The 72,089-nt window shown below is 42.6% G+C and overlaps 1 long non-coding RNA gene across 1 annotated transcript; it reads right to left on the reverse strand.

Annotated features, from left to right (window-relative positions):
• Window positions 1-22,209: 22,209 nt before the first annotated feature.
• On the reverse strand, window positions 22,210-43,214 carry LOC138750281 (uncharacterized). Its single transcript, XR_011349227.1, has 3 exons — window positions 43,086-43,214; window positions 26,679-26,817; window positions 22,210-22,562 (listed from the first exon to the last, which is right to left on the reverse strand). It is a non-coding gene; the product is annotated as an uncharacterized lncRNA (long non-coding RNA).
• Window positions 43,215-72,089: the final 28,875 nt, after the last annotated feature.

The raw sequence follows: 72,089 nt of genomic DNA on the forward strand, positions 1-72,089 counted from the left end.
ACAAGTGTTTCTGGTGCTTCTGATCTTGTATTTTTGAGACCTAGAGTTATGCAACATGGTATTTTGCCTGATGAATGGGAAGTGCGTGAATTTTGAGAATTTCCTCCCCCCTTTAAGGTTGGCCAGTTGTGATGGGTTTTAGGTGTGAGGAATTTTTATTGCTGTTCTCTGGTGAATGCCACAGCATCTCTATTACCTCTTACTGAATGACTCAAAGGATCTGATGTCTGTTTCAAAAAGACCTTAACTTTGAAAGACGATGCCGTGTGTGCTTTCCATGATGTGAACACTGTTCTTACAAATGCCACTAAAGTTGTACATCAAATGCCCAAGGCCTTGCTCTCTTACCACAGATGCATCGGTCAGTGCTGTGGGACCAGTGTTCGAACAACGAGTCTGTGGGCAATTGGAAACTTTGGCATTTTTTGTTCCAGCCAAGTGGTCACCAGCTCAGGACATTTGGCAATAACTCTTATCTATCTATCTCGCAGTGAAACATTTCAGTTTAAAAAAATATATTTATAGTTTTATATACAGTTCAATATAATAATAGAATCATATCCAAATGATACTTACAATGATCAAAATAGAATAAAAAAATAAATGTTGTACTGTACATAAAAGTGAGAAGAGAAAAAAGTATAAAAGATAAAAAATGCAGATCTAGGTGCAAAGCTCCTGTGATAACTATTCCCTCCCAAAAGGAAAGGCAGGATATTAATAAAATAGTAGAATTAAACCAACATGATAAGGTTCAACCATTAAGATTAAAGAAAAGTGGTGGTGGGGTGGAAAAGTAAATACATTAGATATCCCAACCCATATCTAAATCTGGTTTCCATATTTTGAAGTATGTATCATACCCAGTTCTAATATTATAAGTCACCTTTGCTAAGAGAATACAATTTTGCATTTTCCCACAATCAATTTTAAGCTGGGATTCAGATCTAAAACATGAATTTGAAAAATTAGGAATAAATTAATTGATGTGGCATTAAATATAATTGATGAATAAGTTATAATTAACTAATCCATCAAAAACATTAATTACTGTGCCAATAAATGTCAGACCAGCAAAAAGGGTCAATTTCAGTTCCCAAATCCAATTCCCATCTTTCTTTTAAATTATTCAAGTCTGGGTTTGGAGATAACTGTTGAAGTAGAAGATATAATTTGGAAATGTTTCTTTGTAATTCCCTCATGAATCCCAATTTCCAATCCAATATTTCAGCTTTTTTACTGGAAGGTCATCCTTTGACCATTTGTACAGACCACCAGCCTCTTATGCATACTGTATCTCTACTTGCCAAAGGAGATTTGGCACTTGCACTTCATCCTTCAATTTTCATCGGACACACATGACATCTGAGAGAAAGTGAATGCTGTGATTGGTGCCCAATCCAGGTGCGACATTACATACAACTACTGACATCAATTTCAATGCCATGGCTCATGCACGGTGCACTGATCCCGATTTCATCCGGTGTAACCAAATCTGGTCTCCATCTTCAAGATGTGACCCTGGATGAATCGGCTGAAAAGTTGGTCTGATTTTTTTTTTCCCCAACAGGAAGGACTAGGCTGTTTGTGTGGGCGGCTATGAGGCAGGAGATTTTCTCTTCACAATCTATCTCTTCCTGGTAGAAGAGCATCAATCAAACTGGTGAAGGAACATCTTACCTGGCTTCGTGTTAAACAGAATGTTGGATTATGGGCAAGGACTTGCTTGCTGGGTCAACGCCCTAAAGTCTCCAGGCACATGAAATTCAAGCTGGGGCATTTTGTTGTTTTGGATTCCTATTTCCAGCACGTGCACCTTGTGGCTTGGAAGGTCCACTTCCGCCATCTCGGCAATGTACTTCTCTGCTCACGGGTGAGGACAGGACTACCAGGTGGAAGGATGAAATTCCTATCATCGGCATCTCTGCAGAGACAATTGCTAGGGCTTTTGTGGATCATTGGATTCCACCTTTTGGTGTTCTGGGCACTATTACAACAGATCGAGGGTCTCAGTTCGAGTCAGCATTGGTCCGAGCTCTCATTGATCCTCTGGGCACTACCTGAATTATGGCTAAGCATTTCAGGGCCAACAGCGTCTTTGAGCATTTTCATTGACAATCGAAAGCACCATTGACAGCAGGTGGCAAATCATCGACATGGAGCGAACGTTTGCCCATGGTTCTCCTTTGCGTGACTACAGCTCTTAGGGCAGATCACGGATGTTTAGCGGCAGAGCTATTCTATGGCTCTTTGCTGACCTTGCCAGGTGAGTTTGTGAATCTGAGTCCAGACACAGTGCTCCATGAACAGGTCAGTTATCTTGACCGTCTTCGAGAAAATGATAAAACTCTGATGTTCTCCTATGTGGCAGCATCATCTCCAGTGGATGTGCCAAATGATTGACAACAGTGTTCTCGTGTATTTCTTTGACATGATGTTGTTCGTAAACCACTTTAGCCCATTAACAATGGTTCTTTCCAGGTCTTATGGCACCATCCATAGTGTTTTGTTATTGACAGGAATGGAAAAGGTAACACTGTTTCCATCAACAGGTTGAAGCCAGTGTATTTCGAATGTCCACATTCTGCATCAGGGCCAGAGCGAAAGGACCAGTCATACCCCTGCATCGCCTGTCTTGCAGTATCATACGAGATCAGGCTGAACTGTCAACCTTCCAGACCGCTACACTGGGGACAGTTCCATTCAGTCGCCTCCTTGCATGGCTCGGAGGCTGGAGGTGGGGGTGGGGGGAGGGGGCTGTCACGGTGATGCATCTGCCTGCTTTGGGAACGGTGCCAATTGCCGCTGATGATGTAATTGAAGCATCACGCTGGAGGATTAGCCCATGTGCGCGTGTGTGTTAAACATCAGTATATGGGTGATGGTTTTTTTTTGTTTTTTTTTTTAGTGGGCACAGGGAGAGCAGCAGCGGCCCCGGCCCCGGTCCGGGCGAAGGGTAGACGGCGGCGGCCCCGATCCGGGCAGGAGCAAGGGGGAGACGGCGGCCCCAGTCCGGGCACAGGGAGAGCAGCAGCGGCCCCTGCCCCGGTCCGGGCGAAGTGTAGACGGCGGCGGCCATGATACGGGCAGGAGCAAGGGGGAGACGGCGGCCCTGGCCTCGGTCGAGTGAGGCAGGCGGAGGCCCCGGTCCGGACAGGGAGTGGGAGGTGGCGGCCCCAGTCCAGGCACAGTGAGAGCAGCAGCGGCCCCGGCCCCGGTCCGGGCGAAGGGTAGACGGCGGCGGCCCCGATACGGGCAGGAGAAAGGGGGAGACGGCGGCCCCGGCCTCGGTCGAGTGAGGCAGACGGAGGCCCCGGTCCGGGCAGGGAGTGGGAGGCGGTGGCCCCAGTCCAGGCACAGGGTGAACTGCGGCGGCCTCGGCCCTGGTCCGGGCAGTATGGACCGACCTAGGAGGGGAGGCAGACCCCTCCAGCCCGGGTAAGAAACCTGCATAGGAGAAGGCCACGCCGATATAAAACCTACGACCCAAGGACCTCGCTGCCACGTCCCAGCTTGCTTGGCCACGGCACACGAACCATGGGTGTAAAGGGTGGGGCCAGTACTGCGCGCACTGCACTCCACCTAAAAGCTCCTTTGCGCAGGCCCGAGGACAGGTCCACGTCCTCCCCCTCAACGTCCTCCCCCTCCACGTCCTCCCCCTCCATGTCCTCCCCCTCCACGTCCTCCCCCTCAAAAGATGCTCACAAACTCAAGCTAGCATGCTGGAACATCAGAACCATGCTAGACAAGACTGACAGCCACCGACCTGAACGTCGGTCTGCCCTCATTGCACATGAACTCCTCAGACTTGACATCGACATAGCCGCTCTCAGTGAAGTCCGCCTGGCAGATGTAGGCAGCCTCCAAGAACGCGGCGCGGGCTACACACTCTACTGGTCTGGCAAGCCTTCGGATGAACGACGCCTATCTGGTGTAGGCTTCATGGTCAAGAGCTTCATTGCCTCCAAACTCGAAAACCTTCCGACAGGCCTCTCGGACCGAATCATGTCCATGCGACTCCCACTTCAAAACAAGCGTCACATCACCCTCATCAGTGTCTATGCTCCAACCCTCCAGGCGGAACCAGCAGAAAAGAACAAGTTCTACACCGACCTGCGCAACCTCATCCAACGTACCCCTACAGCCGACAAGGTTGTCATCCTGGGCGACTTCAACGCTCGTGTCGGCAAAGACTCAGAAACCTGGCCAGGAATCCTGGGCAAGCATGGCGTCGGCAAGTGCAACGACAATGGGCGCCTCCTGTTGGAGCTCTGCGCAGAACAGCGGCTTGTCATTACAAACACCCTTTTTCAGCAGAGGGACAGCCTTAAGACCACCTGGATGCATCCCCGATCCAAACACTGGCACCTCCTGGACTACATCCTGGTGCGAGAAAGTGACAAACGAGATGTGCTCCACACCAGGGTCATGCCTAGCGCGGAATGCCACACTGACCACCGGCTGGTTCGCTGCAAGCTCAACCTTCACTTCAAGCCAAAGCCCAGGAACAATAAAGCCCCCAGAAAGAGGTTCAATGTTGGAAAACTGCAGTCAGACGAAGCGAGAGGAAACTTCCAGGCAAACCTCAAAGCAAAGCTCGACGTTGCAACCCGCCTCAGGGACCCGTCCCCTGAAACCCTCTGGGATCAGTTGAAGACTACCATACTGCAATCCACTGAAGAGGTACTGGGCTTTTCCTCCAGGAAAAACAAGGACTGGTTTGACGAAAACAGCCAGGAAATCCAGGAGCTGCTGGCAAAGAAGCGAGCTGCCCACCAGGCTCACCTTACAAAGCCGTCCTGTCCAGAGAAGAAACAAGCCTTCCGTCGCGCATGCAGCCATCTTCAGCGCAAACTCCGGGAGATCCAAAATGAGTGGTGGACTAGCCTCGCCAAACGAACACAGCTCAGCGCGGACATTGGCAACTTCAGGGGTTTCTACGAGGCTCTAAAGGCTGTGTACGGCCCCTCACCCCAAGTCCAAAGCCCGCTGCGCAGCTCAGACGGCAAAGTCCTCCTCACCGACAAGATCTCCATCCTCAACCGATGGTCAGAACACTTCCAATCTCTTTTCAGTACCAACCGCTCAGTCCAAGAATCCGCCCTGCTCCAGCTCCCTCAACAGCCCCTAAGGCTAGAGCTGGATGAGGTTCCCACCCTGGATGAGACATATAAGGCAATCGAACAACTGAAAAGTGGCAAAGCAGCAGGTATGGATGGAATCCCCCCAGAAGTCTGGAAGGCTGGCGGCAAAACTCTGCATGCCAAACTGCATGAGTTTTTCAAGCTTTGTTGGGACCAAGGTAAACTGCCTCAGGATCTTCGTGATGCCACCATCATCACCCTGTACAAAAACAAAGGCGAGAAATCAGACTGCTCAAACTACAGGGGAATCACGTTGCTCTCCATTGCAGGCAAAATCTTCGCTAGGATTCTACTAAATAGAATAATACCTAGTGTCGCTGAGAATATCCTCCCAGAATCACAGTGCGGCTTTCGCGCAAACAGAGGAACCACTGACATGGTCTTTGCCCTCAGACAGCTCCAAGAAAAGTGCAGAGAACAAAACAAAGGACTCTACATCACCTTTGTTGACCTCACCAAAGCCTTCGACACCGTGAGCAGGAAAGGGCTTTGGCAAATACTAGAGCGCATCGGATGTCCCCCAAAGTTCCTCAACATGATTATCCAACTGCACGAAAACCAACAAGGTCGGGTCAGATACAGCAATGAGCTCTCTGAACCCTTCTCCATTAACAATGGCTTGAAGCAAGGCTGTGTTCTCGCACCAACCCTCTTTTCAATCTTCTTCAGCATGATGCTGAACCAAGCCATGAAAGACCCCAACAATGAAGACGCTGTTTACATCCGGTACCGCACGGATGGCAGTCTCTTCAATCTGAGGCGCCTGCAAGCTCACACCAAGACACAAGAGAAACTTGTCCGTGAACTACTCTTTGCAGATGATGCCGCTTTAGTTGCCCATTCAGAGCCAGCTCTTCAGCGCTTGACGTCCTGTTTTGCGGAAACTACCAAAATGTTTGGCCTGGAAGTCAGCCTGAAGAAAACTGAGGTCCTCCATCAGCCAGCTCCCCACCATGACTACCAGCCCCCCCACATCTCCATTGGGCACACAAAACTCAAAACGGTCAACCAGTTTACCTATCTTGGCTGCACCATTTCATCAGATGCAAGGATCGACAATGAGATAGACAACAGACTCGCCAAGGCAAATAGCGCCTTTGGAAGACTACACAAAAGAGTCTGGAAAAACAACCAACTGAAAAACCTCACAAAGATAAGCGTATACAGAGCCGTTGTCATACCCACACTCCTGTTCGGCTCCGAATCATGGGTCCTCTACCGGCACCACCTACGGCTCCTAGAACGCTTCCACCAGCGTTGTCTCCGCTCCATCCTCAACATCCATTGGAGCGCTCACACCCCTAACGTCGAGGTACTCGAGATGGCAGAGGTCGACAGCATCGAGTCCACGCTGCTGAAGATCCAGCTGCGCTGGATGGGTCACGTCTCCAGAATGGAGGACCATCGCCTTCCCAAGATCGTATTATATGGCGAGCTCTCCACTGGCCACCGTGACAGAGGTGCACCAAAGAAAAGGTACAAGGACTGCCTAAAGAAATCTCTTAGTGCCTGCCACATTGACCACCGCCAGTGGGCTGATAACACCTCAAACCGTGCATCTTGGCGCCTCACAGTTTGGCGGGCAGCAGCCTCCTTTGAAGAAGACCGCAGAGCCCACCTCACTGACAAAAGGCAAAGGAGGAAAAACCCAACACCCAACCCCAACCAACCAACTTTCCTTTGCAACCGCTGCAATCGTGTCTGCCTGTCCCGCATCGGACTGGTCAGCCACAAACGAGCCTGCAGCTGACGTGGACTTTTTACCCCCTCCATAAATCTTCGTCCGCGAAGCCAAGCCAAAGAAAAAAAAAAAAAAATGGGTGATGGATCTCGGATGCAGGAGGAGTAGAGAGAGAGTGTCAGGATCACCATGTGGCACTGATCCAATGAGAGGTTTGGCTGGGTGGTGTTTGGAGAGTTGAAGAATGCAATGTTGTGTCTAAGGAGGATTGCCTTCTGGAAGAAACAAGTGAGGGTATTCTTTAATTGTTTGTAAATGGTGGTGTATCAGTGCCATTACAAATCTAACCCTTCCCTACCTCACATTCATTACCCTCTATTATTTTTCCATCCATGTATCTTAGAGTGTTTTGAATGTCCTTATTGTACCAGCCCCGATCTCCACCCCAGCAATGCATCCCAGACCTTCACTGCTCTGTAATTTTTTTTAAGCTTGTTTAGACGATCAAATCAAAAGATGAATGAAGTTCTACTGCAACATCTTGTGATCTCATCATCATTTCTTTGCAGATTATGGGCAAATTGAGAGAAAAAATGTTTGTCTTAAATAGACACTATGCAGGAGAGGGAGAAGGGTGGATCCCTTATTATATCTGCTGTGCAAATACTGCGAGCTGCATTGTTAAACCTCTTAACAACACATGTAACACCTCATCATCAGATGTTGAATAATACTGGGGAATATTAATGATCTAAAATGCCCAAAGTGGAGAAGCAGGTCGAGATGAATGCGTTGTATTCCCAAATCGGAATGCACTTTGGAAGGCATCATTGGGTTTTAGTGACTTGCTCGTGAACCGGAATTTCTCTCACATGGATTCGTGCTCCTGAGACCATTCTCTTGCTTCCATTTCAATAAAGTGGCTACTTTCCCTTCCTGGCTCCCATGCAAGCTCGCTGTGGCTTCTTTTGTATTGACTGTCATTATGTTGTTGCAAAGTACTGCCCATCCATATTTTCTCAAAATCTGGACGAATCCGTACCAATTCACAAAATATTGATGCTCTCCATTTATTGACTTTCTTGATTTGAGTTTCTTCCCATCCAACGTGGTTCGACAGTGGATGGCACAATCGCAACTCTGTTGCGCTGCCATTGATAGGGATGGGGTTCAAATCCTGCTCTCTCTGTGAGGAGTTTCTATGTTCTCCCTGTGTGTGCTTAGGTTTTCCCCAGGGTGGGGGAGGGGGCTCCAGATTTTTCCCACTGTTCAAAAAGTATGGGGGGGCTTGAAGGTGAATTGGGAGGCACAGGTTTGTGGGCCTAAAGGGTCTGTTACTGTGCTGTAACTAATCTTAAAGTATCGCATTGACTCTGATATGTCACTAATGTAAATCTTGGTAGTAATGGTGTGTATGATTCTGCTTTGTCTTGATCTCTGCGGCTATTGGCCTCGTCTCTCATGTGGAACCCTATAACTTGGGTGTTTTGGAATTACCTTGTTGTGAGGAGTATATCTGAATGAATAGCTTCACTAATTACTCACCATGTCAATGTTTAATGTCGATCTATCCTTGTCTGCTAAGTCTGGACTGGAAAATTGTAAATGTTACTCCACTCTTTAAGAAGGAAGAGAGGCAAAAGACTGTAAATTTTAGACCATGTCTTCACATAAAAAAATTATTATGAAAATTATGTTATCTTTTCCAAACAAATACAAGCTTTCATTTTGCCAACAATTCATATTTAAATCCACATCACTTTTCCACGTAATACAAATACATTCCCCAACCAATGCTAATGCGAACCGAATAAACTCAATTAGAGATTTATCCATTCTTAAACCCATTGTTAAAGTTGGAATATACCACATTTAAAAAAAGCAGTAGATCTAACATTAAAGTAGTCTCTAATAAATCCACCTTAAACTGTTTCATTTTTATTCAAAAAGATTTACTTTATCACACAACCAGACAGAATTGAAAAAAAAAGTACCAATTTGAGTCCCACAATGAATACATAAATCTGAATGACTAAATCCATATCTTTTTAACTTTTCTGGTGTTTAATTCAACTGATGTAGAAAATTGTAGTTCACCAAATTTAGTCACACTATCTTCACACATAGTAGTCCATCCTTCTTGGGACAATTCTAAGGATAAATCTTTCTCCCCTTTAAGCTTTGATTTATCTCAATCCAGTTTAGCCATTTTCTCTTGCAACAAAGAATACATTTCTGAAATAAATCCCTTTTAAATTTAGTTAACTTAGGCATGTTCGATTCCCGCCCAAAACTCTTCACTACTGGAGAATGTACTTGAAAATATGCAAGCAAAGAATTTAACAGTACCTCAATTTTTTCCTGAAGCCTAACATAAGAAAAAAATATCCCATCTTCAAAACAATCTGCTAACACTTGAATACATTTCATCTGGCAAATCTTTAAATACTGAGATTATTCATCGAGAAGGAGATGTATTTATCCTGATATCATGGAATTTGTAATGAAACCTTATCTCCAGTTCCTATTGACAGATTTTTTTTATACCAAGTATCACATAAATGTCATAATACTGGCACATTATAATAAAGCAAAAGACGAGGAGTCCATCTAAATATACATTGATGTATAATAGAATGAGAAATATGTGCTAATAACATTTTAGCCCAGTGTGGAGGTTAATTAACATTGAACATCCTATTAATAAATTTTAACTGATAATAAACTAATAATTTAATGAATAATTCTGAAAATGAGGCCATTCTCGTCCCTAATGCATATTTCCATGTTAATGTTTTCAACAATACTCTAGCCAATTAACCTTTCTATAAAAATATTCTGATTGCTGCATAACTCTTTAAAAAATATGTTTGGACACGAACATGGAATTGATTGAAAAAGATATTGAATTCAAGGAAAAATATTCATTTTTAATACAATTCACATGTGCCATTCATGTCAAAGGAAGATCTTTCCATTTAATTAAATCAGCTTTAATTTTATCAATAGAGAAACATAGTTAAACTTACACAAATGTTGATAATCTGCATCAAACATTACCCCTAAATATTTAATTTTCTTCGTCCATCTAAGCTGTGTAATCTGTTTACAAGCAGGATAATCTTCCTCTGTCATTGGTAATATGTTCCTCTTATCCCAATTAACCTTACAACCAGACATTTCTCCATATTGTACCAAACAGGTTTGCAGATGTCATAACGATTACTGAGGATTTGTTAAATATATTGGTACAAAGGAACCTTATATTCTCTTCATTTATTTTAATCCCACTAATTTTATCATTTTGTCTTATAGCTTGGGCTAGCAGTTCTATCACCAAGGTTGACAAAGGACAAACTTCCCTTGTGGAGCATGTTAAATTAAAGGTATCTGAAATTTGTCCATTTGTCACCATCCTCGCGAAAGGATTTTTATACAAGGGTTTAACTCAACCAGTTAAAAAAGGTCCAAACTTAAATCTTCAAGTACTTTAAATAAAAAGTACCTTTCAACTCGATCAAAGGCTTTTTCTGCATCTAATGCCACTATCATCGATTGATTCAAACAATGTCTTGACACATTAATCAACGTCAACAGTCTAACAATATTTTCAGAAGAAAATCTATTCTTAATGAAACCTGCTTGATCAACATGTATTAAACATGGTAAATACTTCACAAGTCTATTAGCTACTAACTTATAATCTACATTTAATAAAGATATTGGTCGATATGAGGTAACATTCAATGGGGCTCTTCCTTTTTTCCAATAACTAATTCTAGCTCTAGAAAAGGATTCTGGAAATGCTTTTGCTCTTCTGTAGCTTGTTTAAGAACATCCATCAAAACAGGAGACAAGACTTCATAAAATTCTTTATAAAACCCTCCTGTAAACCCATCTTCTCCAGGTGATATTCAATATCGCTTCTTCAATTTCTAAATTACTGAAAGGAACTTCCAATTCTGTCCTATCTTTATCGTCCAAAACCGATAACTCCAAACTACCTAAAAAAGACTCAACACGTTCCTCATCCTGACTTACATCAAAAGGATATAAATTCTGGTAAAATGAGTGAAATTCATCATTCATTTCCTGAGGTTTAAAAGTAACTCCTGAATTATTTCTTATCGCATTTATTGTCCTTGATGCCTGTTCAGTCTTTAATTGCCGAGCGAAAACCTTATACACTCTTTCTCCTTACTCATAGTAACACAATTTGGATCATTGTATTAATTTTTCATATTAATATGTTTGCATTATATTATAACAGTTTCAACTGAATCAAAAAAGTCTTTTAATCTACAGTCGAATTTCGTTGGAATTCCTTTTCTAACATTGTTATTTCCTTCTCCAAATTTTGCCTCTCTGCCAAATGCTGCGTCTTAATTCTTGTAAAATAATTGATTATCAGACATCTTAAATAGGTTTTTGAAGCATCCCACAAAACAAATTTACTTTGTACTGAATATGTATTAATTGGCAAATAAGACTGAATATGGTCTTTGATATAACTTAGAAATTTTGGTTGCTTCAATAACATCCCATTAAATCTTCAGCGATAAGGGGTGTCTACATTATACAAACCAGAACATGTGCAGGTGCACAATCCTTTATCCAGAACCCTTTGGGGGGGGGGGGTGGGGTCACTGTTTTCTGAATTTCAGATTTTTTTCGATTTTGGAAAGCCAGATTTAAGCCCACCCAAATTATGCTGCTGTATCCACCCTCACTCCCTTCCAGTCACGCTGCCATTTTCCCCCCACCCCTCTCCCGCCTTCCTCGCGCTGTCGTCTCTCTCCCCACTTTGGAACTTTCTGGATTTTAGATGTCCAGATAAAGGATTGTGTACTTCTACTTAACAATGAGGAATGATCAGACAAAATCCTACTCTTATACTCTGCATGTATAAATCTACCCTGTAATTGTGCTGACATGAAGCAAAAGTCGATTCTCAAAAAAGAATCATGTCTGGGTGAATAAAAAGAAAATTCTTTTTCTGTCAGTATTAACTTCCTCTAGATTTCCAACAAATTCAAATCTTTCATTGAGTCTAACATCCATTTTGCCATTTTGGTTCTTTGTAAAGTTTTTGGAAATTTATCCAACACACAATTAAAATCCCCACCAACCAAAATATTTTCATTAGCTTGACCCAGATTCCAAAAAGTTTCAGAAATAGCGTCTTCATCATTTTCACTGGGTGGATAAACATTCATCAAAGTCCATGCTTCAGCAAAAATTTTACAATTCACCAACAGCTCTCGACCCAATGTGGCAGAGAATGATTCCAACTGAAACGGTATCTTCTTATGAACCAAAGTATCAACACCTCTAGCTTTCGAATTAAATGGAGATGAAAAACATGTCCGACCCAATCTCTCTTCAATTTCATATGTTCTTTCTCAGACAAATGAGTTTCTTGCAAAAAAGCAACATCAACTGTCATTTTCTTTATATATGCCAATATTCCCTTCCTTTTCATTGGATTATTAAGTCATTTAACATTAAAGGTCACAAAATTTAAATGAGCCATAACTTAATTTCCTCCTCAGATTGACACTTCACACAGCAATTACAATTAGATATAAATTTTTTAAAAAACCCAAACCCCCCTTTCAAACAATAAGAAACCTCTGTAAAAAATGTAAAAACCTAAGAGCCTAAGAGTCGGACCCCCCTCTGTGGACCAGGTGCAGTCAATACCGCAAATGGCAGATGGCTTTAGAAGTAGTAGAGTCAACCACCACCCCACAACCGAACATTAAGACCCATCAGTCATCCCAGTGATAACACCCACATTGAGCTTGAGCTTCATCTTCAATATCACTCACCAATTCTGATTCCAACTTCTTTTTCCCGTTCCCTTCCCAATCTCATCCTCGGACATTTTCCCCATCGATTCCTTCAAATCTTCAAAGGAATTTGCAAAAGATAATGCACCATAAGGACTCTCAAAACATTGAGACTGATCTCGCCCATAAATCACCTTAAATATCATCGGATACTGAAAAGTAAACTTATACCCTTTCTTCCACAGAACTGCTTTGACCAGATTAAACTCTTTCCATCACTTAATAATCTCCTGACTTAAATTAGCATAAAATAAAACCCTATTGCCTTGATACATCGTAGGGCTTTGATCAAGGCGAGCTTTCTGATCTGCAAGCCGCAATATAATTTCTCTATCCTGATATCACAAACATCTTAAAAGAACCACTCTTGACATTTGACACAGAAAAGGTTTTCTTCTTCACGCCCTATGAGCCCTATCTAAAAAGACTCGACTCCCAACAACTCTGGAATCCATTTACAAAAATAATTTTACAGGATCTGAACCATCAATATCTTCTGGCAGAACAACTATCTTAATATTATTAGACAACTTTGATTTTCTAATGAATCAATGTTTTTTAACAAATCTCTCTTCTGTAAACAAATCCTCAATATAATCCATTCTCTCTGCATAATGTTCCACAAGGTCCTTACAGTCAATAAAAATGTCTTCTATCTTCTGCAATTGATCTTGTCCAGTATCCATTGCAGTTAAACTCTTATTAATATCAACTTGAATAAATGTAATTTCTTCACACATACCAGCCATTATTTCCTTTATACCAGCAAATTGATCATTTAAAGTTTCAAAATTTTAGGTCATAAAAGACATAATCTTTTCATTTGGTTGGATCAGTTCTGTAGACATGAAGTTGACTTCCATCCTTGTTGCAGGGGCCTTGAAGACTGGGGAAGGTGTCTGTGGTGAACCAACAGCTTTCATTGGAGAAGGAGATGTTCTTAAAGTCTTAGGCCACCCTTCAATGAGTCCAACTGCAGCAAGTAGTCATTCTTGTTCTTCTTCGCCTCGAACCTCTGAGTTGTTCTCCTTCACCTCATACCTGGCAGCCCTACTGCGGATCTGATCCAGAATTTCCTGCATGTGAGAACATCCATCCATACTGAGAAGCTCAGTAGCACGCAGGGGAGTATCTCCAGATGGGCCGCTGCATACTGTCAGTCACCTTCCTGCTAACTTGTGCTCTCATTTGGGCACCCACCCCCCACTCTCCTTAGTCAAGCCAGGCTCGGATCAGATACCACGCTCGCACTCCTCCTGGCCTGCCGCCAGGCCAAAGATCTTGGCGACATCTTGCGTCTCTGGAGGCGCAGAGGATGCGGACGTTTCTTCCAGCTTCTCCCGAGTTCTAAGTTGAGGATTCGGATCTATATATAACTGTTGCTGAGATTCCTTCTGGAAGGTCAGCCTTGCTTCTTCTGCACTTTTCACAGGTTGAAAACCTAGGTTTTTTCAAAGTTGCTTGTAATGAAATGTTGTATGTACTGACCAGTACAGGCACGGGCTGCTCCCCCTCCCCCACCCCTGCCGCACCTGATGTCATCCTCTCCTGGACTCCTCCCCTGTGACCCAGGGCATAAAGGTCGAGCCACCTCTTCCTTCCCTTCACTTCCCTCACTTGGACGCGGGCCTGCAGTCTTGTGTGTAATAAAGCCTATCGTTCCCCTCAGTCTTTGTCTCTGTATAGTGCCCAACACTATTTTTTTCCCTTCTTCATTTCCAGAATCCTACAGTAGAAAATTATTGTTCAAAACATTGATAAAGTCAAAAAAGTCACTACAGTTCGAATATTGAACAGTTCAGTCAGGGTGAGGTGTCTTCTCACGTCTTTTATTGATGCCATCTTTCCACGACACCCCCCCCCCCACCTCCCCTCAGTTGACTCCTTGAACACCATCCAATCCATGGAATCGAGGCAGCCCTGCAGCTGTCTTCCCTCCTGTGACCACCTTCTGGTTGTCCTGATCTCATAAGTGTTATGAGCAATTTTAGGCCCCATTTCTAAGAGAGGATGTGATGGCCCAGAGGTGGTTTACAAGAATGATCCTGGGGAAGAGCGGAATAATGCTTGAGGAACATTTGATGGTTCTGGGCCTGTACTCGCCTGAGCTTAGAAGGATGAGGCAGGACCTCATTGAAATCTGATGAATAGTGAAAGGGCTGGATAGAGAGGATTTTGCCAGTACTGGGAGAGTTTAGGACCAGTGGGAACAACCTCAGAATAAAAGGATGTCTGCTTAACACGGAGATGGAGAAACCTTTTCATCAAGAACAGTGATTTTCAAACTCCTCCTCCTCACCCCCACCCCCACCCCCCAGATCATATTCCACTTAATCCCTTTGCCAGAAGTGCTCTGTTAATAAGGGATTACTTAAGGAGGAATGTAATTGAAAAGAAAAATTTCAAAAACCACTTTTTTAATCGTACCTCATTGACTTGTTCTGTGCGTGGTTTCATAACTCCCGAGGAAATGGGCCAATGACAATTTTTCTCAAGCAAAATTTTCCTTCACAATTGGGTCCACTGCAGTCTTTCTCAGCCTTTCTTCCCATTCATATGCCACTTTAAGCAATCTCCTACTCATTTTTCGACACTCCAAGGAATAAAGTCCCAACCTGTTCAACCTTTCCCTGTAGCTCAACTCCTGAAGACCTGGCAGCTTCTTAGTAAATCTTCTCTGCACTCTTTCATCTTACTAATACCTTTCCTGTAGCTAGGTGACCAGAACTGCACACAATACTCCAAATTCAGCCTCACCATCATCTTATCCAACCTCACCATAACTTCCCAACTCCTATTTTCAATATGTTAATTAATGAAGACCAAGATGACAAAAGCTGTCTTTAGAACCCGGTCGTCCTGTGACACCACTTTCATGGAATTATGTAAGATCTCTTGCTGCCGATTTCTATAACTGGGCTGTTCAATTTCATAATGTTGGCTTCTGGACTATTTTATTGCGCCCCTTGATCTAGAGAGTTCTGGCAGAGCAAAACAATTTTGTTTTCTTTTGTCAGCTCAAATTTTGTCACATTGATCCAAAAACAAGTATTTTCACCATTCCTTCATTTCAGATTCTCTGCAGCTGTCGTATTGTACCTCACAGTGACGGCATCATGTTTGTCTTATTTATCCTTTACCCCTCCATCCAGACAGATGTGCTGATCAACGAGTCGACTCCACTCATCCAGCACCACTGCCATTTCTGCTGCTCGGGCTTTTCATCCCATGTATTCAGTTTGTTATTTCCCCTCTTCTTTTTCACAGCAAATAGAATCAGGTTTATTTGATCATCTTTCTGAATCCCAGTGAAAGGTTATTGACCTGATGGTTTTAACTCCGATTATTTTTCCAGTAGATGATCTGCTGAGTATTTCCAGCATTGAGATTTTATTTTATTGCCTTGGTGTATTACTGAGTGCTTGAATGGGAGAAGAAATGTGGGTTGGGTTAAGTGGAGATGTTTCGATCATGGAGTGGATTTAGAAAAATAGACGTAAAAGGGGAGGGTGCATGGAAATAGTTAATTCATCTTTTCAAATTGTTTTTTGAGCTATGATTGTTTTCTCCTCTTGCAATTTTGGTAGTTCAATTTTAGCGAGAAACATCTATTTTGTCTTCTTTTCCTTCAATCTCAGTTCGGTATAATTGGTCCTAGAATTCCTTAAAGTTTTCATTGATCTCTGTTGGGTTTTATGTAATTTGTTTGTCTTTTTTCCTTGATGCCAAAACCGTTCTTTTAGCTTGTTTTGTTTTAAGCTGCCCAGCTAGTATTTTGTGTGTTTTTTTTCTCCTCACTCGTAATACTTCTGCTTTATTTTCATTGTGTTCTTCTCCACCTTATACATTTGTAGTTTTTCATATTTTTTTTTGTCTGCCAATTCCCTTCTTTTTGTTGTATCTTCCCTTGATGCTAGATCTTTTTCTGTACTTACTATTTCCCTTTCCAGCTGTTCTATTTCCCAATTGTAGTCCTTTTTCATCTTAGTTACATAACTTATTATCTGCCCTCTGATGAAGGCTTTCATTGCATCCCATTATAAAATTTGTCTTTCACTGATTCCATATTTATTTCAAAGTACATTTTAATTTGGCACTCAATAAATTCTCTAAACCCCTTTCTTTTAAGTAGCATGGAGTTTAATCTCCATCTATATGTTCTTGTTGGGATGTCCTCCAGTTCTATTGCTAATAACAGGGGTGAGCGTTCAGATAACAATCTAGCTTTATATTCCATTATCCTAAATCTCCCTTGGATATGGGCTGACAACAGGAACAGGTCAATCCTTGAGCATGTTTTATGTCTACTCGAATAATGTGAGTAGTCCTTCTCCTTTGGGTGTTGCTTCCTCCATAGATCCAAAAGTTGCATTTCCTGCATTGATTTAACCATAAATTTGGCTATTTTGTACTTTCTGCTAGTCTTTTGTCCAGTTTTATCCACCTTTGAATCCAAATTAAGGTTAAAGTCCCCTCCTATCAATATATTCCCCTGTGTTTTGACAATCTTCAAAAAAATATTTTGCATAAACTTTTGATCCTCTTCATTAGGTGCATATATATTGACCAAATTCCAGAGTTCTGAATATATCTGACACTTTATCATTACATATCTCCCTGCTGGATCTATTATTTCCTCCTTTGTTTTGATTGGTACATTTTTATTGATTAATATAGCTACACCTCTGGCTTTTGAATTAATATGATGGTGCTGTTACATGCCCTACCCACTCTCTCCTTAATCTCTTCTGTTCCACTTCAGTTAGATGTGTTTCCTGCACGAATGCTATATCTATTTTTTCAGTAAATTTAATATCCTCTTCCTTTTGATTTGGTTATGTATTCCATTAATATTTATAGTCATATAGTTCAACATAGCCATCTCATACTTTGTTTACATCTCATTTCCGCTTCCTCACCACCACCTTTCCCCTTTTCCCCATTTCCATTTCTCAGTTTTCTTTTTTTGAACGCACTGTATGACAACACTTCTAAAACATAAAATATTTCCACCATTCCCACATCTATAATTCCCTTAACCCCAACTGTCCCCCATCTCTGAGTCACCCCTTGTCCCTTGCTGGGCAACCACAACTTCCCTCTCCATTCAGACTGCGAACCCGTTCGCAAGTGTCAACTGATTTCGCAGTAACTGTTATTCTCTCCCACCCAACCCCCTCCAGAAAAGACTTTTATCTTCACATTATAACAAAGCTCCTACTCGTTTCTTCTCTTTTTCTTTTTATGTTTTATTTATTTATTTGTATAGACAACAGACTCGCCAAGGAAAATAGCGCCTTTGGAAGACTACACAAAAGAGTCTGGAAAAACAACCAACTGAAAAACCTCACAAAGATAAGCGTATACAGAGCCGTTGTCATACCCACACTCCTGTTCGGCTCCGAATCATGGGTCCTCTACCGGCACCACCTACGGCTCCTAGAACGCTTCCACCAGCGTTGTCTCCGCTCCATCCTCAACATCCATTGGAGCGCTCACACCCCTAACGTCGAGGTACTCGAGATGGCAGAGGTCGACAGCATCGAGTCCACGCTGCTGAAGATCCAGCTGCGCTGGATGGGTCACGTCTCCAGAATGGAGGACCATCGCCTTCCCAAGATCGTATTATATGGCGAGCTCTCCACTGGCCACCGTGACAGAGGTGCACCAAAGAAAAGGTACAAGGACTGCCTAAAGAAATCTCTTGGTGCCTGCCACATTGACCACCGCCAGTGGGCTGATAACGCCTCAAACCGTGCATCTTGGCGCCTCACAGTTTGGCGGGAAGCAGCCTCCTTTGAAGAAGACCGCAGAGCCCACCTCACTGACAAAAGGCAAAGGAGGAAAAACCCAACACCCAACCCCAACCAACCAATTTTCCCTTGCAACCGCTGCAATCGTGTCTGCCTGTCCCGCATCGGACTGGTCAGCCACAAACGAGCCTGCAGCTGACGTGGACTTTTTACCCCCTCCATAAATCTTCGTCCGCGAAGCCAAGCCAAAGATTTATTTGTTAACTCCTCCTCTTTTCTTTCCCCTACTCCCTGACTTCCCTTTTCTTCCCTCCTTTAGTTCTTACTTATACATTATTTTTACATCTTTATATATAGTTTATTGTTGTTCTTTGTTCTTGTTACATCTCTTCATCTCTCTGTCTGTCTTGCAGGTGTTCTGCAAATTCTCGTGCATTCTCCAGATCCGAGAACAGTCCGTTTTGCTGCCCCGGGTAACTATTTTAAGCACTGCTGGATATCTTAACATAAATTTAAAGCCTTTCTACCATAGGATCGATTTTGCTGCATTAAACTCCTTCCTCTTCTTTAGGAGCTCCAAACTTAAGTCGGGGTAGAAAAAAAATTGACCTTTGTATTCCAGTGGTTTTTTCTCTTCTCTAATTTTATTCATTGCCTTCTCCAATATAGTTTCTCTTGTCATGTGCTTCAGGAATTTTACTAAAACGGATCTTGTTTTTTGTTGTGACTGTGGTTTCGGGGCTAATTTCTGTGCGTGCTTTCTATTTCCATTCTTTCCTGCTTTTCTGGTATTCCCAGGACCTTTGGGATCCGTTCTTTTATAAATTCTTTCATATCTTTGCCTTCTTCATCTCCCTTAAGGACCACTATCTTTATATTGTTTCACCTACTATAGTTTTCCATTATATCCAACTTCTGCACTAACAACTCCTGTGTTTCTTTAATTTTTTTGTCACTTTCTTCCAATTTTTTTTAGGTTGTTCACTTCCATTTCTACCGCCATTACACGTTCTTCCACATTATCTGATCCTTTCCCTACATCTGTTATGACCAGCTCTATTCTACTCACTTTTTCTTCTGTACTTTTCATTTTACTAAATTCTAGTGTCAGCCATTCTTTTAATGCTTTCATTTGTTCTTGAAAAATAATTTTTCTTTACGTACTCTCCATTCATTTTACCTCCTATTCCTCTGTGCAGAGCTTGGTGTTCTCCTTCTTCTTCTTCTGTGTCTGCTCTTGGGTTTGTGTCTTCTATTTCTCTTCCTTGTATCTGTGTCTCTTTGGACTTTCTGGTTGAGCTGCTTGTCTCAGTTTTTTGCGTTTTTTTTTCCATGGTTTCTTGATGTTGGTCCTCTTTTTCTGGGCTGTTTATCTGTTGTGTCTCTTGCTTCCTTTTTTCTTTCTCATCCCTCCCTTTCTAGTTGCTTTCTTTATCTTCCAGCTGGGAGCCCTGCTGTCGGGCATCTCACAGCTGTTGGTGCTGTGGAGTTTAACTCCACAGCCGGTCCCCCTCCCGTCAGTATGCTCCTTGTCGTGCGCATTGTGCATGCACGATTCTTCGCGTATCCGCAGTGGTGCACCCCTGTTTGGCTCTGTGAGCCATTTTTGCTGTCCCACAGTTGGTGGGTCGCGACCCTGCGGTGTCTCCACTCACCTCGGGGAGCGGGCTCCTCTTTCCACGGTGGGTCCCTGCTTTTTCGTGCAGGTAAGGCCTTCACTTTCTCTTCTGGTGTCTTTATTCTTTTCTTCCTGTTGTTTTGGCTTTTCTTTCTGAGGAGCCATTTTCTCCACACCTTTAATTTTTATTTGTTATGATTTATGTGTCTGGGGCTGTAATGGAGGATTAAAACCATGTGCACAGATGCTTTTTGCTTATGTGGAACTGACGACATTGGGTCCACACGCAGGTCACCTTACTTTCAGAACTAGCAGATGTAATTAAACTCAGCCATGGGGATTTATCTGAAGACACACTTTGAAATGGAATTCCACTGTGAGGCCCAGGGAAAGCAGTTGTCAAATGCAACACTCTGAAATTGACGAATTGGTCACAACCTGTCTTGCTTGAGAAGTTTTAATAAGTCTTTGTATCTACGAGATAAACCAGGAAATCATAACATCCTGGTTCCATAATAATTAATCTTCTAAATTGTAGAATATAATGTTCAATTTTGATTTTGACTGATAAATATTAGAAGGAGTAGGCGCATGATTAATTCTTTTTGGGGTATATAAGCCTGTGGTCCTGCTACTGAAGTTTAGACTCTCCGAGGGGTGGGAACACCCCTTGTCAAGAAGGAAGAACAGCCAGAGTCCGAGCAACGTCCCGGTCGGGGGAGGTGGAGAAGCTGCTACCGGCGCCCTGACAACCTACTACAAGTGTGCAGTTGTTGCCTCGCTTCGGCAGTTGGGACCAGCCCAGGCATTGATAAGTATAGTTGGGAAGGGCTTGCATATTGTAGTGTGAAATCAGCTTTTGAATTAGTAATAAACATTTGTATAAACTGAACTGTTCTCGGTGAGTGTGTGTCTATTTTCTTTCGGTGGCTCAAACACTGTGACCAATCTAAAATGAACAAAATGAGAGGTATAAGTTTACCCAAGACAGGGGCTTTGCTTTTTCTTCACTTATTTCCTTTTTTTCTGGAGAGGGCTGGTATTCTCCTACCGGCCCCTACTCCATTACATGACTCTTCCAGTTTATCTTTCTTATTGAGGGGGATTCCACAATGTAACTTTGTTACATGTGATGTAATGTGATGTGATTTTTACCCGCCGTCTAACCTTGTAAGTGAGTGAGTCCCACCTTTTGACCTTGTTTTCTCATTGGAGTTCGACATTGAAAATGTTTTGTTAGTGAGTTCGACAGTGTAACCTTGTGATGTGAGTGAGTTCCAAAGAATAATCATGTTTTCTTTGTGAATCCCATATTGTAAACTTTATGTTAGTGAGTCCCACAGTGTAATCATGTCTTCTTTATGAATCCCACATTGAAAATGTTATGTGAGTGAGTCCCACAGTGTAAACTTGGTATGTGGGAGATTTGCACGGTATAATCTTGTTTACTTAGTGAATCCCACATTGTAAATGTTAAGTGAGTGAGTTCCACAGTGTAAACTTGGTATGTGAGAGATTTGCACGGTATAATCTTGTTTACTTTGTGAATCCCACATTGTAGATGTTATGTGAGTGAGTCCCACAGTGTAAACTTGGTATGTAAATAATTTTCACAGTGTGACCTGGTGATGTGAGTGAGTTTCAAAGTGTGACATTTTTATGGAAGTGAACTTCACAGTATCAACCTGTAAAGTTCTTGAGTCTCAGAGTATAAAATTGGGATTTTAAAATGGAAAGGAACTACAAACACGAAAATAAATGCCATTTTGGGAAACGTTTAATCTTTGTTTTCACAAGCTATGAACTGTGTTGTGTATAAATTAACAGCACATGTAAAACGATTTTTCTTCAAGAAAACAAAATGTACATCAGGAAATTCACATCGACATTTCAATTTTAAATATGTGCTAAAATGTAACTACAAACACTAAAATAAATGCTATTTTGGGAAAAGTTTTATCTTTGTTTTCACAAACTATGAACTGTGTTGTATATAAATTAATTTCATATGTGAAAAGTTCTCAGAGGTTGGAAAAAAATACTTTTCTACAAGAAACAAAATGTAGATCAGGAAATTCACATCCTCATTTCTATTTAAAAAAAAACATAATATAAATGCTAAAATGAAACTACAAACATTAAAATAAATGCTTTTTTGGGAAATGATGAAACATTGTTTTGACATCTATGAACTGTCATGTTTAAGTATTAATAGCACTTGTAAAACAGTTAAAGAAGTTGAAATATGTACTTTTCAACCAGAAACCAGAATGTAGTTAGGGAAATTTGCATTTAAGTTTCAATTTCATCAAGGATTCCACAGTGTCAATCTGTCAGGTTAGTGTGTCTCTGGCGGCTGGCGTCCCTGCGGAGACTATCGACGACTCAACGAGGCAACCATTCCTGACCGTTACCCCATCCCTCACATCCAGAACTTTACGGCCAACCTGCACGGTGCGAGGGCTTTCTCCAAGGTTGACCTGGTGTGCGGATATCACCAGATCCCGGTGCACCCTGAGGACAGACCCAAGATGGCCACATCACCCCCTTTGTCAATATAAGCATCTGTATGAGTTAACCCTTGGATTACCAAATTAATCATCCTTTAGAATGTAGCAGGGGCATTTTCATGCCAAAAGGTAACACGTTATACTCATATAAACCGGATGGAGTTACAAAAGCCAAAATATTCTTTCCTCTCCCAGTTAAAGACAGACACCAGTAACCTTTCAACAAATCCAACTTAGTAAGAAATTTAGCTTTGCCAATTTTATCAATACAGTCATCTGTTCTCGGAATAGGATAAGCATCTGTTTTAGTTACTGAATTAACCTTCCTGTAATCTGAACTGAACCTAATAATTCCATCTGGTTTCGGTACCAGAATACAAGAAAAAAAATCTTTCTGAGTTTGAAGGTCTAATAATGTCATTTCTCAACGTAAATTCCATCTCCTGATCCATGATTTTACTCCTTAATGTATATACTATATGGGTGTTTATTCATGGGACTTGCTTCTCCCACGTCTACATCATGATAAATCACTGATATGTTTATTTTGGCACATCAGGAACAAATCTGTAAATTTCAAAATTACTTCCTTCAATTGCATCTGTTTCTTGTGATTTAAGATGACCTAACTTTTCCTCCAAATTTTCCAAAATTGCTGAGTTCGACAGGCGCTCAGGAACCATGGTTTCTTTAAGGTTACCCTCACAAGATTTTGTTGCCATAATCTTATGATCGATAACTTCTTCAACCCTCTCAACAGCAAACACCTCTGAAACAGATGGTTCTCCACTCCCCTTATCCTCATCATAAGGTTTGATGGTGGTGCACATCTCTGCGAATGAACCGGCCCTGTTTGTACCGCTGCGCTGGCGGGGCAGCTGAAGAAGATGGCGCTGTCAGGGCTTGCTTATTGCCTCGTGGCCTCAGTTTGTGTCCCAGGCCACTTCATGACGTCACCACTGCGTGGGGCAGAACAAACGTTGGCCTTAAATTGGGGCGCTCCAAATTCAATTAAACAATTGTCCTGGAAATTCCATCAAGTCCTGTGGTGTTTTCTGTGTGTAGCGGCCATGACATTGGTGACCCTGCAGAGCCCAGATGACATCTGGTCTCAAATCATGGATTCCTCGGCGATCAGCACTGTCTCTGTGAAGCTCCCCCATTCTGGACCCACCGGCCCCGCACATGGATCAGGCAGGTGGAGGCGGAGCTTCAACTCCGGCAGATCACCATGTGTGTTCTACCACATGGTGAGTGTCCTCAACAAGGAAACAGCAGCCAGAGTTGATGATCTGATCCATGATCCCTCTGAGGAGGACAAGTACATTGCCCTCAAAACCCTCCTCCTCAGCATCTTTAAACTCTCCTTGGTCACCATTATCCCTATCCATGATAGGCCGAATTAATGCTATTAAGATGATGATCTTACCTAAATTTTTATATATATTCCAAGCTATACCTATTTTTGTTCCTAAATCTTTTTTTGATAAGGTCGATTCTAAATTGTCCTCGTATATCTGGCAAAACAAGAATCCTAGATTGGGGAAAAAATATTTACAGAAATCTAAACTAGAGGGAGGGTTGGCATTACCCAACTTTAGAATTTATTACTGGGCAATTAATATTAGTTACTTAAGGTATTGGTTGAATTATTCAGAATTATCTCTAAATCCCCATTGGGTAAATTTAGAAATTAAACCGATACAAAATTTTTCAATTAGCTCTATTTTGGGAGCTGCTCTCCCTTTTACTCTTACTAAATTATATAAACAAATTGATAATCCAATGGCTAAACATACACTACGTATATGGTTTCAATTCCGGAGATTTTTTGGCCTAAGTCATTTTATCTTGGAAACTCCTATTGTACTAAATTTCCTTTTTCATCCCTCTCTAATTGATCAAGCTTATTTACTCTGGAAAGTTAAAGGTATAACATGCTTTTCGGATTTATTCTTGGATAACTCTTTCATGTCATTTGAACAATTATCCGTGAAATATGATTTACCTCGATCTCATTTCTTTCGATATTTGCAGATTAGGAGTTTCTTAGTTTCGACTTTACCCTCTTTTCCCAATCGGGAGACTACGACTGTTTTAGAGGATATACTATATTCAAAATTCCCTCCAAAAGGTGTGATATCTAAATTATATAATATAATTACAAAAATAAATTCTGGGACTTTTGAAAAGTTTAAAAATGATTGGGAAAGAGAACTCAACCTTCATATTTCTAATGAAAATTGGAATAAAATTCTGCGACTAGTAAACTCTTCTTCTCTATGTGCAAAACATTCACTAATACAGTTTAAAGTTGTTCATAGAGCTCATATGTCTAAAGATAAACTCCATCGCTTTTATTCTCATATCGATCCTAGATGTGATAAATGTCAATTAGAAATAGCTTCCCTTACACATATGTTTTGGTCCTGTCCCTCTTTACAGAATTATTGGAAGGAAATTTTTTCCATTATATCTACTGTTTTGAATATTGATTTACAACCACATCCCATTACTGCAATTTTTGGATTACCTATGATAGATTTGACTTATTTATCTCTTCCTGCGGATCGTATGATTGCTTTTCTTACACTAATGGCTAGAAGATCTATACTATTAAATTGGAAAGAGGTAAATCCTCCCACTGTTTTCCAATGGTTTACCCAAACTATACTATGTTTAAATTTAGAGAAAATTAGAAACTCTGTCTATGAATCCCCTTCTAAATTTGAGTTAACCTGGCGACCATTTATTCAATATTTTCATTTCTGGTGAGTTGATCTGGCTCTGTTTTCTTTCTATGATTATGTATGATAATTGGGCTGTAAGATGAGATCCGTGCAGTCTCTTCAATCTGAGGCGCCTGCAAGCTCACACCAAGACACAAGAGAAACTTGTCCGTGAACTACTCTTTGCAGATGATGCCGCTTTAGTTGCCCATTCAGAGCCAGCTTTTCAGCGCTTGACGTCCTGCTTTGCGGAAACTGCCAAAATGTTTGGCCTGGAAGTCAGCCTGAAGAAAACTGAGGTCCTCCATCAGCCAGCTCCCCACCATGACTACCAGCCCCCCCACATCTCCATCGGGCACACAAAACTCAAAACGGTCAACCAGTTTACCTATCTCGGCTGCACCATTTCATCAGATGCAAGGATCGACAATGAGATAGACAACAGACTCGCCAAGGCAAATAGCGCCTTTGGAAGACTACACAAAAGAGTCTGGAAAAACAACCAACTGAAAAACCTCACAAAGATAAGCGTATACAGAGCCGTTGTCATACCCACACTCCTGTTCGGCTCCGAATCATGGGTCCTCTACCGGCATCACCTACGGCTCCTAGAACGCTTCCACCAGCGTTGTCTCCGCTCCATCCTCAACATCCATTGGAGCGCTTTCATCCCTCACGTCGAAGTACTCGAGATGGCAGAGATCGACAGCATCGAGTCCACGCTGCTGAAGATCCAGCTGCGCTGGATGGGTCACGTCTCCAGAATGGAGGACCATCGCCTTCCCAAGATCGTGTTATATGGCGAGCTCTCCACTGGCCACCGTGACAGAGGTGCACCAAAGAAAAGGTACAAGGACTGCCTAAAGAAATCTCTTGGTGCCTGCCACATTGACCACCGCCAGTGGGCTGATATCGCCTCAAACCGTGCATCTTGGCGCCTCACAGTTTGGCGGGCAGCAACCTCCTTTGAAGAAGACCGCAGAGCCCACCTCATTGACAAAAGGCAAAGGAGGAAAAACCCAACACCCAACCCCAACCACCAATTTTTCCATGCAGCCGCTGCAACCGTGTCTGCCTGTCCCGCATCGGACTTGTCAGCCACAAACGAGCCTGCAGCTGACGTGGACATTACCCCCTCCATAAATCTTTGTCCGTGAAGCCGAGCCAAAGAAGAACGGTAGAGGGAGGCAGATACTGTAACACCAGGCTCATTGTATTGTTCATTTATAATAATTAAAACATTTAATTTGTATGCTCCATTTTTTTGTGGAAACTTCCAAACATTCCATGAACTTCTATTCTAATCAGATTTTGTTCATTTAAATAGGTCACCACTAAAAGCCCAAATAGTTTGATCTCTTCAGTACACAGCACAAAATTAAATTCTTTACCTGGGTTTGGTTCAACGTCACTTCAGTCTGCTTCATTATTTTTTCAGACCCTCATTTTGTGCTTTCTGCTTTGCCCAGCCGATTCACCAAATGGGCGTCCAACTGTCTTCTCAGTTTGATCCAACGTCTCCTCTATAAACTTAAACAAACCAAGGAGACATAAGTTAAAATTTTCACATTGGCATTTTCAAACACAAAACTGACGCTGTGACTTGCAGTTTCACGTCATAATCCCACTTGCTAAACTTGCAAGCAACTGCAACACATCCTACAGCTGGAAAATTGCAAGCGAACTGCTTGGTTAAAGCAAAGATTCCACCCAGTCACCCCATTAAAGGCCTCCAAGTTAACAACAGATAGCAACCTGAAAATTAAGTACAAAGATCTGTATCAGGAAGATTAATGGACTTTAAAAAATAATCATTTCCACTATTGAAAGAAAACTCCTTTGGGAACACCAGGCTCTTGTTGAACAATTCCTGTTGTATTCCTCAAAATGGTTTGAATCTTGATTTCAAGCAGAGTCATTTAGTGAGATTGTTGGTCCAGAACAAACCCTGCCCACATTCTCCCTTAAATACCTGCAAAGACCTGGTTCAACTCTGCTCCATGCTAAAACTATCAAATAATTTCTGAAGAGATAACAGACTTCAGATGCTGGTACATTGAGTCAAAAAAAAAACACGAATGCTTTCTTGAACAACACACCTCTCTCTGAAAATCAACAAGAATATTCCTGAACAGTAATTGTTTACCTTTCTAGCACCAAACCTGGTGAACTTTATATATGTTCAATTCTGTGCACAGTATAAGAATGGCCTGCAACCAGTGAACTTGGAGGAATGAGAAATAAGATTGGACTGTGAACCAAAGAACTGTTCTGAACTTACACACACATTACACACACGTGCACTTAGAATTAGAAGGGGGTTAAGTTTGGTAAAGTAAGTTAAAAGTAATAAAATAGTGATGAGTTAAAGTGTAAATCTGTGTTCATGTTGAAAGATAATTAAAATCAACTTTTGTTTAAGTCACCATTTGTCTTGGTGAATATCTCTTGCTGCTGTGTTTTGGGATCCTCTGGTCTTGTAACACAGCACCAAGCTTCAGAACAACCCGAATTCTTTAGGTTATGATAATAATCCATTAATGGGTCCCGGCATCTTTTGAAAGTTATTAATTGAGTCTTCAATAATTTTTGTAAATATCAACACGACATAATATCATTTTACTGTTGTGTTTGTGTCATTGGAGAATTCCCTTCCCTTTCAATCAGGTTTAGAGTTTTGGGTGCCGTATTTGAGAAAAGATGTGCTGGTGTTGGAGAAGGTCAGAGATGATTTACTGGAATGATATCAGGAATGAAAGGGTTAGTGTATGAGAAACAATTGTCGACTCTTCGACTGTACTAGTTGGAGTACAGAAGGATAAGGGGGACCTCAGAGGCATTTCAAATGCTGGAAGGCCTGGACAGAATACATATGGCAAAGATGTTTCCCATGGTAGGGGATTCGAAGACAGGAGAGCATAATTTCACAATAAAAGGGTGTCAATTTAAAACAAATGTGAAAATGTTGATTTTGTCAGTGGGTCATTGAACTGTGGAATTGAGGTCATTGGGTGTATTTAAGGCAGAGATTGACAGGTATTTGATGCGTCAAGGAATCAAGGGTAATGGGGAGAAAGCTGGGGAGTGGGCGTGAGTGGAAGAATGGTAGAACAGACTCGACAGGCCAACTTCTGCTCCTATATCTTGTGATCTATATCCTGCTGGAGACCTAGACAACCTTCCTCTTGTATTCCATTCTTATAAAACAGTCTGCATCATGGTTTTATGTCATGTGAACCCATTTCCAATTGAATTCCATGTTATGTGACCCAATGCAAATTCTGCATTGAAAGGGCTGCAGCTTCCAAATTTTAAAAATTATTATCGAGCAGCTCAAATGAGATTTCTTGGTTCTTTTTTTTGAAAGAGTTAAAATAGAATCAAATAAAATAGGAGAGGGAAAAACAGAATAATTTATATCCATGGGAATCGAAATTAATGGTTGGTGATAAAGATGCACCATTGTTGAAACATTTGATTAATATATGGAATAAAATAAATGATGTAATTGGTGTAAGTGGATGTACATCACCCAGAATGGCTTTGATTCATAATCCTTGTATCTTTTTCAAAGGATCATCAATTTCTGGAAAATGGGTTTCGTAAGGGAATTATAAATGTTGAAGATTGTTATGAAAGGGGTCAATTAATGTTATTTGAGCAATTGAGAAATAAATATCGTATAACTCATAGCAATCTTTTTTGCTATTTCCAACTAAGAGCATATTTGAAGGATAAGTTGGGACCAACCATGTTGTACTGAAATAGAAATTCCTTATAAAGAGGAATTGTTAAAAAATGTACTTCAATGATGTCCTCTTGATTACAAATTGGAACTTTTAAATGAAGTGTTCATATGTCGGGACAAATGTGGGAAATGGTTCTGAATATTGTAATTGATTGGCAAATATGGGCAGATTCATATAAGGATCTCAATGTAAGATATAAATTAGTTCAGTATAATTGTTTTTACATCAGTCATGTAGCAGATATCAGCAGGGATTTTATCTGAAAGCTGCACCTGGAGTCAGGTGACTCAGGCTGTTGGATTTGAAAAGCTCAACAGGAAGTTGATTTCCAATAGAGATCTTGTGATCCTGGGGAGTTGTATTAATTCACTTCAACTCAGCAGTGTGGAACTATTGACCAGAGTTCCCCACTGCAGCAGTGAGGAAGGAATTCACAACTAGTTTTTCTTCTACAGTTACTTCTAACATCAGTGAAATTGAATAGAATAAAATCAGAATTATCAGTTTAATGTTTTAGGTGTGGTGAAGATGTCACAACTTTCTTGCATTCAACTTAGCTTGAGATCTTAGATCCTAGATATTAGATGTGAGATCTTTTTGGGGAGAATTACAAATATGTTGGAACAAGTTACAGGAGATGTTTTTCTGCAAAATCCGACCTTATTTGTATTAGGAAATATTGAAGGAACAAGGCCCAAATTTAAACTATTAATATATCAATTGAAATTTGTTAAATTAACATTAGCGGTGATGAGGAAATGTATTGAACTTACTTGGAAATCACATATATTTTTAGGGATGCCAAGATGACATGCAAAAATTCAAAATTGTATTCCTTTGGAAAAAATTACATACAGCTTGAGAAATATATACTCTATGCTTTTGCAAATTTGGCTCCTGAATATTCAAATATTAGGCTTCAATTTGTAATAATGCCCTTTCCATCCCTCTAGACATGTGAGATTCTCCTCTACATTGAAAATTTGTTCTTTAGATTTGTTAGATTTCTTCATCACCGTGAACGCTGGGAAAGTGGAGGACTAGTGCGGGGCACCAGAAAACAAAAAGACCACACCACACCAACATCTGAGAAGCAGAGAATTCAAACCACAGGTCAGTGACCAAGGAAGCAGACCAGTGAGGGGTTCTGCAGCTGAAGGACACACATAGGTGGCAGGCAGTTGGTTACTTGAGGAGAGGAATCCACGCAGGCTGTGGGCCTCTGTACAAAGCAGTCAAGGAACTAACACCAGGCCATGGACTGCTAGAGACTGGTTGAAAACTGGCTAAAAGGGTGTCAGGTATCAGACCTGGGATACGAATGGGTGCTGAATGGTTCCTTATCATGTCAGAGTTTAAAAACTAGAGCTCACATTGCCAATGACTTGGATTGGTCTGTGAGCACTGAAAGAGAATCCACAGACCCTCAGTGACTTGGCCCAGGGTTTGGGGTGGTGGGGGGGGGGGGGGGGAGAAGCACTCAGACTTTCTCTGACCGCAAGAGGCATTTCAGGCAATTTCTTTCAATGGTGAATCTGTCTGCCTTACAGTAGGAAAAATCAATTTTGTGTGATATGACACTTTTTAATTACATGACAGTAAATTGTCTCCTGAAATAGAGAGAGAGGTTCAAGTTTCTAGCTATTACAAACTACACTCACCAGAGCCAATTGGTTTATACATCTTCCCACTTTTTGTTTTTGCAAGGACACTATTGATTTTATCACAACTCCTCTGCTGCATCTGTCCTGTGACAGATTATATATTTTACATTGTATATAGATATATTTTTGAAAGAGATGGATTGTAGGAGTCGTTTAGGTCACAAACAAACCCAAATACTTCAAAAAACAGCTCTTATTTAAAATGCAAGAGCTTTGCTGAGAGTGAGTCATGCAGGCGCCGAAAGCCTTTGCAAATACAAAACAAGGAGACTGTTTTGCTAAATAATTTCAAAAGCAGTGTAAATGGATTATTATTTTGAAAGCAAGAGATGATTGGATTCAAAAGTTTGGGTCCAGTGCAGTCATCTAGCTGGTACAAGTTTGCTGTTCTAATTACATCATGTGGTTTTGCAAGCAGAGAGGAGAGATCAGATAGGCTTTTCCTAAAAGAGAGAGAGAGAGGTGGGGGGAAGAGGGTGGGGGAGAGAGAGAGAGAGAGAGAAAGAGAGAGAGAGAGAGAGGGAGAGAGAGAGAGAAAGAGAGAGAGAGAGAGAGAGAGAAAGAGAGAGAGAGAGAGAGAGAGAAAGAAAGAGAGAGAGAGAGAGAAAGAGATGGCAAGCTGGCATCTTGTTGAAACTACATTTTAAAGATGGGTTGTGAAACTTTGTTGTCCATACAAGAGGAAATGGCTGACTAGAAATGATGTTTCACCTGAAATAAGGGAAACAAAAGGAAATCAATGGTGACCTGCAGAAGAGGTTATCATTTGGAAAACCCTGATGGTGAAAGTTTCTTTGGCAAGACACCAAAGTGGCTGATCAGAGGGAATCAGTTTTTGTGTGTCCAATGAGCAAGAAATCCCTCTCTGAAACCAACATGAACCTTCCTGGAGGCTTTTAAGCACCAGAGCTTGGTGAAAATTCATAAATGTTGAATTCTGTGCACAGTATAAGAATTGATAGATATCGCTGAACTTAGAGGAGTGTCAAAGAACTTTATAAACATTAAATACACCGGAACTTAGAATTAGAAGGGGACAATGTAAGGCTATTAAATTAATAGTGATAAGTTAAAGTTTGAATCTGTTTTTTTTGTTTATAGAAAATTAAAGACAACATTAACAGAAATAAGCCTGCCAATGTGGATACCGCTTCACCCATTCAGTGCCCCCATCCCAGACGATGAGGGTGTCCACCTAAGGTGCATGCAGCTGGTGTTTTATTTCTGGGGGGGGGTGTAGCAGTTGTGAACCAGGCTGAGTGGGCAAGGTTCTTTGGCGGGCGCATGAAATCATAAGGCAGACAGCTGGGAACTCATCCATTTAATTGACCGCATCCACGTGGTGTTGCGTGCCGAGGAACGGCACGTTGATCTGTGGATTCTCCTGCCAGAAGATGTGGGACTCTCTCATGGCTTAATTTAAACCTGTGGTCCGGTGGATCTGCAACAGACTCATAATTATTTCCCACCTTGACCCATGGAGCCCAGGACATGCTATAAATAGAAGAAGCCTTTAAAGACTGAATAAAGCAGTTTTGTGTTGACTAACCTGGTATGTGTGTGTGTGTGGGTGTTGCTTTAGTAGCTCTATCGAAGTTTCCGCTACATATATAAATATTTGGGAGGATTATCACACTTACAGGACACTTTTCATCCATCTCACAGCCTGTGGGAAGATGCTATTCCCCAGCATGTAAGTCTTGATTTTGATGATGGACGTGGTTAAAGATGATGTTCACTAGATCAAAATGGTCTTTGTACTATTCCTTGAGCCCAATTTGAACAACACTCCCAGTAAATGTCATCTACAGAAAAAGGGAGACCCCAGTGATCCTCACTACTCTGCATCATTCCTGTCTGATGCTTTACAGCAACTAGGCCATCCAATGGTGCAGCCAGACAGGAGGCTCAACTGCGCTCCTGTAAAATCTCAGGATGAGAGCCGTTGGACTTGACCTCCTCAGTCTCCTTGGGAAGTGTAGCCCTTCCTGAACAAAAAGGAGATGTGATTGCTTTGTGTATTAATACATGTGCTGTATGGATGGGAATTTTATGTGATTGTATTGTCTATTCTTGCTCTTTAACAATCTTTAGTGGATAGAAGTAGTCATTGTACTTTAGGATGTACAATCATGTACAGATTGTCCTTCAATAGCCATTTGGTCCAGATGTCTATTCAGTCCAAGAATACTTTCGTTCACAGGCAGATTTTGAACAATAATACCATTCATACTTAAAGAAACATCGTTTTTAATTTTCTATAAACAAAAACACAAACAGGATCAAACTTTAAGTTATCACTATTAACAGCCTTCAATTACCGCCTTCTAATTTTAAGCGCAATGTATTTAATGTGCATAAAGTTCTTTGTCACAACTCCAAGTTCACCGGTGTCCATCAATTGTTATACTTGTCACATTTGTGGCCCGAAATGTGAAGTTAATAAAACATTAAACACAAGTTTTGTCAGGTAAACTTCTCCGAGTCTTTTTATTTTCCAGTTTCCCTTTGTTCTCCTGCTTGTGTTCTTATCTCTCTCTCTTACCACGTGACTTCCGGTACATCTCATACATATTCATTATCATGACATCCCTCCTTTAATCAGAAATAAACTTTACCTTCATTTACCAATATCCCTTGGAAACATACAAACATCGTAACTAATGGTAATACGATAACTCAACTACATAAAATTTACTTCCTACAGCACTCATACATGCACTTTATGATATAAGATTAAAATACTGTCCCAAAGTTCTAATTAAAACTATAGCACAAAGTCTTCGTATCGTTTGGGCACTTTCCGGTTTCGTTTCGGCCTGCCTGCGATATTGTCATCGCTTCTCGGTTGTTCACTCTCAGCGTCGGAAATACTGCTCGCCATGGCTTCGGGTGTTTCTGGCGCTCTAGTCACTTCATCAGGAGTGCTGGTAACTGCCTCTGGAACATCATCAGGTCTCTCAGTTTCAGCATCTCGTATTGGCCTTTCAACCTCTTCGGTCGATGTATCTCTGGACTGGTACCTTTTTACACCTGATACATTTCTCTTATACAGGACTCCAGTCGGAGACTTGACTGTCACCATACTGCCACTTCTGGATACGACAGTAGAGGGTTCATGGTAATAAGGTGTGTCTAGCTTATCACCAGTTTCATGCCTCACTAGAACATTATCTCCTGGCATGATGACTGAGTACTTGGCTCCACGTTTCGAATCTGTGTACAGCTTTGCTGCACCTTTCTTTTCAGCATCGTGGTCCCTCATCTCCTGGTCGTCTCGGATTTCCTTTATTTCTGGCATTTTTGTACAGATTTTTCTCCCAAAAAATGCTTGTGCAGGACATTTTCCAGTGGTTGCATGAGGCGTTGATCGATAGACAGCCACATAAGATAGCAATGCTTCTCGCCAATTTTGTCCTTCTGCGTGTGCAATCCTCAATCGTTTTTCAATGGACTGATTTTGTCTCTCTACTTCTCCGTTGGCTTGCGGCCATTTTGGAGTTACTTTATGATGGTGGATACCTGTGGTCCTCATGTATTCCGCAAAAGTCTCTGAAATGAATTGTGGACCATTGTCAGAGTATAATGTAACAGGTAATCCATATCTTGCGAATATCTCTGCTAATGCTTGTATTGTTTTTTCAGTGGTTGTGGACTTCAACACCACGTACTCATAGTATCTGCTGTAGTAATCTATCACTACCATAATTGATTCACCCGTCGGTAAAGGTCCAAGAAAATCAACAGCTACGTCGATCCATGGTCCTGTCGGAAGTTGCGTACTCCGGATCGGTTCTGGCAGATTACTCCTACTTGTGATTTGACATCCGTGACAAGTTTTAACAAATTTCTCTGCGTCCTTATCACAACCTGGCCACCATACCTTGGTTCTGAGGTTTTGCTTGGTACCAACAATACCTAGGTGTCCTTCATGCGCTAAGGATACGATCTTCGGTCTCAATCTTTGTGGTATCACCAATCTGCAACCTCTCAATACACACTGTCGATGCAACAAAGTTCGTCTCTAATGGGAATGTAAGCCTTGTGAGTACACTTGTCCCATTGTCCACTCTGTATGCATTCTCTTACTTCCCTGAGTTCTGGATCACATTCAGATTCTCTCTCGACTTCCTTCGTAGTCACAGCTTTCGGTGTCGCCTGAATAGCTACGAAGCGTACAAAGCTCTCTGTTTCTGTTCCAAATTCTGACTTGGAATGTGGACCACCATCCTTCACCAATCTTGACAGCTGATCAGCAATGTTTGCTTTCCCTGCAATGTGGATTACTTTATATTTGTAGGGTTGTAGTCTGAGTACCCATCTCTCTATTCTGGCACATGGTTTGGATCTAGGTGCATAGATCACCTCTAATGGCTTATGATCTGTGATGAGTTCAAATTCAATGCTATATAAATATGCGTGGAACATCTCACAGGCCCATACAAGTCCGAGTGCTTCGTTCTCTGTCTGAGAGTATCTTCCTTCCACATCTGATAACGATCTGCTGGCATAGGCAATGATTCTTGGTCCTCCATCATGCATCTGGACCAACACGGCTCCTAAACCAACCGGGCTGGCATCCGCTATGACTTTGGTTGATGCCGCCGGATCGTAATATCCAAGAGTTTTTGCATCTGTCAGGCTTTGCTTCAGTGCTGTGAATGCTTTCTTCTGCTCAGATCCAAAATGAAATGGTACACCTTTCCTGGTTAGTTTCCTTAGTGGTTCTGCCACTGTAGCGAAATTAGGAATGAACTTTGCACAAAAATTGACCAATCCCAGGAAACTCCTCATCTCTGTTGCGTTCTGAGGTGCACGTGCCTCTGCAATAGCTTTCACCTTTGCCTCTGCAGGGTTTAGTCCTTCCCGTGTAAGTCTGTGTCCCATGAAGTCCATTTCTGACACACCGAACTGGCACTTGTTTCCATTCACGGTAAGGCCTGCCTCCTGTAGCCTAGATAGTACACGCCTCAACCGTTGGTCATGCTCTTCCTTCATTGGTGCATGGACTATGATGTCATCAGAAATGTTGGCAACTCCAGGAATGCCTTGAATCACTTGATGGATTTCATACTGGTAGATCTCTGAAGCTGCATTAATTCCAAATGATAGTCTCTTGTAACGATACAATCCACAGTGAGTCACAAATGTTGTTACATCTCAGGAACCTGGATCCAGCTCTAATTGATGATAACCCCACTTCAGATCAATTTTTGAGAATATCTTACTGGTAGTTAGTTCTTGAAGTATTTCCTCCACTGTTGGTATAGGGTGTCATTCTCTAATTATAGCTTCATTGGCCATTCTCATGTCAACACATAGTCTTATGTCACCCTTTGGTTTGGGCACAATCACTACGGGACTGACCCATTGAGTCGAATGTTCCACAGGTTCAATAATGTCTTGTTCGATCAATTCTTTAATTTTGGCTTCGACTTTCTCATGAAGTCAAAACGGAGTTTGGCGCATTGGTTGTGCCTTGGGTTTGACCGTTTCGTCTACCGCTAGCTTCAATTGTCGACCTTTCAGCTTTCCTACTCCTTGGAAGACTGCAGGAAATTCTTGCTTCATATCCTCGTATGACTGAATTGAATTGACACAAGCTCCAATATGATGTATTGCCAGGTCTTGCGCTGTGCTTCTACTCAGCAATGGTTCTCCCCTCTCTTCTATGACCATAAACTCTGCTTCGGTGTACTTATCTCCAGCTTCAACAGTTGCAGTAAAACATCCAATGGTCTGCAATGGCTTGGTTGCTGTGTATGGATACAGTTTCTTGGAACACTTCTTTGAGGTACAGATGATCTTTTTCCTTTTCAACTTCTCCCATAAATGTCGATCAATCACATTACTGTCACTGCCTGAGTCTACAATGACCTGCACTGTCACTCCACCAATGATCACTGGGACCTTCTCATGATGTACTTCATTCAACGTAAATTGGTAACAACTCTGTTCCTCCTGGGTATCATCATCGTCACCGTCTATCTGGCGAATGGTATCTTTTTTTCCAGGATACTTTCCTTTCCCCCAGGCTTTGCCTTTGGAAGTTGTATTCTTCCTCTTCTGGTCTGCATTGGACTTGCTTTTGCACTTCTTTGCAAAGTGGTCCTTACCTCCACACTTTCTGCAAACTTTGCCTTTGGCCGGGCAATATGGGTCTTTTCCAAAGTGACCTCGGTTTCCACATCGATAACACTCCACGTCCTGTGTCGGCGTATATTTTGGTTGGTTATGGCGATGTGAGAGCCTCTTAATTTGCTGGCTTGAGTTGTCTTTCAGGGTCATGGTATGAAATTGCCCTTCAACAGCCTCTAATGCAGCAGCAATGGTTAAAGCATCGGTGAGTTCCAACTCACTCCCTCTTTCCAGTAGACGTCGTCTGAGTTTATCTGATCTACAGTGCTGTACAACTTGATCCAATAATTGGTTGTCCAAATTAGCTGGCATGTAATTGCATCCAACAGCTAGCTGGCGTAGTCTCGTCACGTACTGAGCAATTGTCTGGCCATCTTCTTGTCTCGTTCTCCGAAACAAATGCCATTGAAATGTAGCATTCGGTGTCACTACATAGTGTGCATTTAATGCATCTACCGCTTTCTGGTACTCATCCTTTCTTCCAGTATTCAAAAGTGTCTTAAATGTTTCCCGAACTGAGGGTCCTGCAGTGAAAAGAAGTAACGCCCTTCTCTACGCTTTTTGTTCAACTGTACCGGTATGTAGAAATAGGCCACGACTGTCGGCGTAGGATTCAAATTCTTCCAGCCATGCCTTCCACTTCACACTTACAGTGCTTGCATCACCCGTTGGGTCAAAATGAGCAATTCCACTATGTGTTAGAAAGTCACAGTTTGCACCAGCCATGAGGAAATATTCCAGCCCCAAAAGTACTGAGTCACAGAGAAAATTTTTATCACCTTGAAGTTGTCTGTAATCCTCTGTAATCTTGTTTAGTCTTTAATTTTCTTCAAGCTTCTTTCATCCTCGTCGCCAATGTCACATTTGTGGCCCGAAATGTGAAGTTAATGAAACATTAAACACAAGTTTTATCAGGTAAACTTCTCTGTGGCTTTATTCTCCCGTTTCCTTAGTTCTCCTGCTTGTGTTCTTATCTCTCTCTCATACCACGTGACTTCCGGTATATCTCATACATATTCATTATCATGACATCCTCTCCTCTCTGCTTTCAAAACCACATGACCTTCTTAGAACAGCAAACTGGTACCAGCCAGATGACTGCACTGGACCCAAACTTCTGAGTCCATTCATGTGTTGCTTTAAAAACAATAATCCATTTACGGGTCAACGTGGGGAGAATGTTTAACAGTGATGTACAGTCGACTTTGGCAGATACTGTGACACCTTGTTCACAGTATTGAGAAGGGTTAACAGAGATGTGCGGTAGAATAAGGCAGATTATATGACTCCTGGTTTACAGTAGTGAGAAAGTTTTAAAATGATGCACAATAAACTGTGGCAGATACTGTGAAATCTGGTTCACAATGTGGAGGAGGTTAATGGTGATGTACGGGAGACTACGTAGATACGTCGATACTGGGCTTAAAGTAGGAAAAAAAGCTTTATTGGTGATGTATGGGAAACTGAGACAGTTACTGTGACACCGGGTTCATAGTGGGGAAAATGTTTAACAGAGTTGTACGATAACCTTTGGCGAATAAAGTGACACCAGCTTCACATTGGGGAGAATGTTTAATGGTGATGTACAATAAATTGTGGCAGATACAATAACACCAGGCTCACATTGGGGAGAAGGTTTACTGATGATGTACGGTAGACTTTGGCAGACTCTGTTACACCAAGTTCACAGTAGTGAGAAGGTACAATAGTGATTTATGATAAACTATGGCAGATACAGTAAAAACGGTCTCACACTGGGGAGAAGGTTTAATGGTGATGTGTGGTAAACTTAGGCTGATACTTTAACACCAAGTTAACAGGGGGGAGAATATTTAATGTTGATTAAAGGTAGGCTGAGGCAGAAACTAAGAGACAGGATTCAGAGGAATGTGAAGGTTTAACAGTGATTTACTAAAAACTGTGTCAGATACTGTGACAAGATGGCGCAGAGGGTAGATGTGTGGTTCCACCCTTCCCCAGTTAGACTATTAAATGCTCAATTTTAAAAGTTGTAAATGTGATTAAAAATACTGTTTATAGACTTTTGAATAGTGGAAGATCGAAATAGCTGCAAATGTGAAAAAAAGTGAAAACTCAGTTACAGAAGAAATTACCTTACAAAAGTGTTGAAAAATCAAGGCCTAGTTCAAGTTGAAGTAACGGAGTGGTTGACTGGAGTCCCCAAGCCTCAGAAGACTCCTGCCCGGCTTAGTATTACACCGGCACCATCTTGTGCAATCGCAAGATGGTGCAGGCTCAGCGATGACTTCAGCCGGTTTCAACTCATGCACTCGTTAACTCGGGCGCGAGGGTGGGCCAGCTGAGTGAGGACAGGCCTGCGTGCCTGCAGCATTGCCTGGTGGTCCGGGGGTGCGCAGTGTAGTGTCAGAATACGCACCTGCGCGGTGGGTGGCCCGACCAGGCATGCGCCATGCGTCGAGGGTCCACGAACCTTTGGAGAAGGTGTGGGCTATGGAGGAGCCCGAGCGATGGCCAGTTGACGAGGTAGGCATGCTGTTGTTGGGTGTCCAGACCCGCAGCCACATTGGAAGAGGACCTACTGCTTTGGAGGAAGAAGAGAGCTCAACTTCATTAGAGTTTGAAGAACTGGGGACTGAGGCAAAAGTCGGTCGGCCTCAAAGGGAGGTGATGGATCCTGGACTGGATTCTATGTTTCCAATTCTGGAAGGGATTGCTCTGCTCATGGAAGAAATGGCAAATATATCAATGCAGATGACTCATCAGATGAGTTAAGGATTTTTTGGAAATGAAAACTCAAATGAACACCGTGTGTGAAGAAATAACTTTTATGAAGCAAGATATTAATGTAGTTAAGAGTGATGTTACGAGATGGACACGATCAGTGGATACTGTGCAAGAACATTTTAAAAAGATTGAGGAGGCTTTCTTGAATGCAAGTGTCAAGTGGAGTATAATAGAGAAAAAATGGAAAAAGTGGAAGATCCTTTTGTAGATTGGGAAATTCAGAAGAAGGAATTATTGAAGAAGTTTGACTAATTAGAAAACCAATGTCGTAGAAATAATGTTAAGATAGTAGGTCTTCTGGAAGATATGCAAAGTTCGGATCCGGTGAAGGTTTTGAAGAAATGATTCCCAGAAGTGTTGGGCAGGTAATTCATTTCAGATGGACTGGAATTAGATCGAGTGAACAGAGCGTTAAGGAAGATAACGTTTCCAGGCCAATTACCACGAGCAGTTTTGATTCGCTGTTTTAAATATCAAGACAGAGAGATGATCCTCCGATTGGCGGTGCAGAAAGCACGGCAAAATCAGGCTCCACTGATGGTTCAAAATAACAGGGTTTTTTTTAATGCAGATCTGAATCAAGAAATTATCAGAAGAGACCGAGAATTTAATTTGGCCTAAGAAGTATTGTGACGAAAGGGATATAAATTTGCTTTTCGTTATGCGGGAGTATTGAAAGATTTTTATGGGAATTTTCAATCTCAGTTTTTTGAAAATGACCATGATGCTTTAATATTTGCTAATTCATTGCCAGATGTACGAGGAAATGGGCGATGGTCAACATTGTCACCGAAGGGAAGGGTCAACGGGAATGGAAATGGGAAGATTTGAAAATATGGAAAGAATGGGAAAAAAAGTTGAATTGACGCAAAGTCTTCTCGATATTGAAGAAACGGAACAATCATTCGGACTGGAATCACTGGGTTGAATGTTTTTGTTTCAGTACTTTGTGAAAGTCTAACTGGGGGTGGGTGACACTGAGTCCTTTAGTCAGCTGCCACTTGTGGACTTTACCACACCCAGATTTTTAGGGGGCTACTACTTTTGAGTAGTTTGTTTTGGGATTGATTTTTCTCTTTTTTTTTGGAATTTTTAAAATAGGTGGGGATTCGAATACAGCGAGACTTCGAAGGGGAGCATTGTTTTATAGTAGGATTCACATTTGTGAGAAGGTTTAACAGTGATATACTATGAACTGTGTCAGATACTGTGACACCAGGTTCACAGGGGGATCAGATTTAACGATGATATATGGTATGTTGAGGGAGATAATGTGACACCAGGTGCACAGTGAGGATAAGGTTTAATGGTGATGTACTGTAGACTGATGCAGATACAGTGACACCAGGTTCAGAGTTGTAGAGGGTTTAACGATGATGTACAGTAGACTGCCATCCTCAACATCCATTGGAGCGCTTTCATCCCTAACGTCGAAGTACTCGAGATGGCAGAGGTCGACAGCATCGAGTCCACGCTGCTGAAGATCCAGCTGCGCTGGGTGGGTCACGTCTCCAGAATGGAGGACCATCGCCTTCCTAAGATCGTGTTATATGGCGAGCTCTCCACTGGCCACCGTGACAGAGGTGCACCAAAGAAGAGGTACAAGGACTGCCTAAAGAAATCTCTTGGTGCCTGCCACATTGACCACCGCCAGTGGGCTGATATTGCCTCAAACCGTGCATCTTGGCGCCTCACAGTTTGGCGGGCAGCAACCTCTTTTGAAGAAGACCGCAGAGCCCACCTCACTGACAAAAGGCAAAGGAGGAAAAACACAACACCCAACCCCAACCAACCAATTTTCCCCTGCAGCCGCTGCAACCGTGTCTGCCTGTCCCGCATCAGACTTGTCAGCCACAAACGAGCCTGCAGCTGACGTGGACTTTTACCCCCTCCATAAATCTTCGTCCGCGAAGCCAAGCCAAAGAAAGAAGACAGTAGACTGAGACAGATACTGTGACACTGGGTTCACAGCAATGAGAATGTTGAATAGTAATGTCGATAAACTGTGTCAGATACTGTGACACTAGGTTCACAGTGGGGAGAAAGTTTAACGGTCATGCCAGGTTCACATGGGAATAAGGTTTAATGGTGATGTATGGTATGTTGAGATAGATAATGTGACACCAGGTGAACAGTGGGGATAAGGTTTAATGGTGATGTACTGTAGACTGAGGCAGATACAGTGACAGCAGGTTCACAGCGGGGAGGAGGTTTTATGGTGATGTAAGGTAGACTTTGGCAGATACTGTGACACCGAGTTTACAGAAGTAAGAAGGTTTAACTGTGATGTACAATAAACTGTGTCAGTTAACGAGATACCAGATTCACAGTGGGAATTAGGTTTAACAGTGATGTATGGAAGGCTGTGGCAGATACTTTGACACATGGTTCACAATGGGGAGAGGTTGATCACTGATGTATGATAAACCGTGGAAGATACTGTGACAGCAGGTTCACAGTGGGGATAATGTTTTAAGGTGATGTACGGTAGACTGAGGCAGAAACTGTGAGACAGGATTCACATTTGTGAGAAGTTTAACAGTGATGTACTATAAACTGTGTCAGATACTGTGACGCCAGGTGCACAGTGGGTATAAGGTTTAACGATGATGTACGGTAGACTGAGTCAGATACTGTTACTCCGGGTTTTCAGTAGTGAGAAGGTTTAAAAGTTATGTACAATAAACTGTGGCAGATACTGTGAAAGCAGGTTTACTATGGGAATAAGGTTTAACGGTGATAAAAAAAATAAACTGTGGCGGATAAAGTGACAGAAGTTTCACAGTAAGAAGAAGGTTTAACGGTGATGTAAAATAAAATGTGGCAGATAAAGTGACATCAGGTTCACATTGGGGAGAGGTTTAATGGTGATGTACGGAAAACTGAGGCAGATACTGTGACACCGAATTCACAATGGGGAGAAGGTTTATCAGTGATGTACGCTAAACTGTAAAAGATACTGTAACCCCAGGTTCACAGTGGGGAGTAGGTTTAGCAGTGATCTATGATAAATTGTGGAAGATACTGTGACCCCAGTTTCACAGGGGTAATAAGGTTTATCAGTGTTGTACGATAAACTCTGTTAGATACTGTGACCCCAGGTTCAGAGTGGGAAGAATGTTGAAGGTGATGTACGGTTAACTTAGACAGATATTTCTAACTCCGGATTCCATGTAGTGAGAAGGTTTAACAGTGATGCACAATAAATTCTGGCATATATTTGACATCAGGTTCATATTGGGGAGAAGGTTTAATGGTGATGTATGGTAGAGGGAGGCAGATACTGTGACACCAGGCTCATTGTATTGTTCATTTATCTTAATTACAACATCTAATTTACATGCTTCATTTTTTTTGTGGCAATTTCTAAACATTCCATGAACTTCAATTCTAATCAGATTTTGTTCATTTAAATAGGTCACCACGAAAATCCCAAATCGTTTGGTCTCTTAAGTACGCTGCACAAAATTAAATTCTTTACCTGGGTTTGGTTCAACGGCACTTCAGTCTGTTTCATTATTTTTTCAGTCCCTTGTTTTGTACTTTCTGCTTTGCCCAGCAGATTCGTCTAATGGGCATCCAACTCTGTCTTCTCAGCTTGACCCAACATCTCCTCTGTAAACTTAAGCAAACCAAGGAGACCAAAGTTAACATTTTCACATCTCCATTTTCAAAAACAAAAATGATGCTGTGACTTGCAGATTCACATCATAATCCCACTTGCTAAACTTGCAACCAATTGCACCGCATCCTACAGCTGGAAAATTGAAAGCGAACTGCTTGGTTCAAGCAAAGATTCCACCCCGTCACCCATTAAAGGCCTCCAAGTTAACAACAGATAGCAACCTGAAAGTTAAATACAAAGATCTGCATCAGGAAGATTAATGGACTTTTTTAAAAGACTTTATTTAAGATTTTATAACATGAATAACATATAGGATTACATTAAAAAAATTAAGAATAAAATAATAAAATTACAATACAGTATCAGTAATCTAAATAAACTATACCCTCCCCAATAATTATTACACATTAATAACCCAACTCAAATTAGTCCAACCCCCCCTTCCCCCCCAAAATAAAGAGTGAAGAATTAATAAAGTTAATAATATATGTGAGAAAAAGAAAAACCCACTTACAAAAAAAACATAAACATAACCAATTAAAATACTAACAAAAAGAAAAGTAATTAATATTAAGATATCAGACTTAAAAACATATTTAAATCAAAATTAAATGCATATATTTAACAAATGGAGTAAAGGTGAAACATATTTAACTCAAACTTAATATAAAAAATTAGTAAAATTAGTAACATTATCTATCAAAAATTCTTAAACAATAATCAATTCTTTAAAAAAAATTGTAGCATGGAAAAAAAGATGAAAAATAAACTTTCTCTATCGAGATAAACCTTCACCAACTATCAACTAACTTCACATCTATCATCATATTAGTCACATAGACCACCATCTTAAAGCAAAATTCAAACCTCATTAAGCATTGTACAATTCAATTTTAGTACTCTTCCACCATTTTTCCCTTTTACTCTTGAATAGTTATCCAATAAAAGGTCCAATACCACATTTAAATATCCCCAATCATTACGTTAAAATTCAGATATCCAAATAATAAAAACACATCTACAACGAAATCTATATCTTCAACAAATGGAGCATAAACCACAAACAAAATTCAAGCCTCATTAAGAATTGTACAATTCAATTTATAACTTTCACCATTATTCCCTTTGTTCTATAACTAAAATAGCAAAATAATATATACCAGAATTACCACTCCTTTCACCTTAAAATTAAAGAAAAAATATTTAAAAAAACCTTATCCATCCCATTCACATTTAAATTTCAAATATTCCTTATCTACTGAATAAACTTTACAAAAAAAACCACATCAATTTTTAGTTTTTTAAACAATCAAATACTTTCTTATGCTTTTTTTTATATTTAAACAAAAAAAACTCTACACTCTTTAATCTAATAATACAAAAAAAAGGAAAAAAAATGGGTAGGAGGTTAAAAATACCCCCTCCCGTCTAATCCGCGCAATGCGGTAACTCCCAAAAAAAAATGGGTGTGAGATAACTCACACGTAGCAGATGACTTTCAGGAAATAGTGCCCATCCAGTTCTCTCCCCCAACTCTCACTTCATCTTAAACTAACATCATCATTATTTAATATCCCTTTTTCTAAAAAAAAATTAGAAAAAAAAGGACAACACTTCTTTTAATCAGCTCCAACTGCCGAGTCACCATTACAACCATTCCTTCTTGGAGCACGGCTCTTTTCTTCCATCTCTTGTCTCCTTAGAGATCGTGGCGGACTATGTCTCTGTTGAAACTGAGTAATTGACAGCTCTTGAGCAAATGCTATAGCTTCCTTTGGAGAATCAAAGAACTTTGGTTGGCAACCATCTTGGAAAACCTTCAAAACAGCTGGATATCTAAAGGTTGCCTTGTAACCTTTCTTCCACAACAACTCTTTAGCAGGATTGAATTTCCGTCGTTGGAACATAACTTCTTGACTCAAATCCGCATAGAAGAAAACTCGATTATTTTGAATCATCAAGGGTGATTTTCTCTGTTGTGCATTTCTAATAGCCACTCGTAAAATTATTTCTCTGTCGTAATAATTCAAGCAATGAACCAAAACAGGTCTTGGACTTTGACCTGAAATAGATCTTCTACGCAAGGCTCTGTGAGCACGTTCCAGTATTATACCTTCCGGGAAATGTTCTTGACCCAGCACCTGCGGAATCCATTCAGTAAAAAATTTTCTTGGGTCTGGTCCCTCCATAGCTTCCGGCAAACCAATAATCTTTATATTGTCCCGTCTGGATTGGTTTTCCAAATAATCAATCTTTTTCACAAAATTTTTATTTTGAGTTTGTAAGTCTTCGACCATTTTGGTCACATCAAAAACTTAATCCCGTATTTCATCTATATCTTCTTCACACGAATTAAATTTATCTCTCACTTCAAGCTTAAAAGCTCCAAACTCAGCCATCTGTTGAGAATGTCTTTTCACCAGAGTATTAAACCTAGTACCAAGTTCAGTCATAATCTTGGATAATCCCTGCATTGTATAAGATAATTTAGTTTCAAGATTCACAAAAATCTTTTCAATTGGAAGAGATTTTGGCTCAACAGATTCCTGCTTCTTCTGCATAACCAAAGGATCTTCTGTTCCTTCCTTATAGTATGACTGCAATGACTGGAGGACGCTGGCCGGGGTTTTCCCCAGTCCATAATGTGTTAAGTTCTCCCAGTACATCAAGTAGTATAGGTTCTTCTATTTCAAAAGATGCAGTTTGCAGCGCCACCTCTACAGTTGACAAATGCCTTTGAGTAACTCTTTGTTCTAAAGGCTGTTTGGCGCCCTCTTTAGGGGGCTCTACCGATGTAACAGAGAGCTCTACATCCGAACACTGTACCTCCCTCCTGGGATCCATTTCATGCTGAGTCCCGGTGTCTTTCCTGTAGATAGGCTCCAAAACTTGAACTTTTGGAAAATGTAGTTTTTTGATGATCTGTTGTCGTTTTTTTTTGCTCTTTTCCACCAATTGTACCAGCATAAGTTAAATTAACAGCACTGAAATTGTTTTAACGGGCATTTCTAGACAAAACAATAAGATAGAGACAGGAGAGGACTGGAAGGCACGTCTGGTCCTTACGCCATCCTGCCACGTCCCCAAGATTAATGGACTTTAAAAAAAAATCATTTCCATTATTGAAAGAAAACTCCTCAGGGAACACAAGGCTCTTGTTGAACAATTCCTGTTGTATTCCTCAAAATGGTTTGAATCTTAATTTCAAGCAGAGTCATTTGGTGAGATTGTTGGTCCAGAACAAACCCTGCCCACACACTCCCTGAAATACCTGCAAAGTCCTGGTTCAGCTCTGCTCCATGCTAAAGCTATCAGAGCTTTTCCGAAGAGATAACAGACTTCAGATGCTGGTATGTTGAGTAAAAAACACCCTAATACTTCACTGAACAACACACCTCTCTCTGAAACAATTGTCGACTCTTTGACTGTACTAGTTGGGGTACAGAAGGATAAGGGGGACCTCAGAGGCATTTCAAATAATGGAAGGCCTGTACAGAATACATATTGCAAAGATGTTTCCCATGGTAGGAGATTCTAGGACAAGCGAGCATAATTTCAGGATAAAAGGGTGTCAATTTAAAACTGATGTGGAACAAATTATTTTGTCAGTGGGTCATGAATCCATGGAACTGAGGTCATTGGGTTTATTTAAGGCAGAGATTGACAGGTATTTGATTAGTTAAGAAATCAAGGGTTATGGAGAGAGAGCTGGGCAGTGGGGCTGAGTGGAAGAATAGTGGAACAGACTCGAAGGGCCTACTTCTGCTCCTATATCTTGTGATCTATATCCTGCTGGAGACCTAGACAACCTTCCTCTTGTATTCCATTCTTAGAAAACAGTCTGCGTCATGAGTTTATGTCATGTGAAACCATTTCCGATTGAATCCCATGTTACAAGTGGCCCACACTCCTCCGGGACATTTGTTCTCATGTTATGCCATTTTAGCCGATTCAATAAGATAGCTAAAGACAGCTGCGTTTGTCTTAATGCAAATTCTACATTGACAGGACTACAGCTTCAACATTTTAAAAATTAGTATCGAGCAGCTCCAATGAGATTTCTTGCCTCTTTTTTTGAAAGGGTAAAAATTGAATCAAATAAAATAGGAGAGAGGAAAAGCAGAAGAATTTATATCCAAGTGGGAATTGAAATTAATGGTTGGTGATAAAGATAAACCATTGTTGAAACATTTGATTAATATATGGAATAAAATGAATGATGAAACTGGTGTAAGTGGATATACAAATTCTCGTCTCTTTTTCGAAGGATCGTCAATTTCTGAATAGCTGGTTTCGTCAGGGGATTATAAATGTTGAAGATTGTTATGAAAGGGGTCAAATAATGTCATTTGAGCAACTGAGAAATAAATATCGTATAACTCATCGCAATCTTTTTTGCTATTTCTAACTAAGGACATATTTGAAGGATAAGTTAGGACCAACCATGTTGTACTGAAATAGAAATTCCTTATAAAGAGGAATTGTTAAAATGTTTACTTCGATAATGTATTCTTTATTACAAGTAGGAACTTTTAAATGAGGAGTTCATAAGTCTAGACAAATGTGGGAAATGGTTTTGAATGTTGTAGTAATGTATGATATAAATTAATTCAGTATAGTTGTTTTTACATCAGTCATGGAGCAGATGTCAGCAAGAATTTTATCTGAAAGCTACACCTAGAATCAGGTGACTCACGCAGTTGGATATGAAAAGCTCTGTAGGAAGTTGATTTGGCAATAGAGATCACTTGATCAAGGGGAGATGTATTAATTCACTTCAACTCAGCAGTCTGGAACTATTGACAAGAGTTCCACGCTGCAGCAGTGAGGAAGGAATTCACAACTAGTTTTTCTTCTACAGTTACTTCTTACACTTGAGAAAATGATTAGAATAAAATCAGAATTATCAGATCAATGTTTAAGGTGTGGTGAAGATGTAGCAACTTTCTTGCATTCAACTTATCTTTGTCCTAATGTAAGATCTTTTTAGGGAGAATTATAAATTTTTTGGAACAAGCGACAGGAGTTGCTTTTCTGCAAAATCAAACTTTATTTTTATTAGGAAATATTGAAGGAACAAGGCCCAAATTAAATCTATTAGTATATCAACTGAAGTTTGTTAAATTAGCCTTAGTGGTGATGAGGAAATGTATTGCACTTACTTGGAAATCAGATATATTTTTAGGGATGCCAAGATGACATGCAAACATTCACAGTTGTATTCTTTTGGAAAAAATTACATATATCTTGAGAAATATATAATCTATGCTTTTGAAAATTTGGCACATGAATATTCAAATATTAGGCTTCAATTTGTAATAATGCCCTTTCCATCCCTCTAGACATGGGAGATTCTCCTCTAAGTTGTAAAATTTTAATTTAGATGTGTTAAATTTCCTCGGCACCGCAAACTCTAGGGAAGCGCAGGACTAGCGCAGGGCACCAGAAAACAAGAAGACCAAACCCCATCAACATCTTAGAAGCAGAGGATTCAATCCACAGGTCAGTGACAATGGAATCAGACCAATGAGGGGTTCTGCAGCTGAAGGACCCACACAGGTGACAGGCTGTTGGTGACTTGAGGAGAGGAACCCATGCAGGCTGTGGGCTTCTGGATAAAGCAGTCAGAGACTTTAAATACATGACAGTAAATTGTCTCCTGAAATAGAGAGAGAGGTTCAAGTTTCAAACTATTATAAACTCCACTCACTAGAGCTACCTGGATTATACCTCTTCCCACTTATTTTTTTGCAAGGACACCATTGATTTTATCACAACTCCTCAGCTGCATCTGTCCTGTGACAGATTATCTATATTTTATATTGTATGTAGATATGTTTTTGAAGGATAGATTGTAGGAGTCGTGTAGGTCACAAACAAATACAAACACTTTGCAAAACAGCTCTTACTAAAAATGCAAGAGCTTTGCTGAGAGTAAGTCATGCAGCCACCGAGAGCTGCCGAGAGCCTTTGCAAAGAATGTTTTGCTAAATAATTTCAAAAGCAGGTGCAAAATGGAATATTGTTTTTAAAACAACATATTATTGGACTCAGAAGTTTACTGTTCTAAGAAGGTCATGTGCTTTTGCAAGCAGAGAGGAGACACCAAATAGGCTTTTTGCTAAAAGAGAGAGAGAGAGATGGAAAGCTGGCATCTTGTTGAAACCCCATTTTGAAGACGGGTTGTGAGTTCTCAGTTCAGCCTGTTGAAAAACCTTGTTGTGCATACAAGAGGAAATGGCTGGCTAGAAATGTGTTTCACCTGAAATAAGGGAAACAAAAGGAACTCAATGGTGTCCTGTAGAAGAGGTTATCATTTGGAAAACTCTGATGGTGAAAGTTTCTTTGGCAAGACACCAAAGTGGCTGATCAGAGGGAATCAGTTTTTGTGTGTCCAATGAGCAAGAAATCCCTCTCTGAAACCAACAAGAGCCTTCCTGGAGGGAAAACATTTTCTTTTATGCACCAGAGCTTGGTGAAAATTCATAAATGTTGAATTCTGTGCACAGTATAAGAATTGATAGATACCGGTGAACTTGGGGGAGTGTCAAAAAAACTTTATACACATTAAATACACCTGTGCTTAGAATTAGAAAAGATTAATGTTAGGCTGTTACATTAATAGTGATAAGTTAAAGTTTGATCCTGTTTTTTTTTGTTTCAAGTAAATTAAAAAGACATTTGTTGAAGTATCCATTTGTCTTGGTGATTTTCTATTGCTGCTAGGTTTTGGGGTCCTCTGGGCCTGTAACAACCCCAAGTTTAGGTCCTCAGACCAGGATACCCAAAATGTCTTATTTCTTCAATAATTTCCGATTCCCCCATACTGTCATTGATAAAGCCTACACCCATATCTCCAATTATCTTTCTGCCTTTACCCCACCTCCTTTCCGGCAGAACACGGACAGAATCCCTCAGGTTTCTCACTTACCACCCATCAGCTGCCACATCTGACACGTTACCCTTGGACACTTCCAACTTCAGCACCATCCTCTAACCTGCTACATCTAACCCGCTCCACTCATATCCTTTTTTCATAGGTGCACGTTTTTCTGTGACTCCCTCGACGGCACTTCCCTCTCCACCCACCACCACCTGATGCACTCCCCATTGGAACTGCAGAAATTGCCAAACTTGTCCCTACGTCTCCTCTCACCTCCATCCAAGGCCAGAATCAGGCCTTCCAGGTGAGGCAGAGCTTCACGTGCACCCCATCCAACCTAATCTAATACATTTGGTAGACTCAGTTGACTTCAATATCAGCAAGACCAATACAGACTGGGTGGCCATTTTGCTAAACACATGCGCTCTGTGGATCGAAACTTGAGCTTCCTGTGACCTACCATATCAATTCTCGAACCCTTCCAGCAACATGTCTGTTGGCCCCATCCTTCGCCAGGGTGAGGGCAAACAATCTTAAAGAAAACACATTATATTCCTCCTGGGCAGCCTTAAACTCTATAGCATGAACACGAATGTTTCTAATTTAAGCAGCCACTCACCTCTGTCTGATTTCACTGTTTCCATCTCTTGATCTACTGCCCATTTGAATATAATTACTCCTTTAAGGCAGAAGACTTGACAGTGGTGTTTTCCCCATATAGCTTACATAAATACATAGAAGATAGGTGCAGGAGTAGGTCATTTGGCCCTTCGAGCCTGCTCTGCCATTCAGTGAGATCATGGCTGATCTTAAAGTTTAGTACCCCATCCCTGCCTTCTCTCTGTAACCCCTAATTCCCTTATACTGAAGAAATATATCTAATTCCCTCTTAAATATATTCAATGAACCTGCCTCTACTGCCCTCTGTGGCAATGAATTCCACAGATTCACCACCCTCTTGGTAAATAAATTCCTCCTCATCTCAGTCATAAATGGTTTGCCTATTAACCTCGAACCATGGCCCCGGGTTCTGGACTTGCCCCACCATTTGAAACATCCCTTCCGCATCCATTCTGTCCAGTCCTGCCAGAATTTTATATGTCTCTATGAGATCCCCTCTCAATCTTCTAAACTCCAGCGAGTACAATCCCAAATTGTGCAATCTTTCCTCAGAAGTCATTCCTGCCATTCCAGGGATCAGCCTCGTGAATCGCTTTTGCACTCCCTCCATTGCAAGAACATCCTTCCTTAGATAAGGTGACCAAAACTGCACACAATATTTCAGGTGTGGTCTCACCAAGGCTCTGTACAGCTGCAGTAAGGTATCCTTATTCCTATACTCAAACCCTCTTGATAGGAAGGCCAACATACCATTTGCCTTTTTAACCGCCTGCTGTACCTGCATGCTCACCTTCAGTGACTGGTGCACAAGAACCCCCAGGTCTTTCTGCACTTCCCCATCTCCCAATCTATTGCCATTCAAATAGTAATCTGCCCTCCGGTTTGTATTACCAAAGTGGATAACCTCACATTTATCCACATTGTAGTGCATTTGCCATGCATCTGTCCAGTCCCTCAATTTATCCGAATCACACTGGAGCTTCCTGACCCCCTCTTCCATGCACACAACCCCTCCTAGCTTGGTGTTATCTGCAAATTTGGAGATATTACATCCAATCCCGTCATCCAGATCATTAATGGAAATTGTGAACAGCTGGGGTCCCAGTACAGATCCCTGTGGCACCCCACTGGCACTGGTCACTGCCTGCCACTCAGAAAACGAGCCATTTATCCCAACTCTCTGTCTTCTACCTGCCAGCCAGTTCTCAATCCACATCAATACTTTTCCCACAATCCCATGTGCCTTGATTTTGTAAGCCAGTCGTTTATGCGGGACCTTATCGAAAGCCTTTTGGAAGTCCAGGTACACCACATCCACTGGCTCTCCCCCATCTATATTACCTGTCACCATCTCAAAGAATTCCAATAGATTTGTCAAGCACGATTTACCTTTTGTAAATCCATGTTGACTCTGTCTGATCCCTTCTCTGCTAGTCATATGCTCCGCTATTACATCCTTAATAATGGATTCCATCATTTTGCCCACTACTGATGTAAGCCTCACCGGCCTATAATTCCCTGCTTCTTCTCTACCCCCCTTTTTAAATAGTGGGGTAACATTAGCTACCCTCCAATCCATGGGTACTGATCCTGAGTCTATCGAGTTCTGTAAAATAATTCTTAAAGCATCTGCTATCTGAATGTCCACTTCCTTAAGTACCCTAGGATGTAGATTATCAGGCCCTTGGAATTTATCGGCCTTCAATCCCTTCAATTTCCCCAAGACCATGTCCTTAGAGATACTGATTTCTTTCAGCTCCTCCCTTACATTAGTCTCTATGTTTCCCAACATCCTTGGGAGGTTATTTGTATCCTCTCTTGTGAAAACAGAACTAAAGTAAGAATTTAATTGGTCTGCCATTTCCTTATTCCCCATTATATATTCCCCTGATTCTGATTGCAAGGGACCTACTCTGGATTTCACCAATCTTTTCCTCTTGACATATCTATAAAAGCTTTTGCAGTTGGTTTTTATGTTTGCCGCAAGCTTACTTTCGTAATTTATTTTTACCCTCTTGATTAATCCCTTTGTCCTCCTTTGCAGCATCTTGAACTGTTCCCAGTCTTCGGATTTGGTACTTTTTTGGCCAATTGATATGCTCTCTCTTTGGACCTAATGCTGTCTCTAATTTCCCTTGTTATACACGGTTGAGTCACCTTTTTTGGTTTATTTTTATGCCAAACTGGTATAAACGATTTCTGCAATTCTTCCATTAGATCTGTGAATGCTTTCCATTGTCTATCCACCGTCAACCCCCCCCCCCCCCCTCCCCATAAACACCACCCAATCAATCTTAATCAACTCCCATCACATACCATCATAATTCCCTTTATTTAAATTCAGGACCTTAGTCTCGGTTTTAATTTCTTCACTCTCCATGTCGAGTGTGAATTCGATCATATTGTGATCGCTCCTACCCAAAGGACCTCGTACAACAAAATTGCTGATTATCCCCTTTTCATTGCATAATACCCAGTCTAAAATGGCCTGCTCCCGAGTTGGTTCCTCGACATATTGGTCTAGATAACCGTCCCATAAACATTCAAGGAATTCTTCCTCCTCAGTATTTTTACAAATTTGGCTAGTCCAATCAATATGTAAATTAAAGTCTCTGACAGCTGTGACCTTATTGCACACTTCTCTAATTTCTCTTTTTATGCCTCCCCTCACCTCTACATTACTATTTGGAGGCCTATATACCACCCCCACTAACGTTTTCCGCCCCTTGCTATTCCTCAGTTCTAACCATATAGATTTGGTATCTTCCGAGTTAATATCCCTTCTGTCAATCGTGTCGGTCCCTTCTCTCACCATCAATGCTACCCCACCCCCTTTTCTTTCTTGCCGATCCCTCCTAAATATTGTATACTCCGGGATGTTAAATTCCCAGGCTTGCCCACCTTGCAGTCATGTTTCTGTAATCCCAATCAAATCGTATTTGTTTGTCTCAATGTCCACAGCCAATTCATCTACCTTGATCCGAATGCTTCTTGCATTAAGATATAAAGCCTTCAAATGTGCTTTTTTTACCTTCCCTGCTCTTTCTGATTTTTTTACTTTCGCTGCCCAACCTAACTTTTCCTATTTTATCTTTCCTGTCCTTTGCCCTACCATACAGGTTCCCATCCCCCTGCCAAATGAGTTTAAACCGCATCCGACGGCTGTACCAAACCTAGCTGCCAATATATTGACCCCTTTTGGGTCTAGGTGTAACCCATCCTTCTTGTAAAGGTCATGACTTCCCCAAAAGAGATCCCAATGATCCAAGAACCCAAAACCCTGTCTTTTACACCAGCCCCTCAGCCACACATTCATTTGTCTTAACCTTCCATTTTTGTCCTCAGTTGCACTTGGCACAGGTAGCAATCCAGAGATCACCACCCTGGCGGTCCTTTTTCTTAGCTTCTGTCCCAGCTCACTGTAATCCTTTTTTAGTAACTCCTCCCTCTTTTTATCTATGTCATTGGTACCCAATGAGGCATGTACCAAGACATCAGGCTGCTCACCCTCTCCTTTCAGAATACTCTGGACCAGATTTGAGATATCCCATACCCTTGCACCAGGGAGGCAGCACGCCATGCGGGTATTCCTATCTGGCTCACAGAATCTCTTGTCTGTACCTCTGACAATGGAGTCCCCAATGACCACTGCATTCCTCCTCACCTTTTATCACCTTGATCCTGAATGTTGAATGTGTATGTTCATGTAATTTCCCCGTCTCTGTCAGTTTCTCCCTCCTAATTAGAAGTGTAGAGGCTTGCCTAACATATCAACCCTGTTGTCCTGTTTCCATCCCCGAAATAAATGTGTGCTTTGTACCTCCGCTTTGGTCTGGTTCTTAATCTGTGGGACCCACACGAATGTGACAACAATGGAGGAGGGGAAGCAAAGTATGTCAAAATGTGTTATTGCCTATGAACAGAGGCAATAGAATATTAAATTTATGTTATGACAGAGTATAATATATTTTGAAGACGCTACATGGAAGAAATTCTTCAAACAATTAAACACAAATACGGAGAGGCAAGTGGGACCTTCTTCTGTTTTCTCCCGCTTAGATCATTCTTAAGAGAAAGATAGGGACCAACATTGACTCCACCTAAAATAAGTGAAATGGAACAAAGAGTTGGATGGGAAATACACCCAAAGTTATTAATGAAATGTACGATGCTCTCCAGAGAGAAAATCCAAAACCAGGATAGCAGAGGTCAGGAGAAAGATGGGAGTCGGGCTTGGATGTGACGATTTCAGAAAGAAGCTGTTCAGAGTGGTGTGAAGATTAAAATATACAAATTCAAGAAGAAATAGGGTCAGGATTGTGTCAAGAGTGTTACAAATATGATTAATGCCAGATATAAAAATAAAAATCTCCACATCAATTCTGCTATACTACATATAAATTAAATGGACTTATCTCCAATTATTCCGAGAAATGTTTTCAATGTAATCAGGTGATTGAGATTTTTCTTTCCATTCGGTTTGGACCTGTGTAAAAGTGGAAGGATTTCAGTCTATTATTAGGACAAATTATGAAGATTAAAATACAAAAGGATGTGAGAATATTTGTGCTTGGTCAGAGATATGAAGCAGATACAAAACTGAAGTTGAATTAATATCAAAAACATTTTCTGAGTCCAGCCATAACAGCAGTGAAGAAATGTGCAGCATGAACATGGAGAGCAGAGAGTTGTGTAACGAGAGATGGGACATTGAAATGAAAACTGTGTCACCATGTAACCATATAACCATTTACAGAGCAGAAACAGGCCATGTCGGCCTTTTGAGACTGCACCGGTTCACTAGAACAACTCCACTAGCTCAATCCTCCCGATTTCCGCCAATATCCCCCAACCCCCTCACCTCCATGTACACATCCAACCTTCTCTTAAATGACAGAAGGGACCCTGCCGCAACAATCTCATTCGGAAGATCATTCCATTCTGCCTCCACTCTCTGAGTGAAGAAGCATCCTCTAAAATTTCTCCAGAAGTTTTGCCTCCTTACCATTAACTCATGGCCTCTTGTTCCAACCTTCCCTTCCCTCACGGGAAAGTGTCTGTCTATGTCTCGTCTATCTATTCCTTTCATAATTTAAAATAGCTATATTGTCCCCTCTCATTCGTCTACGTCCCAATGAATAAAGTCCCAGTCTCCTTAATCTCTCCCTGTAATCCAGATGCTGTAAGACAGGCAACATTCTTATAAATCTCTGCACCTTCTCCACCTTATCTATACTCTTCCTATAATTTGGAGACCAGAACGGAACACAATTCTCCAAACATGGCCTCACCAATGCCTTAAACAGCTGCACTCTAGCCTATGCTATGATTTATGAAGGCCAGCATGTCATATGCCTTCTTAACCACCCTGTCTACCTGGGAACCCACCTTCAGTGAACTCTGTACCATAACTCCAAGATCCCTCTGTTCCTCTTCATCCTCTACCCCCTCCCCTTAACTGCATATGTTCTATTTGTATTTTTTTTTTCCGGAATGCAGCACCTCACACTTGTCAACATTAAATTCCATCTGCCATCTTTTCCAAACAAACCAAATCCTTTATTCCAAGAAAATCTACCTCACTGTCCACCAGTCCCCCTATTTTCGTATCGTCTGCATATTTGCTTACCCAGTTAACCACACCCTCCTCTAAATCATTAATATTAAAGATAAACAACAAGGGACCCAGCATCGATCCCTGAGGCACTCCACTTGTCACAGGCTTCCAACATGACATATAGTTGTCCACCATGACTCTCTGCTGTCTATCTCCCAGCCACTTCTGAACCCATCCCACTATCTATTAATCCCTAATGACTGAACCTTCCTAAATAACCTTACATGCAGAACCTTATCAAAAGCCTTACTAAAATTCAAATAGATCTCATCAACCACCCGACCTTTATCCACTTTTCTTGTCAACTCTTCAAAAAAATTCAACAAGATTCATCAAAGATGACTTTCCTTTCACAAACCCATGCTGGGTGCCCCTGATCTATCCCTGCCTATCCAGATATTTGTACATACTATCTCGAAGTATACCATCCATAATCTTCCCCACTCGGAAGTCAAACTTACTGGCCGATAATTACTTGGCCTACACCTACTGCCTTTTTTGACCAACAGAACTACTTTTGCAACCCTCCAATCCCACGGCACCACACCCTCCTCCAGTGATCTTTGAAAAATCGCTGTCAGTGCCCCCGCTATTTGTTCCCTGACCTCCCTTAAAGTCCTGGGAAAAATCCCATCAGGACCAGGAGACTTATCCACTTGAATTGACCCAAGAAGCTCCAAACCTCTTGCTTTACTAATCCCTATCCTTTTCATAACTAAGCCCTTTGCCTCTCTTATCTTGTATTGCCCTTTGACCCTTTCCCTCGTGAATACAGACGAGAAAAATTTGTTCAATATTTCTCCCATCTCATACGGTTCCTGAAATAGTTCACTGGTCCCATCATCCAGTCGACCTATTCTATGTTTAACCCTCCTTTTATTGTTTACATATCTGAAAAAACCCTGAGGATTCACCTTTGCCTTATTAGCTATGGACACCTCATCCCTTCTTTTTTTCTTTCTAATTTCCCTCTTCAAGTTCTTAAGAGTATGTCAAAATGATCACTGGATCCGAAGTTCTCCCTAATGCTCACCTCCGTCACCTGCCCCATTGCATTCCCAAACAACAGATTGAACACTGCTCCCACTCTAGTTGGCATCTCAACATATTGCTGCAAAAAGCAATCCTGAACACAATGCATAAATACTAAGCCATCCTGCCCTTTTACTGACTGCATTTCCCAATCAATATTTGGAAAATTGAAATCACCAACCAACACCACCCTATTTTACCTGCATATTCCACCTATTTCCTTGCACATTTGCTCTCCTCGTTCCCTTTCCTCATTTGGAGGCCTTTAATAATCCCCAAAGTATTAACCTCACCCTTCTTATTTTTCAGCTCTACCCACACTGCCTCTCTTGACGAGCCCTCCAGTCTATCTTGCCTCAGCACTGCTGTAATATCCTCCCTGACATGTAATGCCACACCTCCCCCTCTTAATCCACCAACTCTGTCACATCTGAAGCAGCAAAATCGTGGAACATTCAACTGCCAGTCACAACCTACTTTCAACCATGTCTCGCTAATGGCCACACATCATAATGCCACATGTCAATCCACATTAATCCTCGCATTAAAATAAATACAACTCAGGGATCTCCTACATCCTACCTTCTGCATATCCTCCTCTATACCATTCTCACAATTTTCACTGCAGTATCTGTTTACTACTTCCTGCTTTTCCTCCTTCAAATTATCTAAACTTGTCTCTTTCCTTATCCTACTAACCCTCACCCTACCATCCTGCCTAACTTGAAACCCTGTCCCCAACCATACTAGTTTAAACCCCTCCTGACAGCCCTAGCAAATGCCCCCGCCAGGAGTCTGGTCCCTCTGAGATTAAGATGTCACCCATCATTATGGTATAGGTCCCAGCTTCCCCAAAAAAGGTCCCAGTTGTCCAACAACTTGAAACCCAGTCTCTGACTCCACTCCTTGCGCCACATGTTTAACCTCCACCTAATCCTAGGTGCTCGCTGGAAGTGCTCGCTGCCTGATGTTACTCTCGGAATAAGTGAAACAGGAAGGACCACTGTGCTAACTTGAAAGAAAGATATTATCATCTGGAGAACCCTGATGGGCCAAGTTTTATCAGCGACACATTGAGCTGACTAATGGTGTTAAATCAGTTGTGAAAATCCTGGAACAACAAATCTCTCTCTGCAAACCCTACAGAACTTTCCTGAGTGGCAAAGCCTGGTGAACTTTATACATGTTCAATTCCATGCACAGTATTAGAATTGCCTCCAACCAATGAACTTAGAAGAATGAGAAGTGAGATTGAACTGTGAACCAAATAACTTTTCTTAAATTTACACACACATCATACACGTGCACTTAGACTTAGAAGGGGATTAAGGTTAGTTAAGTTAATAGAGATAAGTTAAAGTTTGATTCTGTTTTCATGTTTAAAGATAATTAGAAACAACTTATCTTTATATAACTACTCGTCCTGGTGAACGTCTATTGCTGCTGGGTTTTGGGGTCCTTTGGGCTCATAACACCATAGTCTGGCGATGTACATGGACCTCCTTCCCACTCCATCCATTTTGGACCCCCACATGAGGAGGGAAACTGCTCTGGTAATAGCCAGGGCAGAGGTGTGTGGGATGGGCCACGCCTGCATCACACGCAGCAGTACCGAGAGCACCTTGCACCTGATGACCAGGTTCTTCCCCATTACTGAGAGGGAATGTCATTCCCACAGACCCAATTTCTGGTGGACTTTTACAATCGCCTCTGACCAATTCTTGTTGCATGCCTCGGCCCCTCCAAGCCAGTTCCCCGACACCTTCAGGTAGTCAGATCTGACTGTGAAAAGGACAGCGGACTGATTTACCAAAGTGCATTCCTCGCTTTTGTTCTCGTTTACCCTGCAACGTAGATTTGTATACTTCCTGGTCCAGCCACTTACAGACTTGTGTACAACTCAGCCGGTCTCCCAGAACTGGGGGGTCTCTGTGCTGCTCCCTGTCTCCTGGAGCTGGGGGTCTCTGCACTGTCCCCATCTTGCAGATCTGGGGGTCTCTCCACTGCTCCCTGTCTCCTGATATTGTTGTTTTGTTCTCCACCAGTCCCACAACACAACCCTGACCCCTGGACGGAATGTAGAAGTACAGAGGGATCAGTGAAAATATGGGTAGTTTTGCCAGGGTGGGGTCCATCCAGGAGCCTGATAACAGCAGGGAACCAGTGGAAGGGGATGGAGGGCATTCGATGGTGCACCAGCAGGACACTGATGAGGGTGCAGATTCCCTCGGGCTCTCAAGGGTAGAAGGCGCAGGTTATTCCAATGGTTTAGGTAAGGCCTGGGTCCAAATTAGAGCTGGCGCAGTTCAAGGGTCGACATAACAGGTGCCTGGAACTGTCATGAGGATACTAAGGGCTGGTAGAGGTAGGTAAGGGGGGGTAGTTGTGTTCAGATGAGGGATTGCTGAGTGAGAGGCCACATGGATGGGACTTTGAGACAAGGAGCCTCTGAATGTCTGCAGGGATTGGGCCTGTAAATAGACCCGCAGACATCCAGCACACAGCATCTTTGACCCTGTACCATCAGGAAGGAGATATGGAGGAACAAAATCAGGCTGCCAGACGGAAATAACTTCTTCCCACAGGCCGTGAGATTGACAATGTAATGTGAGTTGAACGGGTCTGTGGAATGAAAAGGCTGAGAGGGATATGGACTATTTCCAAGCAGCTTGGCCAGCAGAAAAGAAGGGCCGAAAGGATGGTTTCGGAGTTGTCTATCTTGTCCACACTTTTGGGTTGAATCCTTAAATAATTCATGACAGGCAGGACTATCATTTTAGATGGAGATTTTAGATTGACACATGCAGCCCGGGAACAGGCCCTTTCAGCCTCTGAGCCACAACCACTCAATTACACCAATGACCTACAACCCCCAGTACGTTTTAAATGGTGGAAGGACCAGGAGCAACTTGTGGAAATGCACGCAGACACAGGAAGAATGTACAACTCCCCAGAGACAATGTCAAATTTGAACCCGGCTCGCTGGCCCCTTATCAGCGTTTTTCTAACCGCGGCACTAACCTCGCCACTCTCAATTATTCCCAGGGTTCTTCCTCCTACTTTCCATGAGCTGTGATTGCTTCCAATTCCAGTGCTCTTGTTTCCCTGAGACTCTGACCCCTGCCCAGTGACTCTGTCCCTAATGCCTCTCCCTGGACAGATGATCACCAGTCTCTCCTGGCTCTCACCCAAATTTTCTTACCCAATTCCACCACCTACAACCCCCTCGTCATGGCCCACCCACTCGCCCACAGGGCCAAGGGTAGCAAGGTGGGTGAAGGTCCAGCCTGTAGTCACAAAGCTTGTCGAAGGACAAGTGAGAGCAGGAGTCCTGGGGCAAGAGGTGAAGGGCAGTGTGTACTGTAGCGGCCAGCTACACAGGGTCACAGCCTCCAGGGTGGGGGGAGAGAGAGAACTGGCTCAGATGGGACAGATGTCCCGGTGCCAAGGGTCAGGGAATTCCCCAGCTCGGTGAAGGTCTGGGACACTGCCCTCCCCACATCTCCACCATCTGAGGGTCCCAGGAGCAGCTCAGATTCCAAGGCCTGTCAGTGGGGGAAGGGGGAGGTTCGGGAATTGGGGTGGGGTAGTTCTGAATGGTGATCGAGAGGATCGGTCCAGTGGGAGGACAGACATGACAGACATGAGGGCTGGGGCTTCAGGACAGATCCCGTGGGGAGGCAGGAGCTTTGGGGACCAGTCGGTGGGGGACAATGGCTTTGGAAATGGACCTGGTGGGGGTCAGGGGCTTTGGGGAGAGACCAGTGGGTTTGTGGGAGGACCTGTTGGGCAAAAGAATTAGTTACAGACCAGGTTGGAAATGGCATTGGGGATGGACTCAGCAGGAGATGGGATGTTGATGGACCCGGCGGGAATGCGTTTGGGAATGGATCCGGTGGGGGATGGTATTGGGATGGATCCGGTGGGGGATGGTATTGGGATGGATCAGGTGGGGGACGGTATTGGGGTTGGACCCAGTGGGGGACAAGATTGGGGATGGACCCAGCGGGGGGTGGGATTGGGGATGGACTCGGTGGGAGATGGGATTTTGGATGGACCCGGCGTGCACAGAATTGGGGATGGACCCGGCGGGGGATGATATTGAGGATGGACCTGGCGCGGTCAGATTTGGAGATAGACATGCTGGGGGATGGACCCGGCAGGGGACTGCCCATTGACTCCGTCTTCAATGCCTCACACCGGCCGGATGATCACCGTTCTCTTTCCCAGGTCTCACCCAAACTTTCTTACCCCAATTCCACCACCCACAAACCCTTGTCATGTCCCACCCACTCACCCACATGGCCAAGGTTAACTAGGAGGGGGAAGCTCCTGGCTGTGGGCACACTGCTCGTTGAAGGACAAGTGGGAGCAGGAGTCCTGGGGAAGAGGTGAAGGGCAGTGCGTACTGTAGCAGCTAGCTGAACTGGGCCACATTCTCCAGGATGGTGGGGGGAGAGAGAGAGAGAGAGGACTGGCTCAGATGGGATAGATATCTGTGTGCCAAGGGTCAGGGGATTCCCCAGCTTTGTGAAGGTATGGGACACTGACAACGGGAAGGAGATGGACCACTGCCCTCCCCACATCTCCACTGTCTAGGGGTCCTAGGAGCAGCTCAGATTCCAAGGCCTGTGGGTGGGGGAAGGGGAAGGTTAAAGAACTTTGGTGGGGTAGTTGTGATGGGTAATCGATTGGAGAGGGTCCCAGTGAGGGAACTGGTCTGGTGGGAGGACAGACCTGATGTTGGGCCTTTGGATACAGGCGAATTGGCGTGGGGGACGGGGACAGGGACTTTTGGCTGGGCATGTTGTGGGACAGGGGCTTGTTGAAAGCCCTGGTGGAAGACAGGAGCTCTGGAGACGGTCCAAGCAATGGGTGGAGCATTGGGGATGGACCCAGTGGGGAATAGGGGCTTTGTTGACAGGCCTGACAGTATTTTGGGGATGATCTCAGCAGGGGGAGGGGTTTGGGGACAGGTCTGGTGGGAGATGAGGGCTTTGGGGAAGGGCCAGGTGGGTGACAGGGGACAGTATTAGGGAAGGACCCAGAGGACAAAACCAACCCTGGAGCTCTGGTTCACCTCGGGTCACTCACCTTGGCCCACGGACGTGCTTTCATCTGCGGGAACCTGAATTCGGTGCAGTTTTGGTTCATCTCCCGGATCTGCTCCCTGGATGAGGTCCGCAACACCTGTTGGGACAGAAACCACCTTCACTACTGGCTCGGGGTGGGGTAAGCAGGAGGGTGACAAGGGGAGGGAATGCAGTGTATGTGTACCAGGTCATGGACATGGGACGAGCCCTAGAACTGGGGTGGTGGTGAAGGCTGAAACCTTAGGGGCATTTAAGAGGCTCTGAGTCACGTGGATGAAAGAAAAATGGAGGGTTATTAGGGAGGAAGGGGTTAGTTATTTTTATTTTGGTATGAATACATCAGTCGGCACAACATCGCGGGCTGAAGTGCTTGTACTGTGCTCTCATGTTCTATGTTAAATGTGTCCTGTCAGTCTTTCAGCAAGCGGATATGTCGGGGAGGGACCGCTGCCGACTGGCACATTCCAGGCTGCAGGGGTACATGCTGAGGGATGCACGGAGGCTTGGCGTAGCCAACATGAAGGCACTATGGGGATGGATCATAATCCTTCAATAACCGTGCACTGAGAGGCTGAGAGCAAGGGGAACTCCTCCAACAGCAGAGGGGGGCAGTAACCACACGGTATCACAGTGGTGGCAATGAAGGTAAACAGAGACGTATGCAGCAATGTGTAGTGAAGGGAATATCTGGATACAACAGGAGGAGGAGAAAAGACGGAACGGTCTTCCTCTTTGGAAATAATTTGTAAATAAAGTCAATTTTGCGGGGTTGGGGGAGGGGAAGAGAAAAGCCCTACTCAGTCAACTTTGCTTCATGAGATACATTCTCCGATCCAGAAAATCTATTCTGCACCCGCTCCAGAGTACAAGATCAAATTTATTACCCTTGGATAGCACAAGTACGGCCTGATAAAACAGAGTTCTTGGGGTAAACATACGCAAACACACAACCAAGCCCTCACACCTACAGACAAATGATACATGTGCAGCACGTCCAGAAAAATAACTCCATATTGTTGAATAAATAGCAGAGTCGAGGAGTATTTGTATGAGCAGCTCATCAATCGTTCCACGTTCTCCCTGCTTGGAGGAAGAGGCTGTTCCTGGGCCTGGAGGTACTGGCTCTGAAATTCCTGGATCTCTTTCCCGACGGGAATAGCTGGATGATGCTGTTGTCCGGGTGAAGGGGTCCTCGATGATTTTGTCAATGATCATAGTGGATCACATTGATATTTGGGGTGGTGGGGGGCAGGAGGGTGTCCCCAGTGTTGCTCTAGGCCACTTTACATCCTGTGGATTGACCTCTGATCATTTTTTAAAAATATTATTTATAAATAAAATCCACAAAGAATTCACACAATTAATAATAACACAAATAAAATATAAATACACTTGTCATAGTTAAAAGAAAGAATAAAGAAATCCCCCCCCCCCCCATTAAACCACCCCATCTCCCCTCCATCCCCTTGCTAAAAGAAAAAGAAGAAAAATGAGGACAAGGGACCCCCAACAGGAGAACCAATTACTTTAACGTTCCTTTTCAAAAACTGAGGCCTTAAGCAGAAAGGGAATGTTAGAGCCACCCTTTGTAAATATGGGGTCCATATTCTTCCAAAATATATGGTTGAGGCGGCCTGCTCACCAGGACGAAAGCCAGTACACAAGATGCATGACGAACGCGGTGACTACACAGATCCTGCGGCAACCAATCATCTTCGTCCCAGGTGACATCCCGCACAGTGGGAAGCAATGAGCAATGGCGAGAACACCCACCAATCCGAGGCTGGCTTTGCCGTCTCGAAAGACCTGTCATTGGTAGCGGGAGAGTATATAAGCAGAGCTGCCAGTTCAACGAACCAGTCTTCGACTTCGACTTCACGGGTGTGTATCATTCATTCCACACATCATGGTGAGTGTGCTGGATATCGGTGCGAAGGAAGAGACTTTCACCATTGACCACCTCAAACCAGCACATCTGGACATTAGCAAATTCAGCCCCCACGACCCAGATATAGGCGACCGAAAGCAGCGAACAGTGCTGGTTCTAGGGAGATGGGGCATCATGCTAACTGGGATGCCACCCTGTACACAAGATGGCCGACGAATGTGGCAACTGTTCAGAGTCCACGGGGACCAACAACTTTCATACCAGGGGACAACTCGCACGGCAGGAATCAACAAAGAATGGAACACCGAACAATTGGAGGCCGGCATGGATGTGACATCACTCCAGTCGACAGCAGCAGGGAGAGAATAGAAGCAGAGCTGCGAGTGTAATAAAGGAGTCTTTGACTTGATTTTTTGGGCGTGTGTCCGCCTTTCCACCCATCACAGTAGCGCGCACGTCCCAATTTCACATCGAATGGTCTTGCTCATCTTACATCGGGAGTCACGTGTACAGTTTCCTTACCTGAAGCATGAGAAGTGCACAAAGATCGTCAGATTTGTTTCTGGGGTGTTTTAAGCAGGTGATAGAAGGAAAGTTTGAATGTAGATCTCTTGGTCGTTGGTAAAAAGGGAGAGGACCTTACAACATTATGAGAGGACACAGCAGCACGGATCGAGAGAGGATAATGCAAAGGAGCCGAACACCAAGTGTCACAATTTCCCAATAACCGATCAGCTGCTTAGACTTTAAGAAATGTCTTCAATGAAAATGTAATATCCTTGGAATTCTCTCCGCTTTTGAAGGTGCATTTGAAATTGGGATCCATGGACTTGTGATGAGTTTATTGCCGTACCCACTCGTAGAGGGATCATATGCATTGAACTTAGATGTAGATACTTTGAAAAAAGTAGCAGACATTAAATTGGAAGCGGTAATAAATATGAAGGAAAGATTGAGAATAAATAGTCTCCCTTGCAGTTGGGGTACAATGTATTGCTTGAGATCAGAGGAATCCTGGAGCCAGGACAAAGTGATCCTGTGTTTCCCAAGGATTTGATTGTTGTTGGATTAGTAAAAAGTGGAAGGGCCGAAGGGTCTTCTGATCCTTCGACTGCTTGATTTGTCTTCTGATGCTGATTGGGTTCACCTGTGTATTCGCTCGCTCGCTCGCTGATTGGTTGCTTCAGTTACGCGAGGCAACGGGTTGATTCGGTGAGGCCGCTATTTGATTGGACGCTGAAGTCGGGTTGGATCGATGGGCGGGTTCGCGGGTTGATTGGCTCTTGCTGTGAGGAGGCGGGACATTTGCGGCAGCGTCGTCTGCTTGGCGGTCCGTCGTGTCGCCTCTGGCGCGAATGGGAGTAAGTTGGCGGAGGCGCCGGATCCTTCCACAGTGGCGCGGTCCAGGGAAAGCGGGCGACCCGCAGCCCACCGGGCCCCACCCGGGAGCGGCCGGTACCGGCGGGGTGTTTGGGTGGAGCCGAGGCGTCGGTGCGAGGCCTGATGCCGCCGACAGGGCGAGGCTGGAGGCCGCGGGGTTACTTGCAGCGGGAAGGGGCGGGAGCACGTGATTGGCAAGTTTGGTTTGCGCATGCGTGGTGAGTTCGCGCATATGTTGCAGATACGCATGTGCCGATTGAGGGCGACGAAGCGAACCCTTTCGCAAGTGGCAACTGACCACTGGCGCATGCGCACAAAAATTAAGATGGCTGCCCCCAGCTAATGGACCCTGAGTCACAAAGTCAATCCTGTGACTGTTCTCGTTTGTCAAATCATTTGATTTTAAAAATAGGCTCTAAGACTTCAGGGCTCCTCGCACGGGGGAAATACCCCGACTTGCGACCATCGTGGACCCACCCTCCCCCCCGACTCGACCATTGTGGGACCTTTCGACTAAACTCCTTTAATTAAAATAATAACTGTTTATAAACTCCTACAAGAATTCAGGGCTCCTCGCACGGGGGCAAAACGCCGACTTGCGACCATTGTGGGGTCTGTCTGATTGATCCTTTGGACTACACTATGGTCGCAGGTCGGGGAGGACCTGTCGGGGTCATTGGGTCGCTGAGGAAGGGATGGAAAACCAATCCATTTTTTGCTTCCCAATGCTCATAGAATGTGTCTGATTCCATCCGTTTTTCCTGTTGTAGTATCACATTCTTCATAAAGTTAGATGTTATTTTTTAAAGTTGTGTCACCTGAACAATAATGCTCCAATCCTTCTGATCCTGACGTACCATGTGTTTAAAATGTAATGTTTCTCAGTTACTTGATCGAATGCCTTAAAAATATAGGGACTTTGGTGTTAATAATACAGAGTAAAGATTTCACCAATCCTTTTGAATTTATGATCTCTGAGATTTCTGGTCATGTTTTCTATTTAGGTTGGTGTATCTTGCAGACCTGTTTGGTTGCAGCAAGTAAGAAGTTATCCACTTGTAGCATCCGCTGCGGCAGCGCGACCAAATAAAGAGATTGTCAGAAATAAAACTTCTCACACATGAGTCTCTTTAAAACTGATGACACGACAAGCTTTATTTACAAGTCTGCAGAGTTGGACTCAACTGGTTTCTCACCAGTTAAGCCCCGATACATGCAGTGCATTGATTTTTATACCCTTATTGTTTGCCCTTCCCCTTCTTATTAATACTGTTTTAATTGGTTAGTATTGCAAAAGCATTCTAAGTATAACTGCATTTTTAATTATCACGTTCGTTACGTACGCTGTGAACTCTACATACACTAAATTCTGTTTCTCACCCTTCTTATCAATCCTTTGTCTCCTGCATGTCTCTCACTATGACCATGAAAAGATAGGTTTTTAAAAAAACATATTCAGCTGAACCTTTTGTCCTTGGCTGCTAGTAAGCTCCCTGTCCGTTCTGGCTTCCCTTTTTATGATTAATCATCACATTTTAACTTAAGTCATTTTAACCTAAATTCTCTATATAACAATCCACCCCTTTCTCTCTTTAAAATGTGTGTAATATATATAGATATGAATTCATCCGTGGACCCCCGCAGACCCAACAATTGGTTACTTTAAAAGTTCCTGCAATTTTAGTTGCAAGATCTACAAAAAGGTTATTTCCCCCAACTGCATGACCGAAACTTTCATGGTTATTTGGATGGACTCGAACTAAGTCCGGCTGTCTTAAAGGGGCAGGCACTTTCGAGTGTGGAGTGGAACTTTTCATTGGAACAGTACGCTGGTGTATGCAAAACCAGAGTCCATCATGGCATGGTGGGCCTGAGTCACCCTTCCAACCGTTAAGAGGGAAAGGAGTGGTATTAGGAATCTGTATATAATGACCCATATTATTTCCTTCTTTTTCCACACAAGGGGTATATGAATGTTGGGTGGTATTTTCTGCCCAGCATTTCTCAGGAACTGAGGTATGGGAAATGAAATTACCTTCCTTTCTTCCCCAAATGTGGTCCTGAAACAGGACCACTGTGTCTCTGCATTTCTTACATTTCACACCTGATAAAGACATAGGCAAACTAAGAAAAATCAAAGAACATAACAATAACATTGTGAATTAAGTCTTTTTGCGAAATCGTAAGGTAAGAGGTTTTTCTCCAGGAATACAAGTCCAATCTGAGTTCGTATTAGGGTCCTGTGGCGCCTCTACAGGTCCCTTAAATCTGGATGCGTGTGTCCACCCCTTCTCTCTTGTTCGTGCTGCAGCTTCTGTAGTTAAGAGAACTTGGTATGGACCTTCCCACTGGGGCTGGAGTTTTTCAGTCTTCCAGGTCTTGATAAGAATCCAGTCTCCTGGTTCCACTTTGTGTAAAGAAAAGTCTAGAGGCGGTGTTTGTGCCAATAGTCCTCTCTTTCGTAAATCTGTAAGAGAGCGTGACAGTGCCTGTAAATAGTTCCTAACAAATATATCCCCTTCCCCCAAGGTGGGACACCCCTCAACTGTACTCCAGAAGGGAAGCCCAAACATCATTTCATAAGGGGACAGCCCTACATCTTTTCGTGGGGCAGTACGAATTCTCAATAAGGCTAGGGGCAGACACTTTATCCAAGGCATTTTAGTTTCCACCATTAACTTTGTCAATTGCATTTTTAGTGTTCCATTCATACGTTCGACCTTCCCTGAGCTTTGTGGATGCCAAGGGGTATGTAATTTCCAAGAGACCTGTAATGCATCACAAATCAATTGCTGGATTTTTGAAGAAAAATGTGGACCCCTGTCTGAGTCTATAGAATCCATTATACCATATCTTGGGATTATCTGCTCTAGGAGGAGGCGAGCTACTGTAGAGGCTGTAGTATTTATTGTTGGGAAGGCTTCTACCCATCGGGTAAAGTGATCTATTATCACCAACAGATATTTCCATCTTTGGACTTGAGGTAACTCTGTGAAGTCGATCTGGATACGTTGAAAAGGGCGTATAGCTAATGGTTGACCTCCCATGGTCCCTGTCCTCATTACCTTCTTATTAATTTTTGTGCATAGGTGACAATTCTGCACCTCCTGTTGGGCCAAGGTGTAGATTCCCTTACACACATATTCTCGAAGCACTGTGTCACATAAGGCTTGGGTGCCCCAGTGGCTCTGTTGATGCAGGTGTTTTAAAATATTGCGAGTTATTTCTTTATTTAGAACAATTCTTCCATCTGGTGTTTTCCATGTTCCATCAGGTAACTGGCTTGCGCCCAGCTGATCCATGTTCTTTTCTTCCTTAGCAGTGAAAATGGGAGCTGTCTTTATGCCTTGCCTTATTGGGATTAAAGTCAGCAAACGGACTTCTTGTTGCATGGCTGCTCTTTTGGCTTCTTCATCAGCCAGTCTGTTTCCAATTGCTGTCGGGTTATCTCCCCTTTGATGGCTTGGTATGTAGACCACTGCTATTTCTTGGGGTAATGTTAAGGCTTCTAAAGTCAGAGTAATCATCTGTTCGTGTGCCAATTCCTTTCCTCTTGATGTAATTAGACCACGCTCCTTCCAGATCTTACCAAAGGTATGCACTACCCCGTATGCGTATTTGGAATCTGTGTAAATCGTTCCAATTTTCTTTGCCAGAATTCTGAGGGCTCTCTGCAAGGCATATAGTTCACAGGATTGTGCTGACCAGCTTCCGGGTAGTCTCGTGGATTCTACTACTTTCCAAGTATTTCCTTCTATTATAGCATACCCATTTCTTCTCATTCCGTCAACACATCTGGCGGAGCCATCAATGTAGAATTCATATCCTTCTCCCAGCGGAGTATCGCAAAGGTCTTCTCGGGTCTTGGTCTGAAGATCTGTCAACTCGACACAGTCATGCTCCACCTCTTTCTCTGTTTCACTGCCGTATAAAAATTGAGCTGGGTTGCAGCTATTAATTTTTGCAAACTGTAAATCTTCTCCAACCATTAAAATGGTTTCATACTTTAATATGCGAGAATCAGTCAGCCATCGATGGGCAGTTTGTGTTAATAAAACACTTACAGAATGGGAGGTGTACACAGTCATCTTTCCTCCAAAAGTAAGTTTACGTGCTTCCTCTACCAACAGAGCAGCAGCCGCTACTCCCTGGATACACGTCGGCCATCCGCGAGACACTGGGTCCATCATTTTGGAAAGGAAAGCTACTGGGTGTCGCTGACCGCCTTTTTCCTGTGTTAAAACTCCCACAGCTGTTCCTTGGTTATGAGTGACAAATAGCTGGAAGGGCTGTTTTAAAGAGGGCAGAGTGAGCACTGGGGCTCGTGTTAGGCGATGTTTCAAGTCCTTGAACCATCCCTCCTCCTCCTGGGTCCATTTCAATGGATAGTCATTTTCATTTGTCAGTTTATCATACATAAACTTCACCAAAGCTGAGTAGTCCTCTATCCATAACCTACAGTATCCTAAGAGTCCCAGGAATTGTCTTATTTCCTTCTTATTACGGGGTAACGGCATTCTAGTGATTCCCGCAATCCGTTCAGGGGTAATCCGTTTCTGTCCTTTACTTATCTGGTGTCCCAGATATATCACAGTTCTCTCAACAAACTGTAACTTGTTCCTGGACACCCGTAGACCCTTTTTCCCCAGATAATTCAAGAGTCTAATTGTACCTCCCCTCATTTCTTGTTCCTTGGGTCCTGATAATAGTAAATCGTCCACATACTGCATTAGTTGGGAATCATCAGATTGTGGATAGTCCACCAGGATTTGTTCTAGCATTTGTCCAAACAGGTTTGGAGATTCAGTGAACCCTTGGGGCAATACAGTCCACCGAAACTGTCTCCGTCTACCTGTCCATGGATTTTCCCATTCAAACGTAAACATATCTCTACTTTCCTCTTCTAATGGACACGTCCAGAAGGCATCCTTCAAGTCGATAACACTAAACCACTCATGGTCTGGGGGAATCCGACTCATAATAGTATAGGGATTAGGCACCACTGGGTGGCGGGTCTGAACAATAGCATTCAAACTTCTTAGATCCTGAACTAGGCGATAGGATCCATCTGACTTTTTTACTGGGAGTATAGGGGTGTTATAAGGTGACATGCATTCTTCTAATAGTCCGTCTCGTATTAAAGTCTCAATTACCGGCTGTAGCCCTTTTCTCCCTTCCAAAGAAATAGGATACTGACATTTCCTTACCGGCTGATGACCTGGTATTAATGTGACATGTAAAGGTGGGATGTCCAGACCTCCTCGATTTCCCTCCTTATACCAGACTCTCTCGTCAATCTGCCGTTCATCCTCTTCCTTTAAAGCGCAGAGGTGGACTCGCACTTCTCCGTCCACAGGGAGAGCACCCAAACCTAGGAGAGCCTGTAAGTCCCTTCCTAGGAGGTTAAATCCAGCCGAAGGTAATAACAAGAGGTCTTGTACCCCTTCTCTTTCTTCCAGTTTCACTGTTACTTGGGGAATTATTGATACCATTCTGGGAGCTCCTTCTATCCCAGAAATTGTCAAATTACTTTTTATAGGCTCAGTTCCGATTGGCACAGTTATTACACTACTTCGTTCCGCTCCTGTGTCCACCATAAACACCACCTCTTCTCCCTTGGGACCAATTTTTAATTTTACCAGGGGTTCCCTCTTATATTTGGTCCCTAACATTTGGAACCCCTGACACCCCTAATCTTCTTCCATAAGTTCGAGGGCACGCAATTCCCTCTTGTATCGGGGGCATTCCCTCTTAAAGTGTCCTTCCTCATTGCAGTAATAGCACTTAACGAACCTCTGGGGTCTTCCCTCTCTTGGATATTTTGGATTGTTTAGAGGAAGGTTTTGTTTTCTTTCCCCTCTGGATTCAGCATTCATCTGTCGGATAGTCTGTACCATAACCTTTGTCGCCCTCTTTTGATCTTCTTCTTCTCTCTGCACATATACTTTTTGTGCCTTTTTTAACAGTTCACTTAGGGGTTTTTCACTCCAGTCCTCCTCCTTTTCTAGTTTCTTTCTAATGTCTTGCCATGATTTGGAAACAAATTCAATTCGAATAAGCTGTTCACCCATTGGTGTACTAGGGTCCACACCAGCATACTGTTGGACATTCTTTCTCACCCTCTCCAAAAAATCAGTAGGGGACTCGTCTTTCCCCTGGTGGTTCCCAAATGCCTTGGTAAAATTGTGACCCTTTGGCACAGCCTCCCGTATCCCTTTAATTGTCCACTCTCTATATTGTCTCATACTTGCCAATCCCTCGGGTGTTCGTTTGTCCCACCTGGGTTCATTTAAGGGATATTTTTGTTCATGGGGTCTAGGGTCCCCAGGTTGTTCATATTCCCACA

This window comes from Narcine bancroftii, unplaced genomic scaffold (genome assembly GCF_036971445.1).
Source record: "Narcine bancroftii isolate sNarBan1 unplaced genomic scaffold, sNarBan1.hap1 Scaffold_111, whole genome shotgun sequence".
In the NCBI taxonomy this organism is placed as follows: domain Eukaryota; kingdom Metazoa; phylum Chordata; class Chondrichthyes; order Torpediniformes; family Narcinidae; genus Narcine; species Narcine bancroftii.